Source organism: Schistocerca piceifrons, chromosome 3 (genome assembly GCF_021461385.2).
Source record: "Schistocerca piceifrons isolate TAMUIC-IGC-003096 chromosome 3, iqSchPice1.1, whole genome shotgun sequence".
Taxonomy (NCBI): domain Eukaryota; kingdom Metazoa; phylum Arthropoda; class Insecta; order Orthoptera; family Acrididae; genus Schistocerca; species Schistocerca piceifrons.
The window spans coordinates 75,095,857-75,167,945 of record NC_060140.1 but is presented as its reverse complement, the minus strand read 5'-3'; positions in this window follow the sequence as shown (position 1 = coordinate 75,167,945).

Genomic DNA, 72,089 nt, shown 5'->3' with positions numbered 1-72,089 from the left:
AAATAGACACCTCATTACCAAGCTGTTACGTGAAACTGTAAGATACGCAAACATCAATTTTTTGTGCCTTTTACTTTCCTCACAATCGATAGAGAAGTAATATACAGCGAAAAAAAACACGCAAAACCGGAAGAGATACTTTTCAATTTTTTAAAGTGAAAGGAGAATCTGTATCGAAAAACTAACTCTGGGAGCCGATGTAACTTTGTTCCATTAACATACAGTATTTTTTACAGCAAGAAAATCGGAATTCTTATTTTTCTTATGTATTTGAATCCGCCGCCGCCGACCAGAGCTTGGGAAACCGCGACGACCTGTCGTGTTGGGGCCGTGTCGCCGTCTGCCAGGGTGGGAAAAGAGGAGGGGGCAGCGTCGCAGTCGCAGCCAACTGTCGTGTCTTGCACGACGTTGCTTTACTTCTCCGTGAGCGGCAGCAGCAGCGTGTATCGATAAGTGCACTCTCGTACCATCTCTGGAGCGACCGATAGTATTTCCGGGTCGTCGAGTGTCTGCCAGTCAGTAGGAGACGGACCAGCAGTGCAGTCGAGGCGCATTAGCGGTGAAGTCGGGACGGAGCGCCGGTCAGGCGTGGACAGCCAGTGCTCGCCGACCGATGGAAACACACATGAATGTCCGACGGAGGGAAATTGGAGCGGGACGACAGTTGGTTCGTTGTTCGTTTGGTCGTCTCATCGGCCGACGTATATTTTGTCCTTTCACCGTTTCCGCGCCTGGCAGTTGGTCGGTTGGCGTGGCGCAGTGAGGAAATCTCCGGGGCGCGTAGTTTGGCCGAGGCCGCTGGAGGCCTCCACGGGCGGTCGGAGTGTGTGGTGGTGTTCCTATTGCTACGAGGTCCGTGGCTCACCGATCCTGGACACAAAAGTAGAGTTTTGACTTAATCTACCAGCAGGTCACGACTGTTCACATTGTGTCGTTTGGATTTCGTCGTCGGCTGTTGGGAAATTCCCGCAAGCAAAGACGTGTGTTTTCAAGTTGACTAGTTTTAGTCACTCTCCGGTGAAGTTTAACTGTACTTGGTTATTTTGAATTGAAGTGCACCAGCGGAATCTTCTGCCTTGTGGCCGTTAACGTTCCGGTTATCTGCCCTGGCCATTGACGTAAATCCAGGCAATGTGCTTTCTTCATCGTCGCCGTCCAGCATAGTGTGTAGTTTGACAGCTGAATGTATAATTGGCTGTGGGTGCCAATACCTTCTACGTTGTTCCATTGAACTCTCTGTTGTGTGTTGGTCAGGTGGAGCGGAAGTTACCTTGTTGGTGGGTCCGTCGACTGTCTGTCGGTTGGGTTGTCGTCAGATCTAGAGTGGTTGGGCCGACTGCCTGTCTCACCTAAGTGAGCGTTAATGCTTGAAATTCCAGGTCGACCCTCGGAGACTTCTGAGCGCCATTGAGTGTACTGCCTTTTCTTATTTGTTCTTGTTGTTTATATTTGTATGGCTTCTAGCCGATTTTTAAATTAAGGTTGTTTTGCCCTTAAGGTGTAAGATTGTTTGGGCCTTCAGCCTAATTTAAAGAACTGTTTTAAGGTAAGGCCATGGCCTTTTAAAAATTTATTTTGGTTTGAGTCTTAAGTGATTAGCCTTTAGCCGATTTTAAATTAAAGTTGTTTTGCCCTTAAGGTGTCAGAACGTTTCGGCCTTCAGCCTAATTAAAGAACTGCTTTAAGATGGCCTTTTGCCTTTTAAAAAATTAGTTTTGGTTTGATTCTTAAGAGGTGGGCCTTCAGCCAATTTTTTTATTAAAGTGGTCTTGCCCATAAGGCATGAGATTGTATGGCGCATTCAGCCAGTAATTAAGTTCCAAAAATTAATGCTGTGATTTTTTAAAAATTTTCTTGGCTCTTGTAATCTTTGGTCAAATAAATAAAGTTGTATGTTCGAGTGTAACTGACAGCCGTTTATTTTGGCCCCTTTCCACAATTTAAACAATTTATCCTGTCAAAATGGTTCAAAAATGGCTCTGAGCACTACGGGACTTAACATCTATGGTCATCAGTCCCCTAGAACTTAGAACTACTTAAACCTAACTAACCTAAGGACAGCACACAACCTGACCCCGCCGGGAATCGAACCCGGGAGCCCGGGCGTGGGAAGCGAGAACGCTAACCTGTCTTGTCCTGCGGTTTTAGCAGGGTGTCTCACTAACGTACGCCTTTGCTTCAATCACGCATGTTTTCCTCAGCATCTAAATCAGGTCAGCCTTTACGCTTCACCGGCACGGGAGTGTGATCCTGAGTCGGAAGCTGATGTCAACCACATCTTGTTCATATGTACCAAATTTGACGGCGAACGGCTGGAGTTTCTGAAGACATTGCCGAGTACCGAATACCACCTTCCTCAATCAGCTACTTCTCCTTTATTTACCAAAGACATTCGCCTTTATGAAGCGACTGTTAAGTTCCTTAACAGTACTGGGCACAGTCTGTAGAGCTTAATGGCGTACATATTCTGTTTTTCTGTCTTGCTTCTGAAGATATTTCAGGAACGATGTGAACTCTAACTCAACTAAATTTGAACTACCTTTAATGTAATTCTCGCAAAAACATGGTGGACACAGCTGTGACGGTTTGAACTTTCTCTACTTGTGCATATGCATCTCTATATTCTTTTATTCAATTCCATGTATATTGTAACCATGCATTATTGATGGCTAAATCGAGTTGCTACTCGGAAGGCCAAATTAAAAAAAAAAATATTGTTACCTCAATAGAAGGTAAAATTGCAGACACCATTAATCACGTGATAGGTTTCTTCAAAATTTGAACCCCTGTATTCTTGGCGAAATTTGGTGAGATGTAGTCGCCCCCCCCCCCCCTTCTGCCACTGGGTAAAAATACGTAAACATAAAATTTATAAGTTTGTTTTAAACTCCGGTTAAAACACTTTAATAAAACCATGTTTTACTTATAATCCGTATTAAACAGTGCTTTTAACATGTGATTAAAAATACTTTACTTTAAACGCGTCTATCCTGAGTAGAAATCGAACGGACAGAACAGAGACGGAAGGACAAAAAGACTCCATAATTATAACACTAACCGTTTTGACGGATTTCTAAAAATTGACTTTTTCTTGTTATAATATATACGTTAAACGTCACAAAACCTTTACTTGCTTTGCATATGAACCGTATTATTACGTAGCTTTTCATTCTCTTGATTAACTTGATCAATAAGAGGATTCTTCTCGGTGAACTTCAGCTTAGCTTCGTTCCACAAACGTTTAACTTCTTAACCAGCTTTGATTCCCGAAAGACAGTGTCTGCAGATTAATCAAGAAGGTTTTAGATGAGGGCAGTGTCAGATTAATCTATGCATAGTTTAAAATCCTTCAACAAAATTTGCGATAAAATCTTCTAAAAATTGTAGATTCTACTTGTGGCTGCTAATCCTCATTTAGTGTGGAATCAAGGTACAACCGGTTTCGCGATAGTTAATTACATCATGAGGTTAATTCGGCTGGATAATATTAAGCCATTAACCAGAGACATACTAATTTGGACCAGCAGCTGCGTCTGCAGAAAATGTCATCATTACGTCGCTGCAGTCGAGATAGCTGTTTCTCTAACTACTGGTCCAAATTAGTATGCCCACCAGTGATGATAGTTTTCCGCCATGACTTATAAGCCGATGCGTCTCCACAAGATGTCATCATTTCCTCATCGCAGCTGAGATATCTATCGTCTTAGTACTATCAGGAATTCAACACTTTTCCAGATTAGTGAGTCCGTCGATGATCACCCGTACAAGTAAAGGAAAAAAATCAGAAAATTGTTAACTGTAATATTTCTGTTTTTCATTTGTTATCCGACTTAAAACTTAAAATTAAAACGTTCTCGGAAGTCTTGATATTTCCGGTACTGATTGCTATGTTCTTATCCTTCCTTAGTTTAACTTCCTGCTCCTGCTAGCATGTACGTGCAACTTACGTCCTTGGTTATTTGCTCTCGAGCTCCCTCTAGTAGCATGGAAGTCATTCGCTGATGTCTTAACAGACGTCTTACCGTTCTGTCCTTTCTTCTTATAAATGTTTTCCGTAGATTCCTTTCCTCGGCGATTCTGCGGAGAACCTCCTCATTCCTCGCCTTCTCACTCGACCTGATTTTCAGCATTCTTTGTAGCACTACACCTCGAATGCTTCGATTCTCTTCTTTTCCGGTTCTCCCACAGTCCATGTTTCACTATTATAGAATGCTGTGCTCCAAACGTACATTCTCACTCTCTCGGAAGTTTCTTGCCCAAATTAAAACCTATTTTTGATTCTAGTAGACTTCTCTTGGGAAGGAATATCTTTTTTGCCAGTGCCAGTCTGATTTCTATGCTTATCTCACTGCCTAGCTAGCAGAATTTCTTTACTTCATCTACTTCGTGACTACCTATCAATATGTTTTCTGTTACTTCTCATTACTTTCCTCTTTCTTCGATTAACTCTCAGTCCATATTCTGTACTCATTAGACTGTTCATTCCATTCAACCGATCCTGTAATGCTTTTTCGCTTTCGCTAAAGAACGCAGTGTCATCAGCTAATCTTTTCACTGCTACTCTTTCACACATTCAAGTCGTAAAGCTTGGTCTGTTATCAGAAAACTGGATTCAACAAACTCAGCACCGGTGAGACCTAAAACTGCCATCAAGCTGAATGATTCTGCCAAACACCTAATCTCACATTCCCAGAGCCCAAAGTATAAGCAGATAAGAAGGGAAATCAAAACCCAGCGCAACGCCAAGAAAAGAGCAGCGCCAGATTCCTTTAAATTTTCCATTTCATTCAATGAAGAGGAAGTAAGAGATGCCATCACAAACATGAAAGTTGGGAAGGCAGCTGGATTCGATGGGATGTACCCTGAATTTCTCACACACTGTGGACCAGCAACTATCAAATGGCTTTCTAACTTCTTCTCAGACATTCTCTCCACTGGAAATCTCCCACCATTATTCAAAAAAGCCAAGCTAATAGCAACCTTTAAACCGAACAAAGACCCAACAAAAGTAGAAAGTTACCGCCCAATAGTCCTGTTAAACATTACTTACAAACTACTTGAACGACTCATCTACAACAGGATCTATGAAACAATTAATAAACAAATACCCATAGAACAAGCTGGATTCAGGCCTGGTAGAAGCTATAATGACCAAGTGTTTACATTAACAAACTATATTGAAAATGGATATGAGAACAAATGCGTAAGCATAGATGCTTTCTTGGATCTATCCGCCTCCTACGACACCGTATGGCGAGAAGGCCTTCTCTTAAAATTTGTGAGCATCATTCAGTGTCGGAAACTCACAAACCTACGAGGCAAAATGCTAAGCAACAGAATTTTCCAGATTTACTCTGATAACGACAGAAGCAAAATCTTCAAAGTAAGTGACAGACTACCTCAAGGATCTGTATTGGCCCCTCTCCTTTTCAACTTATACGTTTATAACCTGCCAGCCACAACCTCAAGGAAATTCATATATGCTGATGACATCTGTTTGGTAACCCAGAGCTCCAGTTTCACCACTGCTGAAAGCACATTAACTGCCGACATGGAAATTCTGGACACATACTTCAGGAAATGGTGCCTCCACCTAAACCCTCATAAAACTGTTACTTCAGCATTCCACCTACGGAACAGACTCTCTGACTGTAAACCAGAAGTTAAACTCAGAAGACAAACCTTGAAGTACTGCAGCTCACCGAAGTATCTCGGAATAACAGTCGATAGGTCCCTAACTTTCTGACAACATCTCTCCAACGTGGCCGCAAAAGTGAAGACCCATAATAATATCATTCGGAAGCTTGCTAGTACCTCCTGGGGTTGCAGCGCTCAAACCCTAAGATCATCTGCTTTGGCACTATCGTACTCTGCCTCTGAATGCTGTTATCCAACTCGGATGAACAGTGCTCACCGTAGCAAGATAGATTGATATCTCAACCAGACAATGCGACTTATCACAGGCTGCATACTTAGCGCTCAAACTGCATGGCTACCAGTATTAAGTAACATCCAACCTCCAGCTCTACGAAGATCAAATGCTCTTCTGAAGACCCGGAGAAACATTCAGAAGATACTCCAGCTACCCGTACACAGAGATATATTAATAGCAGAACATCAGCTTCTGAAGTCAAGAAAACCACCTTGGCAAACTGCACAACATCTGGAAGACTTCGACATTAACATCAGCGAAGTATGGAGAAATTAGTGGGAAGAATCGTCCGTGTTCAACGGTCATCTGGTTGAAAAGCCTTCCATACGAGTTCCAGGTTTCACACTCCCCACACGCCAGTAGAGAACCATCAACCGCATCCAAACTGGAGAAGGGAACTGCGGATATCTAAAGCACAAATGGGACTGGGAAACATCTCCAGATTAAGACTGTCGAACTGCCCTGCAAACAGTAAATCACATTGTTAGCGAATGCCCGAAACGAGCCTTCGGGTGATCAATAAATGACATCCACCAACTGGCTCAACTGGATCAACAGATTGGACTTAGAAATCTAAGAACTTGTGTGTAGATAATTTAGCAGAATACTTTGAACATTTGATTCTGTAAATGTATTTTGATTGTCATTTCTTACACTGTATACTCTTAAAATTATGTATTTGATCCAAGCTCTGTATCATTATACGATAAATAAATAAACCATGAACGTTGTTTTATTTCCGTCATTGCTTCTTCAATGTATAGATTAAATAGTACGGGCGGAAAGACTACATTCCTGTCTTACACCCTTTTTAATCCCAGCATTTCCACTTTATTGGACATTACCCATCTTTCCTTATGTCTTACCTCTATTTTTTCATAATTTCGAACATCATGCATCATTTGATTCTGTCCAACGCTTTTTCTTTCTCTATAGCTTACCTCCGTTTTTCGCAGAATCCCGAACACCTTGCACCATTTGACTTTGTCTAACGCTTTTTCCAGGTCGACAGATAATATGAGCGTTTCTTGATTTTTCTTTAGCCTTGCTTCCATTATCAACCGCAACATCAGAATTATCTCTCTTCTGCCTTTACTTTCCTAAAGCCAAATTGACTGAAATCCCTGAGCTAGCAGGACAGAGTGGATGAGGTTATATTTGTGGAAAGGGGCCAAAATAAGTTACTGACAGTTGCACTCAACATAAAAACTTTATTTCTTAAAACAGACAATCACGCAAGTAAGAATCAAAAACTCTCAAGGTTTTAACGAAAGATCTCCTTTGATTCAATTTAGATCGGCTGAAGGCCACATCGAAAATCCAAGGCAGTAGGTCTAAGGAAGGAATTGAGGTACAGGAGTTCTTCTGGAGGTTTCACTTCTTTAAAAAAAATTTATCTTCAATATAAATAGGTTCAAAGCCTTGGCTTAAATTTTTCCCATAGGACTCGGCTGAAGGCCTCACATTAATCAGGAACAGGGTTACGGCTTAAGGGCGAGACAAATATTTTCAATGTTTAATCTAAATAGGCTGAAAATTCGGCTGAAGGTCACATATCAACAAAACAATTTAACGGCTAAGACCTGGGAAGAAGAGATTTCAATTTGAAAAGCGTGATGGTCTTATCTTAAAATATTTCGTCTAAAACTCGGCTGACGGCCTCATATTAAAGAAAAACAATCGTCTGACTTAAGTGCACGACTAGGATTTTGAATTTTGTAATTTAATGCAGATTAAAACTCGGCTGAAGGCCACACACCATGCAGAAAACAATTTTACGGCTTAAGGCCTAACGGGAAGAGCTTCTAAATTTCAACTAAGATAGGCTAAAAGCTTTATTCTAAAATGCTTCACATAAAACTCGGCTGAAGGCCACGAAACAAATTTATGGCTTAAGGCCAAGGCACAAGGAATTTTCAATTTTAATTTTGAAAGGCTGAAACTCGGCTGAAGGCCACATACCAAATAAAAACCAATTTTTTTACGGCTTAAGGCCTAAGAAGAAATGCCTTGCAATTTTAATAAGCTAAAACTCGGCTGAAGGCCACACAGAGTACTTAAGACTAAAAAGAAAATCACTATGCAAAACACAAGGAGAGCTCTCGGAAGGTTCCAAGGGTCGGTCTGGAAAGGTAACACTAACGCATGTTTAGACAGGTACCCAGACCGACAACCTCTTAATCGGAAGGCAACACAACCTAAGGACGGTTCACGACCGACCGAAGAAGATTCAATAACCAACTGCTAGTAACATTTTTCGAGTCATAGCGTGGAGTGTCAGAAGTCTCAACGTGGTACGCAAGCTAAAAAATCTGGAAGGGACAATGTGGAGCCTCGACGTAGATATGATGGGAGTCAGTGAAGTGGAATGCAGAGAGTAAAAGAATCTTTGGTCAGATGGACTTAGGGTAATATCAGCCGCAGTAGCACCACAAGTTGTAACGAGAGTAGGATTCGTTATGAACAGGAAAGTTGGGGAGAGAGACAATTAATGTGAGGCATTCATTGAAAGGATTGTTCTCACCAGAACTAACAGTAAACCAATGTCAGCAAAAATACTTAAGATGTAGACGCTGAGCCGGCCGGGGTGGCCGAGCGGTTCTAGGCGCTACAGTCTGGAACCGCGCGACCGCTACGGTCGCAGGTTCAAATCCTGCCTCGGGCATGGATGTGTGTGATGTCCTTAGGTTAGTTAGGTTTAAGTAGTTCTAACTTCTAGGGGACTGATGACCTCAGCAGTAAAGTCCCATAGTGCTCAGACCCATTTGAAAGATTTTTGTAGACGCTGACGTTATAAGCAGAAGATGAAGAGATAAGGTATAGGAGGACAACCAACGGATAATGCACTATGCAAAGGAAGATGACAGTCTAATAACCATGAGAGATTAAAACCTAGTAGTTGGAGAAGAAATGAGAAACAGAGTTACGGAAAAATATGGACGTGGTACTAGAATGAGAGAATAGAACCACCAACTGAGTTGTGCAATAAGTTTTAGATGGTTACAGCGAATACAGTGTTCAAGAGTCGCAAGAAAATGAAGTAAATGAAGTACAGTTAGAAGAGACCAGGAGACACGAGAATATTCCAGCCGGTTTACATCATCGTCAGACCAGTTTAGTAATGATGAGGAGAAGACAGAAGTTTAAGAGAATCCTGTGGAAGAATCAATGTGGAGAGGTTGGATAGTGAAGTACTGAAGATGTTGAGATGCGTTTGAAATTCTCTAAGAATGTAGATACTGCGATAACGAATACCACGGTAGGCAGTTCAGTTGAAAAGAAATGGGCATCATTAACAAGGACAGTCACAGTAGGTGACAGGTAGAAAGCTGGTAACTGCGAAGAAACCCCGAGTAACAGAAGAAATACTTCAAATGAACGATTAAAGAAGCAAGTACAAAAATATTTAGGGAAATAAAGGAATACAGAAGCATTAGTCAGGAATGAAATAAATAGGAAGTGCAGGGAAGGCAAGGCAAAATGGCTTCAGGAAAAATGTGAAGAAGTCGAAGAAGAAAGTTTCATTGGAAGGAATAATTCAGCATACAGGTCAAAGTTAAGGGCAGAGTGGGAATTCCAACGTTAAACGCAGAATAGAGATCGGGTATGTGAAAAAAGTACATTGAAGGGATCTGTGAGTGCGAGGAACTTGAGAACGTGGTAGAAGAAAAAAATGGGATACGATATGGAAGATATAGAGGCTCCAATACTAAAAGACAGATTTTAACAGACCTTTGGAAGATATGTGATGAAATAAGTCCGAGGGGACAGACAACATTCCTTTGGAATTTCGGAAATGGTTCAAATGGCTCTAAGCACTATGGGACTTAACATCTGAGGTCATCAGACCCCTAGAACTTCGAACTACTTAAGCCTAACTGACCTAAGGACATCACACACATCCATGCCCGAGGCAGGATTCGAACCTGCGACCGTAGCGGTCGCGCGGTTCCAGACAGAAGCGCCTAGAACCGCTCGGCCACACCGGCCGGCAATTTCGGAATTCATTTGGGGAAGTGGTAACCAAACGACTATTCAAGCTGACATGCAGAATCTTTGAGACTGGAGACATACCATCAGACTTCGGAAAAAAATCAGCAAATAAGTGTGTGAACTATATCACAATCAGCTTAACAGCTCGGGTATCCAAGCTGCTAACAAATATAATATACATAAGAATGGAAAAGTAAAGTGAGGATGTGTTGGATAAAAATCAGTTTGGTTTTCGAAAAGGTAAAGAAATCACAGAGTCAGTTCTAACGTTGCGATTGATAATAGAAGCAAGACTTAAGGAAAATTAAGACACCGTCACAGAATATGACGTCCTAATAGAAACTTTTGAGCATATAAAACGATGCAAGACGTTTGAAATTCTTAGAAAAATAGTAGTCAGCTATAGAGAATGACAGATAGTTTGCAAGAAGTACAAGAGCTGTAAGAATGGAAGACCTAGGACGAAGTATTTGGTTTAAAAATGGAATGAGAAATGGGTGTTGCCTTCCGCCCCTACTGTTCAATCTACACATCGAAGAAGCAGTGACGAAAGGGAAAGAAGGATAAGAGAATATGAATAAAATTCAAGGTGAAAAGTTATAAATAAGATTCGCTGATGAAATTGCTATCCTCAGAAATTACAGGACCTGTTGAGTCTAATGAACAGTTTAACGACGAGAATATGGACTGATAGTAAAACGAAGAAGAAAGTCATCTAAATCGGTGACCAGGAAGCAGAAGGACAGAAGGAAATATTCTGTCTTGGAAGGAAAATAACACCTGATGGAGGGAGCACGAAGGGCATAAAAAGCAGACTAACGCCAGCAAGAAATTTGTGGTAAGGTACTATAGGACCAAACTGCTGAGGTCATAGGTCTCTAGGCCTACACACTACTTAATCTAATTTAAACTAACCTGCTCTAAGGACAACATACACACCCATGCCCGAGGTAGGACTTGAACCTCCGACGGGAGCAGCCGCGCGAACCGTGGCAAGGCGCCTAAGATCGCTCGGCTACCCTGCACGGCGCACCTGCAAAGACTGTAGTCTACTAGTTTCAAGTTAACTTGAGGAATAAATTTCTGAGAATGTACGTCTAGAGCACAGTATTTTATGTTTGTGAATCGTGGGAAAACTGGAAAAAACGTTTGACATGTGGTGATATAGAAGGATGTTAAAAATTAGATGGACTGTTAAGGTAAGACATGACGAGGGCTCTGCAGATTTTGCAAAGAAATGAGCATATAGAACATATTGATAAGACGAAGGTTAAGATAACAGAACATTTCTTAATACGTCAGTAAATAACTCCTGTGGTACCTTAGGGAGCTGTAGAGGTAACAACTGAAGGAAAATAGAGAGACTGGAATACGCTCAAAAGAGGAAATAGGAGGCTAGTTCTACTTCAAGATGACGAGGTTGGCACAAAAGAGCATGACCGGCCAAATCAAACCTGTCAGTAGATCTACGGCTCAAAAAAAGTTTTTTTAATGTTTGAAAGATTAAAATAATAAAATGAAATATAAAAAAATTTGTTGATAATTTTCTGTAGATCACAGACGGCGACAGTGTTGCTGGTGCTAAGATCATGGCGATGATGTCGACGATGTTGCACCTGGCAAGGTCAGCTTCTAGTAGATGCTGTGTGAACAGCAGAAAAGGATGCAGGGATGACGTATAACAAGACACTACACCTTCGTGGGTGAAATTGGTGAGGCGTGGGGGAGGGGGGAGGGGGCGGGAGATGAGGATGATATTGGCACGGGAAATGGGATGGATAAGTGGTAGCTGCAAGAGGAAGGATCGAAAATGGGGCAGGAGGCTGGAAGAGGTATTGGAGCCTCGATCTAAGGTAACGATTTGGATGCTAGGGCTATAGCTGGCAGCATATAAAGGTGTCAGGACAGGTTTGCACGTCAGAAAGAGGGAGCTTGTGGAATAATTGTTTGGACATTCTGTGAAGGGTGTGGAGACAGAGGTATGGTGGTACGTGTTGTTGTAGACGCCGCAGCAGCCAAGGATAGGAGAGCATTAGAGATTATAATCTTTCATAATGCAGGATGTATAGGATTTTCGAAGATATTAGAAAAATTTCAGGAGAGAGGGCAATTTGAACAACCGTTAGAGGATAACTGCAGGAGGTGGATGGCGGATACGGAAGGCGAGGCGGAATTTGTGGAATTTTCAGCATTTGTGGTCTGAGGAGATCAAGGATTTGTTAACCAAGGTGAGGATGTACCAGGTAAGGTACAAGATGGTAGAAGGATATAACTCCCATGATGACCTCTTCGTAGTTTTCCTATTTTAGGGTTCTGCAGGCTTTTTTGTGGATGATGAGTAAATGAAGATATCGCGTAAGTCTATGGTCGAGGTCGGTACAAAATATTTTAGGATGTTAGTGTGATAGTTATGGAGGTCCAGGTCAAAGTGAGAAATAAAGTGACAGGAAATACGTCATATGGTTACTGCCTGGTTTTTCGCAGAACTGATTCACAAGAAGTCACACCAGGAGTTATAGTTGTTGTTTATCTGGAAGGATCTCTGAGAAGCTTGGAGGTTTGTGTGGGTGAGCAATGGAGGCGTACAGAAGCAGGTGGCTGCGCAGAGGAGTTGAGAAGGGGGAGGCAGAACTGATGTTTAGGTCACTCTTTCATATAGGTATTGGGTGTGGTAGATGGTGACGTTAAGAAGGTAGTGCGTCAGAAAGGAAGCTACAAGGTAAAAGTTCGGCCAGCATGGTATCCAGATAGCCTATTTAACTACACTGACTCTGTCCATTTCATGCGCCTGCTTCTATCCACACGGGCGGAACAGGTGCTACACGTGCACGTCCACACTCGTACACAGGCTGTGCGGGCCCTACAGTCAGTACCAGTATGTCTGTCCAAAGGGGATGCAGGAAAAAACAAACACTGTGCGCGCATGCGAGCATAGCGTGTGGGCCCTGCCTGTGCTGGGAGCCGCACATACAGACTGCTGTCACGTGCCTCACACACACACACACACACACACACACACACACGTATGGCCCCGTGCCTCCAAAATCGATCCTTGGCTGCTATCGCCGCCCGCATCTCGTTCCCCGCCAGATGTCGCCGGTACCTGCACGGAAGCGGTCGCTGTCTGTCTTTGCTAGTAGCCGCACTAAGCACACACGCTTTGAATATTTGTAGCAAGGTAAAACTGTAGGGGGAGACCCGTGCCTTTTGCGTGTGGTGCGCTACCAACTGAACTGTTCGAGTGTGCTTTACCGGCTGACGCAAAGCTTAAACGTGACACTAGTTCCTCCACATGCCTTCCAAATTCCTCAGAGCCTCAGACACAGTTGATAGGTCACTGCCAAAAGCCACGGACCCGTATTAGATCCCTCCTGTGTCACAACTGTATCGCAGTACGAAAATCCTCGTGAACGTGGTAAGTACACGGCACGGCTGAATATGACGTAAGTCGGTCGTCACTGCGAGTGAGATTGCGATTCCCTTCCCACAGATGGCACATAACTGTTTCCATTTGTTCTGCATCAACAGGACGTGTCAGTGGTCTAGTTGTATCTTGCCGCGTCGAAGCAAAACACACAATTTCTATAGTTGTCCACCAACTTGGCGTCTTCAAGTATTGATGTCATCCCGGCGCAGAGGCAGTACGAAGATCTTGAAGTTCTCAACTGAATTGCCACTTTCTACAAGGGCCTTAATCATTCCAAACTAGTTTCGAGAAAACTAATAAAAACGTTATTACACTTCAACCGCATTTTCCCTGTCTTCTGAAAAAATATCAGTAATGCATAATACTGGTGTGAATATCAGATTTGGTTTAAAAACTGTGAAAAAAATAAAAACTGTGCACTTAAAGTTTTAAACTTCAGTGATTCGGGTCCTTTCAGCGCGTTTTAGGACTTCCTGTAGACGATACTGTTCCTTCGCTCAATAAATGTGTTTACAGTAGCTTTATAATAACCATTAAATACATATTTCTGCCACAATAAATTTCTGACCAATGCTGGAATTTGTTACGAGCTTCGGTAGTTCGTGCATAATATAGAACCTGTCACGCTTCCGAAATTCTCTTTTGTTTATACTGAAACCCGTGTTACAAGGGATAAAGGAATGTCCCCTGGAGGGGAAAACAGACTGATTACACTCAGTTAGTGCCAATAACATTCTCGATACAACGGGACTTTTGTTCTGTCCTCCACAGTTCTCTGACAGATTGAGGAACGCTATTCAGAAACGTGTAGCGGAAAACGCATACTTCGTGTGACGAGATTGTTTTCCATTGTCTTAATGATGTATATACACATGTGCATATATTTAATGTCGCGAATACAAAATATATCAGCTGTTAGCTGTTGCAGATAAAACGTATCCTGGACAGGAATCTGTATAATTCGGATGTTTTGCATGTAGTCGAAACTAATAGCAAGTACCTAGGGCTCGTCCGTCCTTTAAGTTTCTTCTGTAAGCTCAGTATAAAACTTTTGTCCCTTTTCTTGTGAAACATTAGCTCTGTAGTGGCACATTGAACTGCAGCATCGGTAAATTGGTTCAAATGGCTCTGAGCACTATGGGACTTAACATCTTGGTCATCAGTCCCCTAGAACTTAGAACTACTTAAACCTAACTAACCTAAGGACATCACACACAGCCATGCCCGAGGCAGGATTCGAACCTGCGACCGTAGCAATCCCGCGGTTCCGGACTGCAGCGCCTAGAACCGCAAGACCACCGCGGCCGGCAGCATCGGTAAGATGAACTCATTTTCACCTCCGGCTTTTCAAATGTGCAGCAGCAGTTTGTATGAGGAAATGAAATTTTTCTTTAAATATGTTGCATAAGCTGATCTTTTTCTGCGGATGTTTCTCCTTAAATAACTTATACATCACTAGAATTTTACTACTGGCATCTAAGAATTTTATACCCTTGCCAGCATAATGACTTTCTTTTAGTGGAAAACTTTTGTTGTGTTGGCGGATAGCTTCTCTTGTTTCTGCTGGAAGGGCTCCCTTCACATGCTAGACGATCTCTGGTCACTGGCTAAAGTCATTGTATCACATTAAATGATTTCTGCAGCAACTTTCCTGCAATAACCAAGCATCTGACATGCCTTCTAGTATTAAAAGGTGCGGCTAGCCTTTAGTGAAACATCATTTTACAAAGTACTTAACTCCATTTTGGATATTTTCTGACTGAGATCCTTTAAGAATGTGGCGATACAATTATCTGCTGGAAGTACTCCAGCCTCTGTCTTCCCTTACAGTCTTTATCCTCCATATTTCCCTCCAGTACCAAGGAAGTCATTGCATGAAGCCATAAGACATGTCCTCTCTATTAATGAAATAATAAGTCCCGAAGTTTATACGAATCCAATTTATAGGGATGCAGTCTACTTTTTATTACGCACATTGCTTCGGACGAAATAGAAAACAGTTCACTGATATGTTGTAGTAAATTGTACGCCTACAAGAATCCCAAGGTAACTTACAAATCAGTCTTCTTAACCAAAAATATAATTCTTGTTTACGTTTAAACATAGCTGCAAATATCGTTACTGTTTCACAAATCAAACTGAACTTTGTTATAATTGGTTATACTCTCCGTTGGTCACAAAGTCGTGACCCTAGACAGGAACTGCAATCCTACCAGCCTAACAGTTCGGCCCCTCCTTACATACTGAACTGTTTAGCGAAAACCGCTTTGCACGAAACCGATTTATTACGAAAACTGTGAGGTGATCCACATGAGTTCCAAAAGAAATCCATTGCAATTCGATTACTCGATAAATAGTACAATTCTCAAGACTGTCAGTTCAACTACGTACCTTGGTGTTAAAATTACGAACAACTTCAGTTGGAAAGACCACATAGATAATATTATGGGGAAGGTGAACCAAAGGTTGCGTTTCATTGGAAGGACACTTAGAAGATGCAACAAGTCCACTAAAGAGACAGCTTACACTACACTCGTTCGTCCTTTGTTAGAATATTGCTGCGCGGTGTGGGATCCTTACCAGGTGGGATTGACGGAGGACATCGAAAGGGTGCAAAAAAGGGCAGCTCGTTTTGTATTATCACGTAATAGGGGAGAGAGTGTGGCAGATATGATACGCGAGTTGGGACGGAAGTAATTAAAGCAAAGACGTTTTTCGTCGCGGCGAGATCTATTTACGAAATTTCAGTCACCAACTTTCTCTTCCGAATGCGAAAATATTTTGTTGAGCCCAACCTATATAGGTAGGAATGATCATCAAAATAAAAGAAGAGAAATCAGAGCTCGAACAGAAAGGTTTAGGTGTTCGTTTTTACCACGCGCTGTTCGGGAGTGGAATGGTAGAGAGATAGTATGATTGTGGTTCGATGAACCCTCTGCCAAGCACTTAAATGTGAATTGCAGAGTAATCATGTAGATGTAGATTATACTCTGAGTGATTAGGCTCTTTCTAGTTACTCAGATGTTTTCTCAAAGTTGATAATAAAATCATGCTTCGACTATAAGAAGACAGCTCAGTATTAACAGGTTCTACCCTATTATTATGATCAATATCTAAGTGATAATTTAGGAACATTAACGAACAAAAATATGAGTTTCTGCGCGCTGGCCCGGGTACTTCCTCCATCTTTTGCCGCGGCAGGCAATCAGGTCACAACTCGTTTCATTTTGAGCAGTTTCTCATGGTAGGTGTAACTATAGTAACGCCTGACGTTCGCTTCTCACTCCACTTCACGATTGCTACTGCATCTTAGTTGAGATGTGGAAAGTGGGAATAAAGTTTACGGCTTCAGGACCCATTAACGTTATAGCAGGTAAAGCTACCCAGCTCGTATTTACGCTCCTGTCAAGAGTTAAGTGTACCCTTTCCATTCTCCGATATATGAATTGACTTACCCAGACAGTTGCAAGGGTACCTACAAATTTCGCAAGGATTCGGAACGACTGTGCGACTTGGTATTTATCACATGTACAAATCACAGACACACATGAAAGAAGCTGTAAGTAACAGAAAAAGATACTAGGACCAGCTCTGAAACTGATGCCCAAATTGCTCAACTTGTAACCTGTCAGGTACAATCAGCGAGACGCCAGAGAATAAGCACCTATTGTCTCACTCACACTTATACGGTGCGTTCCCACCTGTCCGCCTTGAGCCTACTGCACATGCGCCTGTTATAGCCTCACAGGCGAGAAGAGGAATGCGTGTAGTTACATGTCCCTTTCCCGATATGTGCGCATACATGATTCCATTCATACCTAGACAGAAAGGCGACCGCTGTTCCAGTGATCAAGTTGTCAGCTTTGCTAGCAGTTAAGTGTTCCCGCAGCAGGTAGGCAGCGCTGCTATACATGATTTAATAGTTTGCAAAGCACTATGTTTTGTTAAGTTTTAAAAGTACAAAGATTACTGCTGTGCCAGAAAAACCGTTAACACACCAAGTTTGCATTTTGCGCTCTACGAATGTTCTATGAGCTCCCGTCTGTCACACGACACACGTCCTATCGGTAATCAAGATTGTTCATTACCTTATGCAGTAGAACTTGTCATTCATAGCAGCACTGATCTTTCTCTGTTCCAATGTTCGAGGCGGCGGGGGTACGTAAACACGGTCCTTGATGTACTCACACAGGGAAACGCCACAAGGGTTTAGGTTAGGCAAGGTGTGTGGCGAAGGGAAATGAGCCGCATCATTTTCACCATTATGCCCAATCCAGCGATGTGGAAGTTCGTTATTCAGGTAGCGACGAACATCAATCAATGACGCGTGCGCCGGAATCAGCAACGACCAGACGTGCAACAATCAAGGTAAGAAAAACACACCATACTGCTTCGCCTGGGACGTTGCACAGAAAACTTATACCTCCGGCGAATCTCGTTCATGCGTCACAATCCCGTGAGTATTTTCAGTGCCCCACACTCTTACATTGATGCGATTAAACTATCCATATAAATGGAAGGTTGCTTCATCGGTGAATATCAGCAGCTGGGAGGTTAAAATGTTCATCAGATGCAATGCAAAACGGAAGGCAGCTGCCATAAAGTTCCCTTATATAGCTGCAGACGAAAAGGGTTCAAATATAATCTTTCACGTAGTTTTCTGCGGTATTCCTTGTCCGTGGCTTGTGCGTACCGCTCTTACTTTCTTCTTCTTTTTTTTTCCTTTTTGCGTACTTGATCGACAGGTACTTTTTTGTCGACAGTGACAAACAGTGTCCTTAAAACGCCAATACTAATACGCAATGGGCTGTTTACAAAGTTGTTGTTTTCCATAATTTCTGTTGCACTGTTATAACATACATCTCGTACGTTGCGACACACGAAACTCCTCTCTCACTTTGTCCCGACTTTATCAAGGCGCTGCACCGGTAATTCCTATTGGAGGCACAATGCAAACTCGGTCAGTTTATGGCCCTATTCATGCATCAGTCATGCTCTGCTGGAGAAAAATAGTGTACACACGGAAAGATATCGTCGATTTTTATCCGACGACGGCATATGCCACCTGGGGGATAGTAGATGCACTGATAATGGTTTGAACTTCGTCCGCCAATAGACAGTGTAGTGCTATAGCTACCACAGTGCCAACAGCAATGTGTGTCTGTCCTTTAATAGGAAATGCTCACAGTCAACAGCTCGGTGTGGTACAAACGTGTGAAGTAAGCAGGCAACAACTCCATGGAGACGCACTCGTGCTTCCTACAGCCAACTAAATGAGTTTAAAAGGGGAAAATTGTGGCTTTCCGAGTAGCAGGATGGTGCTGTGGAAGAATTGCCATGTAAGTAGGACGTGCCGCATAAGTTGTCCAACAATGCTAGTATCATTGCCCACATAAACATTCTCGGACCTGTAGACGAAGTTCTGAGTAGCAGGATGGTGCTGTAGAAGAATTGCCACACAAGTAAACCGTACTCCATCAGTTGTCCAACAATGCTAATATCATTGCCCACATAAACATTCTCGGACGCATAGACGAGGTTCTGAGTAGCAGGATGGCGCTGTCGAAGAACTGCCACACAAGTAGGCCATGCCACGTCAGTTGTGCAACAATAACAGTATCATTGCCCACATAAACATTCTCGGACGCGTAGACGAGGTTGTGAGTAGCAGGATGGCGCTGTCGAAGAATTGCCACACAAGTAGGCCATGCAACGTCAGTTGTGCAACAATGTTAGTATCATTGCCCACATAAACATTCTCGGACGTGTAGACGAGGTTCTGAGTAGCAGGATGGTGCTGTCGAAGAATTGCCATACAAGTAGACCGTGCTCCATCAGTTGTCCAACAATGCTAGTATCGTTGCCCACGTAAACATTCTCGGACCCGTAGGCGATATTCTAAGTAGCAGGGTTGTGCTGTCAAAGAATTGTCACACAAGTAGGCCGTGTCCCATCAGTTGTCCAACAATGCTAATATCATTGCCCACATAAACATTCTCGGACGCGTAGACGAGGTTCTGAGTAGCAGGATGGCGCTGTCGAAGAATTGCCACACAAGTAGGCCATGCCACGTCAGTTGTGCAACAATGTTAGTATCATTGCCCACATAAACATTCTCGGACGCGTAGACGAGGTTCTGAGTAGCAGGATGGCGCTGTCGAAGAATTGCCACACAAGTAGGCCGTGCCGCATCAGTTGTCCAACAATGCTAGTATCATTGCCCACATAAACATTCTCGGACCCGTACACGAGGTTCTAAGTAGCAGGATGGTGCTGTCGAAGAATTGCCACACAAGTAGACCGTGCTCCATCAGTTGTCCAACAATGCTAGTATCGTTGCCCACGTAAACATTCTCGGACCCGTAGGCGATATTCTAAGTAGCAGGGTTGTGCTGTCAAAGAATTGTCACACAAGTAGGCCGTGTCCCATCAGTTGTCCAACAATGCTAATATCATTGCCCACATAAACATTCTCGGACGCGTAGACGAGGTTCTGAGTAGCAGGATGGCGCTGTCGAAGAATTGCCACACAAGTAGGCCATGCCACGTCAGTTGTGCAACAATGTTAGTATCATTGCCCACATAAACATTCTCGGACGCGTAGACGAGGTTCTGAGTAGCAGGATGGCGCTGTCGAAGAATTGCCACACAAGTAGGCCGTGCCGCATCAGTTGTCCATTCTCGGACCCGTACACGAGGTTCTAAGTAGCAGGATGGTGCTGTCGAAGAATTACCACACAAGTAGGCCATGCCACGTCAGTTGTCCAACAATGCTAGTATCATTGCCCACGTAAACATTCTCGGACCCGTAGACGAGGTTCTAAGCAGCAGGATGGTGCTGTCAAAGAATTGTCACACAAGTAGGCCGTGTCGCATCAGTTGTCCAACAATGCTAGTGTCACTGCCCACGTAAACATTCTCGGACCCGTACACGAGGTTCTAAGTAGCAGGATGGTGCTGTCGAAGAATTGCCACACAAGTAGGCCATGCCACGTTAGTTGTGCAACAATGTTAGTATCATTGCCCACGTAAACATTCTCGGACCTGTAGACGAGGTTCTGGACATCCACGCAACAGAGACCCCTGGAATAACTAATCACGTTGGCGTAATGTTGTGGAAGAGAGAAGGACGGCGACGAGTACTGCGTTTAATCACTGTACACTTCATCCCATTGGACCCCAGACAGCGAAGGAAAACAGAAGATGCAAGACTCTGTGCCAGTGGTGACAAGGTTATGTTTGACACTTGGAATTGTTGCTACCGAGCGTATCTGCTCCATTTCGATATTCCAGTTCAACGTATCTACTTCACTGAAGTCAGTCATCATCCCATAAGTTTTCCAGGCTCTGGTAAAATCCCAACATTAAGCTGGAAACTTCCTGACAGATTAAAACTGTGTCCTGTACCGGGACACAAACATGGAATCTTGAAGGAAAAAGGCCATATGTCGGACCTGGTCCGCCACCCAGTTCTAATGTGACAGGGAGATTGCCGGCCGGGGTGGCCGAGCGGTTCTAAGCGCTGCAGTCTGGAACCGCGCGATCGCAGGTTCAAATCCTGCCTTGGGCATGGATGTGTGTGATGTCCTGAGGTTAGTTAGGTTTAAGTAGTTGTAAGTTCTAGGGGACTGACGACATTAGAAGTTAAGTCCCATAGTGCTCAGAGCCATTTGACAGGGAGATTCAAATTAGCCGCACATTGTTCCCAAGCGTTTATGGTGTCCACCCTTTCCATTATTTGGGTAATTTATTTCGTTTATCTTTGTGCCGGATGCTCTTCGTATCTGCAGGGTCGTGCAGGAGGAAACTCGTGTGTGCCATCTCTTTTCAAATAGTGTAAAATCTGTTCTGTGTATTGTATTTTAATCGTTTGTGTATCTTACTTTATGAGGCAGAGATTGAGGATCATACCACAGTTTGCCTAAACGACCGTGGAAAACCTCATAAAAGCCATACTCAGTCCGGCTGGGGTACTGGACGAACGGTCGTTAATTCGCCGCGCGAATACGATTGAAGTCTGGCTTACATCCCTATCTCGGAATCTACTGTGCAACAATATCGTGGTGTAACTAATATCAACAGCATTACAACAGAAAGTTGGAGGTGGAAATTGGAAATTTGTGGTAAGGTCTTACGGGACCCAACTCCTCAGGTCATCGGTCCCTAAGCTTACACACTACTTAAGTCTAACTTCAACTACTTACGCTAAGGACGACACGCACACCCATGGCCGAAGGAGGACTCAAACCTGCGACGAGGGGAGTCGCGATGACCGTGACAAGACGCCCCAGACCGAGCGGCTAGTTGTAGGTGGGGAGGGGGGCTGGAGGGGGGGAGGGCAGGGTAGGGCGCAAACTACACTGAAGGAAAAAAATCGCACCACCAATAAATAATTAATGCAGAGAAATGATATTCCGGGAATATGTTTGTCGAGGTAGCATACGTAAGCATTTAACAGTGCAGGATCACAGGTTAATGTAAGCAGGAGATAAGCCATTGTAAATGTTAAATGCTTGTATGCTAATAACCGGGATAACCACCAGAATACTGAATGTAAGCATCGAAACGTGCATGCTCTGTGTTGCACAGGTGCCGATGTCAGTTGATGCGATGGAATTCCATACTGTTGTACTTGGTCGGTCAACACAGGGATTATTGACGCTGTTTGTGGGTAGCGCTATCCTCTGATGATGTCCCATAATTTAACAGTGCAGGATCACAGGTTAATGTAAGCAGGAGATAAGCCATTGTAAATGTTAAATGCTTGTATGCTAATAACCGGGATAACCACCAGAATACTGAATGTAAGCATCGAAACGTGCATGCTCTGTGTTGCACAGGTGCCGATGTCAGTTGATGCGATGGAATTCCATACTGTTGTACTTGGTCGGTCAACACAGGGATTATTGACGCTGTTTGTGGGTAGCGCTATCCTCTGATGATGTCCCATAATTCCGCAATTGGAGATCTGCTGAACGAGAAGGCCAAGGCTCATGTCGATACTCTATAGATCATGTTGGAGTTACAATAGCAGTATGTGGGCGAGCGTTATCCTGTTGGAAGACACCCCCGGAATGCTGTTAATGAATGGCAGCGCAACACGTCGTATCACCGTACTCACGTGCAGACTTGCAGTTAGGGTGCGTGGGATAAATCACAAGAGTGTGCCCGCTGTCATACGAAATCTCACCCCAGACCTTAACTGCAGCTGTAGGTCCAGTGTGCCTAGCACAGATGGATGTTGGTTGCAGGCCCTCAAGTCGCCTCCTTCTAATCAACATCAATGGCACCGGGGCAGATCCAACTTTCACCAGAAACTACAACAAACCTCCACCCTACCCTCCAATGAGCTATCTATTGACATCGCTGAAGTCACAAAAGGCGGTAATTTGTGGTCAGTGGAATTAGCACTACAGGGCGTCTGTCTCGGAGGTGTCCTTCAAGTAACCGATTTATAGCGGTTTGTTGTGTCACTCTGGTGCCAAATGTGCCTCAGATTGCTGCTGTAGATGCAGCAGGATGCGTAGAAGTTATACGTCACACATACGATGGGCTTCCTTTCGGTAGTGTCACTTGGCAGTTCGCAACTTGTGACTGTACATTCTCCTGCTCACTGCTGCCAGCAGTCATTTACAGTGGCTGCATTGCTGCCAAGTCCTTCTGCAGTATCGCAGAAGGAACATCCAGCTTTTCCTAGCACTATTGCACGACCTCGTTCAAACTCAGTGAGGCGTTGATAATGACGTCTTTGACACCTTAAAGGCATTCTTGACTAGCTTCGACTCATCACGTCCAATCTCAAAGGTAACTAACGCTTACGACCGTTACAGCGTGTATTTAAAGCAAACATGATTTACATACTCAAAAAGGCGCTACTAGCGCTTATGCAACTGGCGCGAAATTTGAATTTTCGTATTTCAGATGTACAAACACACCCACCAATTTTCGTTTTTGTCGCACATTTTCTGCTTGATGTTGCGATTTTCTTTTTTTTTTTCGATCAGTGTATATTTGAATCATGCCACGAGTTCCCGCACATGCACAGACAGTGCAGTTTGCACACGAGTCTCACTGAAGACTAGAGGTGTGAAACTCGTATACAATCTTCCAGCAATACGACCTCGGTTCGGTGCCAGCCCACCTGGAGCGCTGCCAGTATATCAATCGTTCGTCATCTCGTTTTGTTATTAAATTAATTAGAGTCCTCCATATGTTTAAGTTTCATAATACAAAGAGCCTCCTCTCAAAGCATTGTGTTTCTGATTACGATTTCTTTGGTGTACTGCACTCTTTGATGTACATTGTAGCCGCGAGGGATTAGCCGAGCGGTCTCAGGCGCTGCAGTCATGGGCTGAGCGGCTGGTCCCGGCGGAGGTTCGAGTTCTCCCTCGGGCATGGGTGTGTGTGTTTGTCCTTAGGATAATTTAGATTAAGTAGTGTGTAAGCTTAGGGACTGATGACCTTAGCAGTTAAGTCCCATAAGATTTCACACACATTTGAACATTTTTTGTACATTGTAAATATGTCGCTCATATTATGCTTGGCTTCTGCTTGCATCTATAATGTTGGGTCGAGTAGATGATTCCATATTTTTCTTTGTTTCATACAAAACAGAGTCGGGTTTCGTCGCATGGTGATCTGTGGACTTAAATATTCGTTACTGCTTACTGTAAGTTTACGAATCCGTGTGTGAACTGCTCTATTTAAATTCATTGTAATTATATTGACCGTAACAACATTCCAGAAAGACACGTGAAAATTTTAATGGGAGATTTTAATGCGCAATTAGGTAAAGAAAGAAAGTACAAACAAATCACAGGTCCGTACTCAGCACAAGTTCGTACAAACAAAAATGGAGAACACCTCATAAAATACTGTCAAAATTTCAACCTCAAAGTTATGTCGACGCAATTTCAAAAGCCAAGACGAAAACTTACAACACGGAAATCACACAACACCGTGTGGGGAGAATTCCAGATTGATCATGTGGCCATTTCCACCAAATGTGCGCGGGAAATTCTAGATGTCAGAACACGTAAGGGATTTTTCGAGTCTGATCATTATTTACTACAAGTTAAGAGTAGGACAATCCCAAGACAAAAAAAACAGCACGAAATAAAATAGTCAAACCTGATCGGGAATACTTGAAGATAAACAGGGACAAAGTTGTTGAAGAGACTAATAGGCATTCAACGGACACTTGGACAGACTTTGCGAAAACAATTCAGAAGGCAATGCGATGGGGGCAACCTCCTAGGAGACGAAAACATAGATGGTGGAACGCGAATTGTGATCTAGCCGTTGAAAGAAGAACACAGGCATGGAAGAAATTCAGCAGTAACAGAACATCAGAAACATGGAAGGAATTTCATGAGATCCAGAAACAATCAACAAAGGAAATCAGAATAGAAAAACGGGCATATGACAACAACAGCTTGAAAGAAATTGACGAATATTTCAAGAAAAATAACACTAGAAATTTTTACAGAACATTCAAAGAAAATATGGAGGGTTATCAACCTCGTAGCCTCTGCTTCCGAAGAACAGATGGATCCCTCGTAACAAACACGAAAGAAAATTGCAAAATCCTCAAATACTTTGATGAACTCCTGAATTGCAAGAAATCCACAGAAAAATTAATCTTCCAAAAGGCCACATCCAACCCAGATTCTAATCCACCCACACAATAGAAGAGATAGAGAGAATCACCGAACAAATGAAAAATAACAGAGCAGCAGGAGAAGATGGTATTATTGCCGAGATCTGGAAGCTCCAAGATGAAAATATCACCAAGCATATTTGTAAGATTATCTCAGAAATTTGGGTCACAGAGAAGTTGCCAGAGGAATGGAAATGTGCTTTGATCCATCCCGTACATAAAAAGGGTGAGAAGTCAGATCCAAATAATTACGGAGGTATTTCTCTAATGGCAGTCACATAAAAAATTCTCACAAAGGTATTATTAAACAGACTAGAACCACAAGCAGAGCCGCAAATAGGGGAATACCAGGCGGGCTTCGGAAGAGGGAGATCAAGCACAGAACAGTTCTGGAACTTGAGAACACTTTTGTAAGTCAGACAGACAAGAAACACTGTAGTTATCTTTGTTGACTTTAAAAAAATCATTTAGCTCCATAGACCGACAAACGCTCTTTGACATACTGGAAGAATATGGCATCTACAGAAAAACCAGGGCAATTATACAACAGACGCTCACGGACACCACCTCGAAGAACGACAAGGAGGTGGGCTTTCACCAGTCCTGTTTAACATACTCTTAGACACAATTGTCAAACAGTGGGAAGAACAAGTTAAAGGAATACAGCTAGGAAGATGACGTGAAACAAGAACAATCATAAAATGTCTGGCATTTGCAGATGACTTAGCCATATTTAGTAATAACACACAGGAGGCAAAGGAAGCACTGGACCACCTACACGAAATAGCTACCAAAACAGGTCTACAGATGTCGTATGAGAAGACTCAATACATGGAATGACAAACCAACAATGTACACATCATGCAAACGATGTATGGATCCGTAAAAAGAGTCGAAAAACTCATACAAATAGGAGGATCAAGCAAGGCATCCAACCTAGAACGAACAGAAAGACTCCAGAAAGCATACAAACTCACATGGTCACATTATAATAAGAAAAGCATATCAAGACAGGCCAAAATTAGACACTACAAAATAGTTGTATTACTGGAAGCACTATATGCGTCTGGAACGACTACAATTGGAGCATCAGGCATTATAGAGACAGAAAATATAGAACGCAAAATTCTCAGGAAAATATTCTGACCAATACACAAAGATGGCATATGGATAAAAAGACCTACCAATGACTTATAGCAACACACTGACAGACTCACAAACATGACCAGAAAACGCAGACTAAATTTCTGTGGACATATACAGAGAATGGACAACAGCAGGCTTACAAAGAGAATCTTTCATCTAGTAAAACATTCAGGCCTTAAAAGAAATTGATATCATGAAATAGAGGAAGACAAATGGCAGCTGGGGACCAACAAACAAATGGTAAAAGACAGAAAGGAATTCAGGAACAAAATTAGGAACGCAAAATTAATGGTAAATGAGAAGAGGAAGACGGGATCATTATGGACGGAACAAAGGAAACAAGAGCATAGTCAACGGAAGAAGAGATTTTGCGAAGAGAAAATGAAGAAAGGGAAGAAGTGAAAATTGTGTCATCGCGAGATATTTAAGTTCAAACACTGTCCATAAGGGCAAAAATGATATGAATGAATGAATATTGACCGTATTCTACCCTATGTTTGTTAGCTTCCGTGTATCGCACTTCCTCGCATTTATGGAGAATTTCATGTTAGCAGCTTTTAACGGAACTGGTATTTAAATTTCTTGCATTTTGCTACGAAGTGATGATGTAATTACGCTTTCAGTGGTGTTGCTTCTTGGCACTGCCACGTATTTCACAGTAGTTTGCAGAACATGGATGTAGATGTGCATGAAGATAAGTGTGCTTTTGTAGTCTAATGGCAAGAACATTCTTTCTTGGAAATGCTAAAAACAGTAGTTACACAACTGTGTTAACATATTATCCGTTAAAGAAATTACGAAAAACGGAAGCGAACAAAATAACTTGCAATACGAGAAGTATAATTACAATGTATTTAAATCGAGTAATTCACACACGGGTTCGTAAGCAGCAAGAAACAAGCATCACTCCATAGAATACCAAGCGACGAAACCAGCTTCTATTTTATATGAAACAAAAACAAATATGGAATCATTAACCCAACCGAATATTACGGACGAGGGCAAAAATTAAGCGGAATACGAGAAACATAGTAACAATTTCATTAAATGAGTGCAGTACGCTCAAGAAGATCGTAATAAGGAACACAGCGCGATGAAATTGACCGCTGTGTCGTATCACATCTGATGATTTTTAAGCTTTGTCATGCGCTAAAACGCAATTATTTCCACATTATAATGGTCACACGGTCTAATTTGCTTTACTGGGTTTAATAAATAAATAATTTTACAGTCAAAAGGCGACTGTTATGTCATTTGCAATATTTTTACACGCTTGTGACTCTCAGCTACGAGAAGTTATCGTTAGTATTTGACCGAGATTTCTCGAATGTATTATTTTGCAAGGTAACAAAAACGTTTCCATATACACACCAGACCACCAGACTACCAAGCACACAATAAACTATAAATGAAAAATATTAACGTCTAAAACTCGTATTTCGCAAAGCTACATTACGGGTTTTCGCGCAATGTTTTCCCGTATACGAAATTCAGAGCCAGGCCACTAGAAGCGCTGCTGTCATTCTCTTTTTCCGCATCATAGCACGGGACTCACTCTGCTTATCATTTGGTGATCTGTGCTGAAGGCTATTGAAATGTGTCCCCACAACAGAGCTGGCAGCGTCCTCTGTGTGACCAGGCAGGAGAACTAGCCAGCTGACCAGCTGACCAGGGCAGTGGAACAAGGTCAGGCGCACCAGTAGCCGCCTCGTACTAATGGCTGCCTCGGCCACACCCGGGAGGCCACACGTGTTTCTGTGGAGGTACGGCTAGTAACATCAGCAGTAGAGTTTTTTCTTACACACAAATCATTTTCGCATTGATATACACACCTCATGTTACATGACTTAGAACGCTGCTGCTGTTTTCGGATGTATCACTGAAGAATAAAACTGAAACCAGCCGTTCTATCATGTGAGTGTTTCGGGCCTAGGACTATCGTCGGACGGTAGCACCATCATGCTACTTCTTCTACTGCTCCAACCTCTTCATCTCAGAGTACAACTTGCACCAAAAGTCCTCAATTACGCGTGTACTCCAATATCTGTCTTTCTCTACAGTTTTTGCCATCAACAGCTCCATCTAGCATCATTTAAATTATTCGCTGATATCTTAGTATACGCCCTATCATCCTGTCCCTTCTTCTTGTAAGTATTTTCTATATGTTCTTTCCTTCTCCGATTTTGCCGAGAACCCATACCTCAGCTTGTCGGACCGCGCAATTTTCAACACTCTTTCGTGGCACCACTTTCTCCTTGCTTCCTTCGTCATCGGTTATTTTGCTTCCAGGGTAGCACAATTGCTTAATTCTTGGTCACCAGTTTTGATATTAATTCTGCTGCCAATCTCGTTTCTCTTAGCACTCATTATTTTCGTCTTGGTCGGTTGTTCTCAATACAGATTCCAGTAGTCATTACACTGATCGTTTCATTCAACAAAACCTGTAATTCTATTTTTCTTTCACTGAGAATAGCAATGTCATTTGCGAATATTATCACTGATATTCTCTCGCCCTGAATTTTAGTCCCACTTCTTTTATTTCCGCCATCACAGTTCGTAGTAATAGAAAGTTATGGAATAAAACAGAAGTAATATTCAGCGTTCCCAAAGGAAGCGTTATAGGCCCTCTATTGTTGCTGGTCTATATTAACGACATAGGAGACAATCTGAATAACCGTCTTAGATTGTTTGCAGATGATGCTGTCATTTACCGTCTTGTCGTCATCAGATGAGCAAACTGATTTAGATAAGATATCTGTATGGTGTGAAAAGTGGCAATTGACCCTGAATAGGGAAAAGTGTGAAGTGATTCACATTAGTACTAAAAGAAACCAGCTAAATTTCGATTACGCGATAAGTCACACAAATCTGAAGGCTGTAAATTCAACTAAATACTTGGGATTACAATCACAAATAACCTAAATTAGAACGATCACATAGATAATATTGTGGGTAGAGCAAACCAAAGACTGCGATTCATTGGCAGAACACTTAGAACGTGGAACAGATCTACTGAAGTGTCTGCTTACACCACGCTTGTCCGCCCTATTCTGGAGGATTGCTGTGCGGTGTGGCATCCGAATCAGGTGGGACTGACGGATGACATCGAAAAAGTACAAAGAAGGGCAGCTCGTTTTGTATTATCGCAAAATAGGGGAGATAGTGTCACAGACATGATACGTGAATTGGAGTGGCAATCATTAAAACAAAGACGTTTTTCGTTGCGACGGGATCTTCTCATGAAATTTCAATCACCAGTTTTCTCCTCCGATGGCGAAAACGTTCTGTTGGCACCCACCTACATAGGGAGAAATGATCATCACGATAAAATAATAGAAATAAGGGCTCGCACAGAAAAATTTAAGTGCTCGTTTTTCCCGCGTGCCGTTCGAGAGTGGAACGGTAGAGAGACAGCTTGAAGGTGGTTCATTGAACCCTCTGCCAGGCACTTCATTGTGAATAGCAGAGTAATCACTTAGATGTAGATGTAGATGTAGATGTACTGCGTTGTCCAGCCTGGACAATAGGGGCGAATGACTGCATCTCTGCCATACACCGTTTTTAATCCGAGCATCCATTCTTGGCCTTCCAATCTCATTGCTCGCTCTTGGTTCTAGTGAAGGGGGGGAGGGGGTTATAGGACTAAACGGTGAACGGATCCCCACAGCTTTCTCCAGTTTTTCTCAGAATTTCGAACGCACCATTTTACATTGTTCTACACTTTTTCCAGGTCGACAAATCGTATGAATGTCTTTTGATTTTTCTTTTGTCATGCTTTCATTATCAACCAAAACATCAGCACCGCCTCTCTGGTGACTTTATCTTTCTCAAAGACAAACAGATCGTCATTGAGCCGTGCGTGGCTCGAGTTGGCAGCATCATGTATTTTACACCCTGTTTTTAACGTACTTCCACCTCACTACGTTAACTTAAATTAGTGCTGTCACTGAGTTGCTGCTTTGCCTGACCGCGACCGGCGCTAGCAGCGCATATCGATATATCCCCTCTCGTAGTATCTTTGCTCGACTGCTATTACTTCCCGGTCGTTGTCTGTCGTAAGGGAGTTCGGGTTGCGAGTTCGGGCTGTCAGTCAGTTGGAATGCGGCTGGGGCGTAGTACGAACCTGCAAGTCGGGGAGTTGCCACGCGGCACTAGTGCAGTCGGGTTGGAGCAGTGAGGTCTGCGTCGACATGGCTCGGCCGACCATTGCCGCCACGCATCACTTGAGCCGGGCCACGGTCTTGGTGGATCGTCGGTCGGTCGTCCTACCGGACGACGCGTTTTGCCTCGCCGATCGTTCATGAGTCGGCTGCGTGTTTTTTCCTGTTTTCCTGTGAGCAACACCGAGTGTTTCTATTGACGAAATTTAGCTGCCATGAGGTGCAGTTAACTATTTTGGTTGACTTCAATTCGAGTGCACGAGCGGAATTTTCTGTCTTGTGGCCGTTAGCGTTCTGGTTACCTGCCCTGGCCACTAACGTAGTTTTTAGGCCTCGCCTGTTGCTGCTGCGTAACATGGTGTGTAGTTTTGGCAGCTCAGTTGATATACGCGTTAGTTTGGGGCCTTGAATTCTCGTGTACACCGTCGTGGCAAGCAAGCGGTTAGTCGGTCGGTCCGTAAGTGTCCCTTGGTTGGGTTCGCACGAATTAAGTGTAGTTGGACTCACCACCTGTTTCGCGTAAGTGAACGAGCGCAGACCGATTCACTGGAGACTGCTGAGTGCCATTCTCTTAATTATCCTTTTGGCAGTGTTAATGTTGTTGTAATTTACCTGTATTTCATATTTTTAAATTGGTAAGGTTAGTTGTGGGCCTTCAGCCCTAGAAACATGTTCTCAGAGTTTCCTTAAAGTCCAAACATTACAGCTTCCTGCTCTTGGAAGGTTATTGTAATTTCATCTGAAAGATTTTACAAGTTATTGTGGGCCTTCCGTCGCTGGTGTTGCAAAAGGGGAATTTTTAAACTTAATGTGTTGTTTTACCGATTGTTGCAATATATATTTCCTTAATTTGCACCGAGCGAGGTGGCGCAGTGGTTAGACACTGGACTCGCATTCGGGAGGACGACGGTTCAATCCCGCGTCCGGCCATCCTGATTTAGGTTTTCCGTGATTTCCCTAAATCGTTCCTTTCAAAGGGCACGGCCGACTTCCTTCTCCGTCTCTCCCTAATCCGATGAGACCGATGACCTCGCTGTCTGGTCTCCTTCCCCAAAACCAACCTTAAGTTACAGAATTTAACATTGCGGCCCTCAGCCATCTTATTGCGTTTGTTTATCTCTTTATGTGCACCGTATGGGCCATCAGCCCTGTTAGCATCTTAAAACATTGTGGCCTTCTACCTTCAGTAATAATCATAATATATTTAGAATTTTGAAGGTTTAATCCGGCGGCCTTCAGCCGCTCCGTATGCTGATCTCTTATATGCATATCTTATTTGTAAATTTAACTGTGTGTCATGTCTTTTCAAAATTTTATTTATTTTAAAGCATCTGTTTGGAGGCTTTCAGCCGCGAAGTAAATTTAATTCTTTCAAAAGTGTATTTGTGAACTAAATGATAATAAATTACAATTGTGAAATGAATCTGACCGCAACCCCCTTGGCCCTTTCCATAATCCTAGTGATTTAGCGGGCGTTTCACTCATCTAACAGATCCCCAACTTTTTTACATTCTTCTGGATGTTATTGTTCACAGCTACTTTGATGCGTGAGCTGTTGTGCGATAGCTCTTGCATTTATCTTCTCTTACTATCTTCGGAATTGTGTGCATGATACTTTTCCGAAAGTCAGCATACAAACTTGAATACAGTAGTTGTATGGTTGCCATGTCACCCAATGATTTTAGGAATTATGATGGGGCGTTATCCATCTCCCTGCTTTATCTGATATCAGGTCTTTCGAATATCTCTTAAATTTTAACTCTAATACCGGGTCCTCTATTTTTTCATTATCGACTTCATTTTCTTCTCCCTTGCTCCTAGTGCAAATCCCATATTCTCTCGTTACCCTTTCTTCTATTCCTTCCCCTACAATCGCATTCCAGTCCTCCACGACTATTAGATTCTCATCTCCCTTTACGTACTGAATTACCCGTTCATTATCCTCATAACCCTTTTCCCTATCTTCGGCTTGCGACCTCGGGATGAACTCCTGAACTATTATTGTCAGTGTTGGGGTGCTGTCGATTCTGGTGAGAACAGCCCTACCACTGAACTGTTCATAGTAACCCGCTCTATGTCCTACCTTCCTATTCATAACGAATTCTACTCCCGTCATACCACTTTCTGCTGCTGTTGATATTACCCTGTAGTCGTTTGACCAGAAATCCTTGCCATCTTTCCATTTCACTTCACTGACCACCGCTATATCTAGATGGAGCCTTAGCACTTTCCTTTTTAGGTTTTATAGCTTCCCTACTACGTTCAACCGTGTGACATTCCACGTTCCTGTTCGTACAACGTCACCCTTTCGTTGGTTTTTCCATCTTCTTTTCATGGTCACCTTCCCCTTGGCAGTCCCTTCCCTGAGATGGCTATAGGGGACTTGTCTGAAATCTTTTACGAATGGGGAGATCATCATTTATAGGCCGCATGTCCTATGGACACACTTTACCTGTCTTTAACGCAGTGGATTCCACTACCTTCTGGATCCTCATGTGTTGATCACTGCTGATTCATCCACCTTTTACGGGCAGTTTCACACCCCAAGGGCAAGAGAGTGTCCCATAACTCTGTGCAGTCTTTGACAAGGCCGTTGGTCAGTAGGGTCACTAGGGTAACTCCTCATTAATTTAAGTCTCCGGCTGCCATTGCTGGTCATATTTGTTCCAAATATGAGCAGTGGTCAAGTTCGAACTCGGCAGCCAGGACGTTTTAATTACGAGTCAAATGCGATAACCCTAGACCACAGGTGACATTACTGGATCCAAAACGAAATGTCTCAGCCCGTCCTGTTTATAAATACAACGGAGTATCGCACCCTAATTAGTTTTCTTAATTCGAATGTAATCAATGCTGCAACAACCCATCCTTGAACGCTTACGACAACAGTGCGCTAACGTCTGACTCAGCGGTTACGTGGCGCAGAGGCTTCCAGTGAGGCCAAAAAGTGTAAATGACGAAGAACTAAGTGGCAGGCCATCTCTCTGTAAAGAACTGGGACTCACAAAAGATGTTCCTGTTCCCATTCAAAAGGCCCGTTGGACAGAGATAGTATCAGAAATATCTATAGAGACTGGTCCACAGCTATAATGAATTGTTTAAATGATGTACTGCCGCCTGCAGCTGTCATTGTTTTTCTCTATGCGTTGTGCGACTGTACAGTTTCGATCTTAGACGATTATCATTTTAAAGGAAGCACCATACATACGACTAATACACCTAGGCCCTTTTTTTAACATATTTTATTGATCTTAAGTTCACATGAAGGGAAACACTCTTGTCCATCATCTGTTTATGTCAATACGTCGTCTTCTTATGTCTGTGTATGCTTTAGCATAAGATCCTAGCATTTCCGTAGTCTCATGCCAATATTAAACATTTTGCGACGAACGCATTTGTTGAGTACCATGTTATGGGGAATGTACAGGATGTTACAAAACAATACCGAGAAACTGCAAGGGATTGTAGAGAGTGTCGTGAGGAACAAACTGAAGATAGGAACTCGTGACTGGGAATGTCATCCAATGATGTTACAGAGCGTCGAAATTATAGCTGCAGGCTCCTGCAGTTAGGCCACCTTTTCGACAGCAAACGTGACTTTGTACTCTGAAGGGCCGTAAGCGGAACGTCGCACAATGTTGTCTGCTCTTCAGTAATCGCGACTGATTACCACGACCGCCAGTGGAGAAGATGTAGCTAGCTGCTGTGTGGACAGGCCTGGTCACCAATCAGTCCGATGCTCTGCAGCCTCAGTGGATGATGGTTGTGGACACAGGTTTCAATCTGCAGTTTATCTCCTGGACACTGAAATATGCTGGAGATTTTAGAGGGTTGCAGGAGGAAAAATAAACTGCGGATGGAAACCCGTGTCCGAAAACGTCATTCACCAAGGCAACAGAGCATTGCATTCGTATGAGACAAGACCTTTCAATGCAACACCCATCTCCATCTTCTCCACTGGCGATTATTGAATAAGAAACAACATTGCCAGGCGTTTCGCCTACGATACGTAAGCGTACGATGTCATGTTTGCTGTCTAAGGGGTGGTCTCGGTATCGTTTTATATCTTCGACGTTGTGTAGCGTCGATGGACGATTCCGGCCATGGATTTCTATCCTGACTTTGTTCCTCATGACACTCTCTACAACCCCTCCAGATTATAATATCAAAAAACTGTGACGTGCGCTCGTACTGAAAGTGCTAGTGATATCGACCATATGACATCTCGACACCAGCTCTCATAAGGACAATGACGCTGGTGACTATTTAAATACACACAGGTGTAGAGACTTGTACGGCACAATGTACGGTCGATGAACTTTTTATGAAGTAAATTGTATTAATCTACACACCTTAGGCTACTATCTAACTTGTAGTTATGTTTAACTTTTAAGTAATTGAATGAATGGTGCTTCCATTTAAGAGGAGATTCTAACTGATAATGGCCTGGCACCGAAACTGTACAATCGTACAACGAACAAATGAAAAGGTGACAGCTGCAACGTGGCGTTAAAGTAGCTGAAATACAGAATGTTTATAAACTAGTTAAACAAAAGTAACCTTTAATTGTGGAAAAGGTAAATAATTTACATAAATGTTTGTTGCAGCACTGAATGTAGTACGTCTTCAAGTTTTATTCCCGCCTGACACTGTTGTGCAGACCGTGTTCTTTATGGTTTCAGGAATCCAAATCCAGTAATACAGTTCAAAGAGAACTCGGGACCAAATATCGCAAGCCGCCACCTCAGAGACAAATTGTTATTAACTGTCATAATCGTTTCACCGAAACTGGCTGTGTATCGCATAGGACGCACCAATTGGACAAGTTCGGCAGTGCTTACGTTCGTAGTTCTGATAAATCAACGAGACAACAGCATATGATAACAGAACTTATTTTCCAGCAAGATGGGGCGCCACCACGCTATCATAATGAAGCTGTCATCTATCTCCGTAGCGATGTGTCGACTTGGATTGACGTGGTGGAACAACGTACTGGTCCTCATGATCAGCGATATTAACTCCAATGGATTTCTGCGTATGGGCTTACATTAAAGGCAGAGTGTTTGTTTCTCCACTTGCGGGAAACGTCGACGAGCTGCGACAATCGATAACACAAGCAGTTGTCACCATACATCAAGATTTGCTTCATAGGATTTGGCAGAAAACTGAATACAGATGAGAGATTTGTCGTGTTACAAAAGATAGCCACACTGAACATTCGTAAATAAAACTTGAAGATATACTGCATTCAGTGCTGTATAAAATGTTTCTGTAAGATATTTATCTTTTTTACAATTAAAGGTTACTTTCGTATCACTAATTTATAAATACACAACATTGCAGCTGCATCCTTAGCCGACGAATCACCGTGGAAGAATATTGTGTGTATCAATACGGCCTCGAACAATGAAGAAAAGCAAGCAGTGGAAATTTGTGGATCTCCATCACCGAAAAAAACCAAGATCCTACCATCATCTGACGGTATGATGCTCAATACTTTCTGGAACCCTTGCGGTATGGTGCTCGTAAATGGAGAGACTGCGGCAGGTTATCAAGACTAAGTGTCGCGGGAAGCTGTCCACGGTCGTGTTTGCGTTCGCCTAGAAGGCCCCAGCTCATTCCGCACAGGATAAGATAACACATTTTTTTTTTTCGCTATAAAATTTTCTCTCCCTCCCGCCACGTGAGATGGTACTGAGGGATACCCTCCTCTTTCCTCGGATGAAGGAACCATTGCGTGGCAGACATTTCTAGATTGACAACGAGGTGATTTTCGAAGTGGAGCGTTTGCGGAACCGGCGAAATGCTGACGTCTATAAACAGCGTCTACAGCGAGTCATCTATAATTGGGAAAAATTTGTCGCATTGAATGTTCAACATGCAGAGAACTACTAATACCAACTTCCATGGTCGTAGGTTGATGTTTTCGAAGTGACAAGACTGCATGATCTCCACACATACTTCTTGACGGAAAGGTTCGCTTTGTAGAGTACAAAAAATGGTTCAACTGGCTCTAAGCACTATAGGACTTAACATCTGAGGTCATCAGTCCCCCAGATGGTTCAAATGGCCATAAGCACTGTGGGACTTAACATCTGAGGTCGTCAGTCCCCTAGATGGTTCAAATGGCCCTAAGCACTATGGGACCTAACATCTGAGGTCGTCAGTCCCCTAGACTTAGAACTACTTAAACCTAACTAAAGTAAGGACACCACACACATCCATGCCCGAGGCAGGATTCGAACCTGCGTCCGTAGCAGCAGCGCGGTTCTAGACTGAAGCGCTTAGAACCGCTCGGCCACAGCGGCCGGCTTTGTGGAGTAAAATGCAGTAGTCTGCTTCATGTATATGTGACATGCTTTTATTTGAGCAGACTACATACTGCATGGCTGAAACATCCGTTTATTTAAACTAGGAGTTGACTAGGACAAAATGTGCCAGGTATGAATTAATGGAAGAGGAACGTTGCACGAACACGTGGTCGCGTGGTCTCTGTTGCGGAATTATCATGGTTTATTTATTTATTCTTGTCCAACATATAATACGATAGAAACAATACAATTAATAATTAAAATTATAACTAACATTGTCCAAACAAACTTACTTAACATAAACGTTTCAACACATTAACAATATATTAAATAATACTTTAGTGGAAGGGACCGATGGCCTTTGTAGTCTGGTCCCTTCAACCCCAACAAACCAACCAACTATAGTAAAAACGAAATTGTATTCACCACGCTATCCAGATTCAAAAATATATTTCAGAAATGCCTGTATAGCTGTTTTATTTCCTGTAGCCAAGTCGCCTGAGATGCATGACTAATGAAACTTTCTGAAGGTTATCAAGTCTGGTGGACTTTCTTAGTTCGTCACATTCACTGTGTTCATCAGCCGTAACGTAGCCCCATTTCTTCAGTATTTTTTTACAGCGGGATCCGCCCGTCCTTTGATGACTTAGGACTATTCAAATCGTATAAGGGAGTTCGAAACACGCTGAAAGTTCCCTCTAGGGGTTCTTCCATTGGGCTGCTGGAGACGAGTTCCGTCACGTTTCTATCCGGAGGTTTATCAGATGATAACGGTGTTGCTTCAGCTCACCGTCAATGACACGACCTGTCTCTTTCAGCGCTAAATCTACTTATTTAGCATGAGTAGAATTTCTCCGGACAGGAGCCACCCGTTCCGCTGCAGAAAAAAAGACGAAGCAGATGAACAAAGAACTGTGGGTTGCGCTAACCGTAAGCTGTTTGTCTGCTTTCGTAATGTGTTGTTCTGGGCGCCTGATGGTGGTGATGGTGAATCTCCACTTTTAGAATCCTCTCAAGATTTCAGGAACGAAAAAGTGAATACACTGCAGCACACACAGACCACAACTGAGCTGGAAACAAAAGTACATGACTGTACACTACTTGTTGCACAAAGAAGCACATTTGTATGATGGCTCTGAGCACTATGGGACTTAACTTCTGAGGTCATCAGTGCCCTAGAACTTAGAACTACTTAAACCTGACTAACCTAAAGACATCACACACATCCATGCCCGAGTCGGGATTCGAACCTGCGACCTTAGCGGTCGCGCGGTTCCAGACTGTAGCGCCTAGAACCGCTCGGCCACTTCGGCCGGCCACATTTGTATGATAATTGGGACAAAAGTTGTGGTGTCACCGCCAGACACCACACTTGCTAGGTGGTAGCCTTTAAATCGGACGCGGTCCGTTAGTATACGTCGGACCCGAGTGTCGCCACTATCAGTGATTGCAGACCGAGCGCCCCCACACGGCAGGTCTAGTCTAGAGAGACTCCCTAGCACTCGCCCCAGTTGTACAGTCGACTTTGCTATTTGCTAGCGATGGTTCACTGTCTACATACGCTCTCATTTGCAGAGACGATAGTTTAGCATAGCCTTCAGCTGCATCATTTGCTACGACCTAGCAAGGCGCCATATTCAGTAATTAGAATGAATTCTGAACAGACAATGTTGTGAATCATTTACCGTCAAGAGCGACGTTCATCATTAATGGATTAACGTTAAGTATCAAACTAATTTCGTCGGCTTTCTGAATTCTCATTCCAGACCTCATGTCAGTATAGTTCTTCCCTCCACACGCCAGCCTGCGTGAGCTAAAACGCGTGCATTTCGGCCTCCATTCGTAACACGGTGTTGGCTCTTCTGCTAAAACAAAAAAAGTATTTTCTCATTTCAAACGGAATGAAATGATCGTGTGGCATTAAATGTGTGTGTGAAACCTTATGGGACTTAACTGCTAAGGTCATCAGTCCCTAAGGTTACAAACTACTTGACCTAAATTATCCTAAGGACAAACATACCCATGCCCGAGGGAGGACTCGAACCTCCGCCGGGACCAGCCGCACAGTCAATGACTGCAGCGCCCTAGACCGCTCGGCTAATCCCTAGCCGGGCGACGTCAAGTGCGGTTGTTCAACCGTCTCGTGCCAGTCTTCTTATGTGACGCCACTTTGGTGACTTGCGCACTGATGACGATAAAATGATGAGGACAACACCTCGTCTATAATCGGAGAAAATCTCTGGTCTGAACAGAAATCGAGCCAGGGATCATCTAATGTAGAGACAGCAACACTATAACCACTTTTTGTCGTTTTCCTTTCGGTATGTTTCTTTGTGATTTTTTCGTCAGGGGTTCTGTGCGTATCTTACATTGCATCTTACAAACTTCACTGACGGGAACTTCGATCAGATTTTGATTTACAGTATTGGCAGCCCCCGGAGCGAACACGATGACCTGCTATGCCGGCCACTCCTAAACTAACTCACTCACTCACTCACTCACTATATCGACGGGCCTACCTTGGCCCGAGGTGTAGGAGTTTAAGCTGGTCGAGCTGTTCCTCCTGAAATCCTCTCTACTGGGAATGTTTTTCTTCGCGTTCTGGATTGGCCTCTGGTTTCTGTGGATGAAGGAATTTATCTGCCGGGTGATTCCGGCGGCTTCTTGTTCTTCTTTTTCTTGCTGCTTCCTGGCTGCCCGAATTCTATCTTCTTCAGGCGGGAGAAGTCCACTGGCGGCGTCTGTTGCTGGATGTACATGACTGCTTGGTCAGTCATGTGCCGCCAGTCCTCGTCAGTGAAGATCGGGTGCTTGTTTATAAGCTCCAGATCTGCACGCATGACGAGTTCCCTCCCGCGCAGCTTCTGGTTCAAGGGTTCGCACTCCCAGTGGAATGGATAAGGTTTATGAGGTAGGGGAGAAATACTCCTGAACCACCTAATGTCAAACACCTTTCGGTCTGTAGAAGACGTTCTTCGCCAGGAAAACAATCGTTACGGAAGGTTGAACACAGAACAATGTACGCGTCATTTAGTGCTTCATGTTAAGCAGATGTGAACGACTGTCGCTTTGTGGTCGGAAACGGTCTCCGGGCCGCCCGAAACAGGACACACACACAATACGTTAAACGACTGCCAACTGCATGCGATGGGGTGGGGTGAGGCGGCGCCGGCCGCAGGGCGATGCTGGCTGGGACCGCGGACACGCCCTCTGCGGCAGCAGCGCCCAGCTGACTGCTGACTGCTGACGCCTCGACAAAGCGGCCGTCACCACCTCGCTAGGCCCAGACAAAGCCGCGAACCCCTTGCCGGCGCCGCGATTATAATATGAATTCCTCCGGCGGAGAGCGTTTCATAACCGAAAGCCAACGTCGCCACCTCTCTCGCCATGACCCGCCCCAATGGTGGTCCACTGCTTGGGAATATCGAGGGAAGCGATCAACAGCAGGGGAATGACCCTTACATGGGCCACATTTTGTCTCTTTTCCCACAGCGTCTTCCGAAGGCCGATCACTTACCTGGATATCCTAGTACCGATTACCATTTCATCTACATCTAAATCCAGACTCCGCAAGCCACCTGACGGTGTGTGGCGGAGGGTACTTTGAGTGCCTCTATCGGTTCTCCCTTCTATTCCAGTCTCGTATTGTTCGTGGAAACAAAGATTGTCGGTATGCCTCTGTGTGGGCTCTAATCTTTATCCTCATGGTCTCTTCGCGAGATATACATAGGAGGGAGCAATATACTGCTTGACACTTCCTTGAAGGTATGTTCTCGAAACTTCAACAAAAGCCCGTACCGAGCTACTGAGCGTCTCTCTTGCAGAGTCTTCCACTGGATTTTACCTATCATCTCCGTAACGCTTTCGCGATTACTAAATCATCCTGTAACGAAGCGCGCTGCTCTCCGTTGGATCTTCTCTATCTCTTCTATCAACCCTATCTGGTACAGATCCCGCACTGGTGAGCAGTATTCAATCAGTGGGCGAACAAGTGTACTGTAACCTACTTCCTTTGTTTTAGGATTGCATTTCCTTAGGATTCTTCCAGTGAAACTCAGTCTGGCATCTGCTTTACTGACGATTAACTTTATATGGTCATTCCATTTTAAATCACTCCTAACGCCTACTCCCAGATAATTAATTTATGGAATTAACTGCTTCCAGTTGCTGACCTCTTATATTCTAGCTAAATGATAAAGGATCTTTCTTTCTGTGTATTCGCCGCACATTACACTTGTCTACATTGAGATTAAATTGGCATTCCCTGCACCATGCGTCAATTCGTTGCAGATCCTCCTGCACTTCATTACGATTTTCCATTGTTTCAACCTCTCGATATACCAGAGCATCATCCGCAAAAAGCCTCAGCGAACTTCCGATGTTATCCACAAGGTCATTTATATATATCGTGAATAGCAACGGTTCTACGACACTCCCCTGCGGCACACCTGAAATCACTCTTACTTCGGAAGACTTCTCTCCATTGAAAATGACATGCTGCGTTCTGTTATCTAGGAACTCTTCAATCCAATCACACAATTGGTCTGATAGTCCATATGCTCTTACTTTGTTCATTAACCGACTGTGGGGAACTGTATTGAACGCCTTGCGGGAGTCAAGAAACACGGCATCTACCTGGGAACCCGTGTCTATGGCCGTCTGAGTCTCGTGGACGAATAGCGTGAGCTGGTTTCCACACGATTGTCCTTTTTGAAACCCATGCTGATTTCTACAGAGTAAATTTCTAGTCTCCAGAAAAGTCATTATACTCGAACATAATACGTATTCCAAAATTCTACATCTCATCGACGTTAGAGATATAGGTCTATAACTCTGCACATCTGTTCGACGTCCCTTCTTGAAAACGGGGATGATCTTTTCCAATTATTTGGTATGCTACGATCTTCATCCTGAAGTAAACGTCGGAGGAGATAAAATGCGTTCCGTAGAGAGACAAGAGCAATTGCGGTACATCAACTTCCTGTCTTCGTGTGGGCGTGAATGCGGAGCTACTTCAATCGGAAAGTATTGCTTGTACATTTGTAGCAGACAGTGCACCAGTAATAGCATTGAAACCTCCAGTATCTTCCTTATTCATCTTCACCAAACATCAAATTTCACTTCAGTATCGTTCGTTGCCACATTATTTTAATGCTATTTCAGTTTGAATAATTCGACGCTAATAAAACTTTTCACGATCACGTATCATCTTTTAATATTTTTATTACGAACTGATATGGTGTGTGACGCCCTTCATATCAATCTTGGAGGTTCAGAAGAGACCACTCTGTCGCTATGCAAGGGATGAACAAAGATATGGAAACACCGTGCCTAATATGGTGCAGGAAAGTCTCTGCCGTTCAAAATAGCTTCCACTCGCATCACAGTGCACAAAGATATGGAAACACCATGCCTAATATGGTGCAGGAAAGTCTCTGCCGTTCAAAATAGCTTCCACTCGCATCACAGTGCACAAATACTGATCCTGTGTGGTATTCAACGGAATTTTTCACCATTCCTCCTCCAAAATGGTGACAAGTTCAGGAAACGATGATAGACGTGGGTAGTGATCACGCTCACGTCTCTCCAAAGTAGACCACAAAGACTCCATGACATTGAAATCTGGCTGTAGTGGTCAGAGGAGATGCGATGATTCACCCTCCACTCCTGGAAGACACGATGTGTGTGAACAGTAGAGATGGGCAAACTCGTTCATCCTTGGGAACTAGTTCGCTGGTGATCGCTCTTTTCTGGGAACAGTACATTTTTACTCGTTCACCGTTCATTTGTGCTTAGTGTATGGTTCTTATCAAAAATTGAAAATTAGTAGCATAGGTGACTGAAGATGGAAGGCGCCAAGAGGGGGACACTGGAGGCAGAGTATTTTTTCATAACAGGATTCTCACACAGTTGTGATTTTTGTAAGTCTGCAAAATCTCTCGTTTAGCCAACTATAGCGTTATGTGGCTGACTGCAGTTAAATACACTACTGGCCATTAAAATTGCAACACCACGAAGATGACGTGCTACACACGCGAAATTTAACCGACAGGAAGAGGATGCTATGATATGCGAATGATTAGCTTTTCAGAGCATTCACACAAGGTTGGCGCTGGTGGCGACACCTACAACGTGCTGACATGAGGAAAGTTTTCAACCGATTTGTCATACACCAGTTGACCGGCGTTGCCTGGTGAAACTTTGTTGTGATGCCTCGTGTAAGGAGGAGAAATGCGTACCATCACGTTTCCGACTTTAATAAAGGTCGGATCGTAGCCTACCGCGATTGCGGTTTATCGTATCGCGACATTGCTGCTCGCGTTCGTCGAGATCCAATGGCTGTTAGCAGAATATCGAATCGGTGGGTTCAGGAGGGTGATACGGAACGCCGTGCTGGATCCCAACGGCCTCGTATCACTAGCAGTCGAGATGACAGGCATCTTATCCGCATGCCAGTAACGGATCGTGCAGCCACATCTCGATCCCTGAGTCAACAGATGGGGACGTTTGCAAGGCAACCATCTGCACAAACAGTTCGACGACGTGTGCAGCAGCATGGACTATCAGCTCGGAGATCATGGCTGCGGTTACCCTTGATGCTGCATCACAGATAGGAGCACATGCGATGGTGTACTCAACGACGAACCTGGGTGCACGAATGTCAAAACGTCATTTTTTCGGATGAATCTAGGTTCTGTTTACAGCATCATGGTGGTCGCATCCGTCTTTGGCGACATCGCGGTGAACGCACATTGGAAGCGTGTATTCGTCATCGCCATACTGGCGTATCACCCGGCGTGATGGTATGGGGTGCCATTGGTTACATGTCTCGGTCACCTCTTGTTCGCATTGACGGCACTTTGAACAGTTGACGTTACATTTCAGATGTGTTACGACCCGTGGCTCTAACCTTCATTCGATCCCTGCGAAACCTTACATTTCAGCAGGATAATGCACGACCGTATGTTGCAGGTCCTGTACGGGCCTTTCTGGATACAGAAAATGTTCGACTGCTGCCCTGGCCAGCACATTCTCCGGATCTCTCACCAACTGAAAATGTCTTGTCAATGGTGGCCGAGCAACTTGCTCGTCTCAATACGCCAGTCACTACTCTTGATGAACTGTGGTATCGTGTTGAAACTGCATGGGCAGCTGTACCTGTACACGCCATCCATGCTCTGTTTGACTCAATGCCCAGGCGTATCGAGGCCGTTATTACGGCCAGAGATGATTGTTCTGGGTACTGATTTCTGGGGATCTATGCACCCAAATTGCGTGAAAATGTAATCACATGTCAGTTCTAGTATAATATATTTGTCCAATGAATACCCGATTATCATCTGCATTTCTTGTTGGTGTAGCAATTTTAATGGCCAGTAGTGTAATATAAGGTGGTGCACGAATAACCGGCCCCGAGTACAGACTGCTCGCCAATTACGGACGATCTGTTGACCTCTACGCGCAGAATAGATAAACATGTAATAATTATCAGTGAAGAATTAACAAAATAAGCTAATGCAAATAACAACTTCGAAACAATAGTTGATGATTGGTGGGCGACAGTGAGCAGTCTAGTACTCGGTGCCGATTTTTCGTGCGCCACCCTGTACCACTGACATAATATTGTAGAAGTTGTCATACTCTTTTTACAAAACGTGACACCAGACAGCCGATTATGGAGCGTGGGATTCATTCAGTCGTAAGTCGGTCTGCCTTCCATAACAATGAACATGCTCTTTTACGTTGTATCTTGCCTTTTTACAAGTATTTCTCCTGCTGTTTATCGGAATAGTGAAGTAAGCTGATACGCCGTTTTGGTACCTGAAAAGATGTATGTATCCAGTATGAGATTTTCACTCTGCAGCGGAGTTTGCGCTGATATGAAACTTCCTGGCAGATTAAAACTGTTTGCCGGACCGAGACCCGAGTCTCAGTCCGCCGGCCGGGTTGGCCGAGCGGTTCCGGGCGCTATAGTCAGGAACTGCGCGATCGTTACGGCCGCAGGTTCGAATCCTGCCTCGGGCATGGATGTGTGTGATGTCCTTAGGTTAGTTGGGTTTAAGTAGTTCTAAGTTCTAGGGGACTGATGACCTCAGACGTTAAGTCCCATAGTGCTCAGAGCCATTTTTGAGTCTCGGTCCGAGACAGGAAGTTTCAAGATGTATGTATTGCATACCATGTAATTTTTATGTAATTTTCGTAATTATAAAATACATTTTAATTACCTGTCGTGGACAGGTAGTATACGAAAAGAATCAGAAGTTCATAGTTCAGAAAATGTTTGAGACAGATCTAGAATTGGTGTGCGCAGCGAACGAAACGAACAACAATTCGATACTGAACTATGAGCAGTCGGCAGTGGAACTGCGACGAGTGGCCACGCGAAGAAGGACGAGTCAGGCCGAGCGAGACCGAGACCGAGACAGATGGGAACGGGACCGAGGCTGGAACGAGGCCGGCCGACGTGTCGTTGGAGGAACGAGACCAACCGTTTCCCGTTCCCGCGACCGAAGTGAACTATGGAAGTTCATTAGAATTCGTTCTTCGCTCGTTCCGTTCATCTTGATGAACCGTTCCTTTCGACGCGTTAGTTCGGAAGCGACCCATCTCTAGTGAACGGGGACCCTAGCGCCTTGAAACACAGATTCACCACTGGGGAACATACGTTGTATCAAGGGACGAACACGATCAGTTGAAATCATCAGATAACCCTTGGCTGTAATACGACTTTGCAGAGTAACTATGGAGCCCATGGAACACCAGCAATGGTTGCCCAAATAGTCGCTGAACCTCAGCTATCTTTCACTATTGGAACGCAAATGCGGCCAGAAGTTGGAAACAGCGTGAAACAAGACCCATCCAACCGAGTGACATTCTTCCATTGTCCAGGTTTTATGACTTTGACCCCAGTGTGTGCTATTAAGGCCATTTGCATCAGTGATGAGTGGTTTTGAAATTCCAGGTCGCGATGCAGGTCCTGCTCTTGCGGCTTCTTCGTGTTGTTTTAGTGCTGCCAGGATTGAAGAGCATGAAATTAAATTCTGCAGGACTTTTGCAGCGGTCATTTTTTTTTTTTTTTTTTTGTCACAATCCTCTTCAATCACCATCAGTCACAGTCACTCAGTACCCACGTTCGCCCGCGTTGTGACTTAACGGACGACACTTCTCCACGTTCCGTTATTGCGGTATAAGTCTTCACTATGGTACCTCTTGAAACACCAGATACTTTGGCTCCCTTGGTCGTCGAAGCACCCACTGTACGATCAGTAACAATGTACCCACAGTCGAATTCACTTAGTTCCAACGTAATGCACTCACACATACACAGAACTCTGTTCCAACCATGACAACCATGACTGCAACGTATTGAGCAAATTGTACAGTTGCCGTTCGTCCTCAAAAACAAAAGCCAACCTGCAGGCTTGGCGAACATCTGCATTTATGTTCGCGTATGCATTTTTCATGGTGCTCCCAATAGATTTGTCCAGCCTCTGCATGTGCAATCACATACCTGAGGCATATGGAATCTTTGTCTCGATATTTGTCAAAGATAAAATTACTCTTATTAGTTTGATGATGATAATTAAATCTTTGTGATAGTTATTAATGGTAAGTAAGCACCGCAGAATCATTTGTAAATACTCCTCGCAGAGTGCTATTGGTAAAAGCATTCCGGTTCTTATCATATTTTTCAAAGCACGCGTCAAATGGTAGTAACCTACATCTCCAGCACCCCGTTTACATGAAGGTCCCAAAACCGGATTTCGTAAATCGATGTTCCAATACCGCTTCCGGGAGGTCATGTCAACGCTTCAAAATAGATTTTGGAATTCCACTTATAGCTGCCGGTTTTCCAATTCCGCAACCGATTTTCGCTCCCATGTAAACGCAACCAGTTTTGAAACGGACTTGGTCTGTCAGGTTTCGTCTTGTTTTTAAAAATGCTCGGCTAATATGAATGGAGTGGCGTTTTGTACAGTAAAGGATAAGTAGAAATATGAGACTGAAGCTGTTTACACCTCCTTTAACTGAAGAGAAATAGTGATTGTGCTGACTAGATCAGAAACTGTACTGCTGTTTACCAGGCGCCATATGTAACTGGACTATCAAATCCACTTCAGACCTTAACATGTAAACACGACAGAGAAAAACTGTTTCCTAAATTCGGTTTTCGTCCATCGGAAGATATGTCGCATGAAAACATGATGCAGATACCGTCCGAGGGTCATAGGCGAGTTCTGCACGACAGTGGCTGCCCAATTTTACTGGAAATTCTGCAAGGCCCTCGTGAGGCACCGCTGACGGTGTGAAAAATTTTCACTACCTTCCGTTATTATTAGTATTATTATTACGGAAGCGGTGCTTAAGATGATAACTACGGAACGGATAGCTACCGGACGGAGCGACTGTTTCCACCTGCAAGAGGCTCATTACTAAAATATGTATTATATTCTTTGGCAGCTGCCTCTAATGTATGAGCATTTCTCTGCAGATTATGGGTTGCGGCGCACTTATAGTCTCTAAGTGTCGGTAAATTCTTCTTCTCTTTGAATAGCGGATGCTCTCTCCGTATGGGGGACCAGAGCTCGCACCTACACTGAAATATAAACCTTTATACTGACATAAGAATACCGGCGAAAGTGGAGTAAGATAGTGTTGCACAGGAAGCTGGTTCCATCCTGCCTGAAATCACGTGACTAGAGATAAAAATACTCGTTTTGTATTGGTTGAAATAAGTGAGATAATGACCGAGCGAGGTGGCGCAGTGGTTAGACACTGGACTCGCATTCGGGAGGACGACGGTTCAATCCCGCGTCCGGCCATCCTGATTTAGGTTTTCCGTGATTTCCCTAAATCGCTCCAGGCAAATGCCGGGATGGTTCCTTTCAAAGGGCACGGCCGACTTCCTTCCCCGTCCTTCCCTAATCCGATGAGACCGATGACCTCGCTGTCTGGTCTCCTTCCCCGAAACAACCAACCAACCAACCAACCAACCAAGTGAGATAATGTGCTTTTCAGCTATAATTTCGAGTCGTTTCCGTGCGTAAAGTCATTCCAGTCTTAGACTTTCTAGCATCAACATCAAAAGCACGGTTAGAATAAACTGAGGTAGAGATATATCGAAATAATGAGCAATCAGATGCATAAAAGAAGTTTCTTAACTGGTTTCGAGCACTTAATGCGCTTCTTCAGAAGATTATACCTATCGCACTATTTGCGAGTGTCAGCAATAAGATCCATACAGCAATATTCCCTGGTTGTTTGCTTCATAGTGCTCGTACAAAAATGGTATAAAGAAGCCAAATAAAACGAGCAAACATCATGGCAGAACTGGAGCTAATCAGCTAATCACCTTATTAGCTCCAGTTCTGGCATGATGTTTGAACTTGTTGTTTGGCTCCTTTACACCATTTTTGTACGAGCACTACGAAACACATGACCACGGCATCCTTCAGTATGCATCTTACTGCTGACACTCGCATATAACGCTACAGGTATAATCTTCTGAAAAAAGGGCCACTAAGTGTCCGAAACCGGTTAAGAAATTAAATTTCTTTTAAGCAGTTTGTTTCTGATTATTTCGATATATACAATTACAACCGCAATAACGGGAATGATGGTTCACCACGGGCTAATAAGAGATCCCGATTTGACTCCAATTATCCTACAGCCATATATTTAAGCTGATCCTTTTTTTTTCACGTTTGTGTGTCTGTTCGTTAAAGTTGCATTCTCATTATTCATTTCTTCTTCGTGTGTTGCAGGTGTGATAGGCATGCGCGGACTCGGAGGTGTGCCTGCAACAGGTACTCCACGACCTGACAAGACGATGATGACGTGTTTGTCGCCCCAGCCCGAATCCTCGACATCGTATTCGCAACCCCTGCATACTCCACCACAGCCTGGGCCATAATGATCACCATGGCATGGGCTGATGTGACACCAGCCCGTTTGCTAGCAGAGCCGTGCTTTGGACTGTATCGCGGTAATCATGGACCTTCATTTCTAGATAATATTATGATGGATCGACTCGATACGATATTACAAGACATCGCTGCAAGTAACGATGTGACGAGAGACTCGTGGACTTATTTGGTCGCCACTAATTTAGCAGGTGAGTAAAACTAATATAGGCGCCTCCATATATCACTTTTTTAATTATGCGTGATACTTATCAGTTTATTTCTTTCTTTGCAGATGAGATGGAACCTATATATGGATGGGGACTTGTACCTGGAACTATTGTACTACCTGACTGACTATAATACATTCACCACCCCGACCCGGTTCATCAACGATGTACTCACCGCGCCCACAAACATCACCATCGCCGTCATCAACAACGTGATATAAGCTCATTTCCCAATACAGCAGCGCTCTGGACAGTTTTACAGCCGTCATGGACCTTCGTGGCATCGGACATTGCTTCGACATCACTCTGGGCTTAGTAGCAGCAGCATACCTAAACGCCCTGTTACGGATCAGCAAGTAAGTCTTGCAGCTACAATGGACTACTCTGTGGTTGCTGACGCTTTTGGAGACGGGATTTCTCAAGTCCATATTGATAACATGAATGCAGGCTATCGAAATCCTTCAACTTTTCTCAGCCCTGTCGAGGTGTTTATGAATGGGTGCTCTCGGAAATTGAGAAAGACCTGCAGCACCCTACCATTAAGTGTGAGCTCACGTACCTCCCCCATCGCCCACCACTGAATGGTGGCAATAATGCAGGTGAGGGGAGGAGCATCGTCCAAATTTGGAGGAAGGACAGTGACGACCCCAGCGTTTGCTGAGGTGATGTCTCCTAAAACTACAGCTGAGCTGATTGGAGACATAGGTTTGAGGATTGGTTCCAGTAGTAAACGTAGATACTAAAACTTCAGTTCGATGGAAGCCTTTCCAATCGATTTGACATTGTGGCAAATCTAAAGATGTTTAAACCCCAGAGACCAAGAGGTTCCAAATGTTCATTGGATAAGGGCCAACGTATTCTTACTTTTAGCCAGTACTTTCAGTGAGAAGATGTTGAACGTCCAGCCTCGTCACGGATCATGGAGGTTGGAGGCTTTACCGCTGTGTAAAAATCCTAGGTAGCGATCTGCAGCAAATCTGACAACAGAGTAGAAGGCTGGTACGGGCATAAGTGCCTGACAGCACACTGTTGAGCACTCACTGTTGAGCATGAGGTTCCGGAGCATACGACCAATATACCTTGCCATGTGTTGACCAATAGACATAGTCAGTTACGACTGCAGTGGACATGTGGTCATCGAGTTTGAACCATGGATGACACTTGTCATGTTGTCGGATGACGTTTCTTGTTATACCAGGTCGACCCTCGGGCTGTGCCACCATCGAGACGAACTACTGCTCGAAGCATACACCACACCTCGGATACACAGTGCTGGGGTAGCATCATGCTGTGGGAGACAGGTAACTGACCTTCCATAGCACCTGTGCTAGGAATCGAAGCCACCATGACACCTGTGGACTACATGAACGTCATTGAGGACCACCTGTTTCTGTTTATACTTGATGTCTTCCCCTACAGCGATGCCATTTACCAGCAGGACAACTTTCTGTGTCAGAATCATGTTTTAGTTGTCTGAAGAGCACGGTAGTAAGCTGTCGTTGATGTGTTCTTCACCCCAGGTACTGCGTGACCCGAATACTACCAAGCAGAATCCATGTCGAGGTAGTTACAGTTGAATATGTTCCAAAGGTGGACCATCACGCTAATTAGCAGGAGGTCATAATGTTTTGGCTCGTCCGTGTGTCTCTTCGTTGGGAATGACAAGCTGTGTTTTCTTTGAAGATAAATCTTCAACTGGCACAAAGATTGCCTGACAATGTACGTGTTCGTTACTTTTTTTTTTCCTGTTAGGCTACAATAAATAACTGTAACGAACACCTCGTGAAAGTCAGGGACAGAGTTCAACATGGACCCTGGTGTCTACTGTTTCCTTGGTCTCTTGCTACCGAAACTGAAGCAGGCAAATGAGGTGCGGAGCAGAAGGTAGCACATCTGGTACTGGTTGGTGTAGGAAGTCAGCGGGGAGGCTGTGCGACGGTTTACCGGGGGCGGTACACGCGCAGGGTGGCTGCGGCTTACGAAAGCGGTGAATGGAGAGAGAGGGGGGAAGCAGCCGCGCAGATGCGGGACCGCCGGCAGTCCCTGGCCGCACGTGTACACCCCGGACACCTGCGCACAGTCCTGTGGGAACGCTCAGTGGCGGGAAGACGCCGGACAAACCGCCTGTATCCCAACCCCGGCAGCTGCCACTTGCTACGATTCTCGGTTGCAGCTCATCGCTAGCAGAAGTCATCCGCATACATTAAGAGCAGCTGGTGAAATGACTCTTTTAACACACCGTAGATTACGCGGTACTGATTGACCCGCGAAGTAGCACAATTTAGGATGAGACGTGGAAATCTTACTCGCTCCCAACCAACCTACTAAACAGGTGCACAGAACTGAAGGACGAAAATCACTTTGCATGATGTGTCACTGCCAAGTAACACAGCTCGGTGAAACTTGGACCATACATAGAAACATTCTAGTTCAGTATAGAAGATAACTGAAACAAATACGCAATCAGGCAAATACAGATCACACTTTTATTCAAAGACAATAATTCCACTGAAGTCACTGCGATTCGTAATGGTTGCTTGGACATTGCAAATAGGGTGTGTTATTGCCACCGATGCATGGTCTGCAACATGCTCCCATGCCGACCACAACGTTGGTAAGCAACTCTTGTGGTAGGGCGTTCCATTACCCCACCACAGAGGTTCACAATTGCTCTAAAGTAGCTGGCGCTTCTGCACCTGCTACAACACGTCACCTCACCGCGCCTCACTCGTACACGAAGGAATTTAAGTAGGGAAAACGGACACACCAGCCTATTTCCCAAGCATCCTTTTCTTCCAAGAAGGTACCCAGCTGCGCTGTACGATGCGGTCGCGCGTTGTCGTCCATAAGAATGAAGTCAGGGCCGAATGCACCCTTGAAAGCACACACTCAAGCAAGGAGCAGAGTGCCACAATAGCGTTGACAGGTGACTGTACCGTGTTTAAAGGTTTGGAGATCAGTCGCCCATGCAACATTGCATCTCCCCATACTATAACACGACGACCACTTAAATAATCATGTTTGACATTGCTGTACGTACAATCACATACAGAGAGGAAAGAACAGGTAATTACACAGGAATATTGTCGTACGTGATCATCTTGGTGGTCCTGGTCCTATGTTTTCTGTCGGGGGTGGAGGAAGGAGGGGGTCTACTGTTGCATGACCTCCAAATTTTTGAATGTAATAAACACTCACCAGTCACCGTTATTGTGATGCTGTGCTCCTTCTCTGTGTGCCTCTTTTGGGGATGTATTCGGTTCTGACTTCATTTTAATGAATGGCAGTACGCGACTGCAGCAAATATCTCAGTTCGGGGAACGCTTGGAGCGAACGGATATTCTGCAAATAGACTGGCCTTCTGGTTCCCCCGACTTAAGTCCCATCGAACACGTGTGGTACACATCATTCAGCAGCTGTCAAACGCACTGGTGGAGGAACAGAAGCCGTTGCTAGAAGGATTCCTTACTAACCTTGAAGTCAGCACGGGAGCACGTTGCAGAATTTGCACTGCTGTGCGTGGTATCACGCACCCTATTAAGAACCATGTAATGCCCAGGAGACCGCCATAAAGCGAGGTGCCTTCAGTGTATTGTCTTTGAATAATCGTGTCATTTCTGTTCGTCTGATTGCTTATTTCCTTCAAATACCTTCTTCTTCCACGTTGTAACAGTTCTTTTCATGAATGGCCCACGTTTCCTCGAGCTATCTTACTTGGCAGTTACCTGTCATGGGAAAATTACTTCCGTCGTCAAGTTTTGCACAGCAGTGTACAAACTTATATCCACTTGAAAAACGTACCTACGTATCCTCCTCTTTGAATGAAGTATGGACAGGATTTCTGGCAATCCTCATAAATTGTACAATATACATACACAACGATAATAGGTAATTTTATACATAAAAACTTTGAAACAGCAAAGTTTTTAAGTATTTCTGCCATCTTTATTGTTATTATGTGCATGAAAACTGGTCCTGCAGTACGTTTAAAATCGCAGGGGCATATAGAATAAATAATGAGGAGATATTAAATCTAACTGGGGGAAAAAGAAAAGCAGTAGCACATGACTGAAAGAAGCGAAAGAAGCGATCATCCGATAGAATTTATCCTGAGGTATATATGAATTGTTATTTCGGTGACTGAGAGAAATGTTGAGTATAAAAACTGTAGAGGGAGACCAAGGCTTTCAGTACTCTATGCGGCTTCGAACGGATGTAGACTGCAGTAATTATGCAGACGTGAAGGGGCTTGCGTAAGGTAGACTTGCGCTGGGAACTACATCAGTCTAGTCCTCGAACTGAAGACGAGAGCGTCCATAAGAACACGTAGTCTTCGCCAACAGTCTTCTTTTATTGTATCCTAGTTCACAGTTTCGCGCTCCCATCTTTTGTGACTTATATTGTGGTGGTCACAATAAGAAAGAGTGTGTGTGTGTGAGAGAGAGAGATACTTAGGTGGCAACGGTGACATAGCTATTCGGCTACATATCTTTGCTCCACCTACTTCTAAGAAAAAGATATGAGCTGTAGAACGGAATAGATTCTTGATTTTCAAGTTTTACGTCAGTAATACTAGTACATATGATGCACTTTGCCGTCCAGCAAATGGTTCCGCATCCTTGTCTCTCCTGATGATGACTTTCCCGATCTCACGCTCCTTACCAGCTACGGTCGTGCGATATTTTAAAGAAATCCCAACAACCAGTTCCGATTTCACAGATCCTATAGAAGACTTTCCCCCATCTGACATCTTTTCCCAGGCCCGATTCTCCAATACCTTTCACCTTCCTTTCTGTCTCATATCATAACGTTTAAGTCACTGAAGACATTTTCATCCAGTCACATATATTACCCATCGAAGAGGCGCAACATTTAAGACACTTACTCGTATGCTGGAGGAGCTGAGTTCATATGTCTGGCTGGTCATTCAGAGCTCCTTCTCTGTTACTTCAAACGAGTATCAGGATGGCTCCTCAAAAACATCCCTCCCCTTCCTTTGAAACCAACGGAGAAGTGTAGTCAGATACGACAGTAGTTTTAGGCGTACCTCAAGGACGTCTCATAGGTTACTGGTTACGATGTGTTTCAATTACTCTAATATCGTCGGGAATTCTAAGAGGCTGCTCATAGAAGACATTTTTCTTTGCAGGATAGACAAGAGGGCAGAAAATTTTAGCAAAGGAAGAAACTACGTGTAGGATTCAACTCTTTGAATAATGACTGGTAAACCGGTAGTTGAAGATCAATAAAATCGAAGGAAGGAAGAAAGATTATTGTTTAACGACCCGTCGAAATCGAGGTCATTAGAGAAGGATCACACAGTCGAAATGTTTCAAGGATGAGGAAGGAAATGCGTGTTGCTCTTTCAAAAGAACCATCCCGGCATTTTGCTGCCACGATTTAGGGAGATCACGGAAAACGTAAATCCGGATTGTCGGACGTGGTGTCTGGCACGTTCTTCTATGAACACCAGCGTTATTATAACGGTTTCTATAGAATTTCGTGCGACGAAGTCATGCCCTCATAAAAGCAGAGCGACGTCGCTTAGAACAGCTACTGTCGAAAGAACTTCTTATGCAAGTTGTGCACGTAAATAATTTTTGTGATTGTTAGCAAACCAAAGGAAAATTTCCATGAAATGACATTTCCGCCATGCGACTGTCTGCGGTATGATATTTTTATTCTAATACTCATTACAATCTACAGCCGTCTTGGTGACTTTATGGTCAAGTGCCAGAAATTTGGAAATTTGTGGTAAGCTCTTATGGGACCAAACTGCTGTGGTCATCGGTCCCTAAGCTTACACACTGTTTAATCTAACTTGAACTAACTTACGCTAAGGACGACAGACACACCCATGCCAGAGGAAGGACTCGAACCTCCGACGGGGGGAACCGCCCGGACCGTGACAAGACGCCCTAGACCGCGCGGCTACACGCCCTGCGCCAGATTATCTACGCAAGAGTGTCCAGCTCGATTCTCCCTAGGTACTATAGTTTTTATCACTTCTTTCACCTCAGGCACTGTTCATTAATGTGAAAAACGCAGAGAAGCGTCGTAGTTCGGAGTCTACATTAAACTGTAGTGTCTGCCACGTTCTTCTATGAAAACCAGCGTTATTATAACGGTTTCTATAGAATTTCGTGTGACGAAGTCATGCCCTCATAAAAACAGAGCGACGTCGCTTAGAACAGCTCCTGTCGAAAGAATTTCTTATGCAAGTTGCGTGCGCCCATAAACCCCTCTACTACTACTACTATGCAAGTTGTGCACGTAAATAATTTTTGTGATCGTTAGCAAACCAAAGTAAAATTTCCATGAAATGACAACATTTCCGCCATGCGACTGTCTGCGGTATGATATTTTTATTGCAACATTACAATCTGCAGCCGTCTTGGTGACTTTATGGTCAAGTGCCAGAAATTTGGAAATTTGTGGTAAGGTCTTATGAGACCAAAATGCTGTGGTCATCGGTCCCTATAACTGGCTGGGTAGGTCAGATCAAAGGCCTGAGACAATATGTCATATTAATAAATCATGGTGATCAACAGTTTTTAATTATGATGAAGACATCGAAAAAACACCAAACTAGAATACTACTCCACTGGAATCCATGCACTACCCTTAGAATGAGAAGAAAAACATCGTTCTGACATTGCTGTTATCACATGATATGAACTCTCAGAAAAATATTTGAAGTTTTACTTTTTTATTTATATTCTGCAGAGGAATGTGAATGAATCTATTTTCCGGTTTTATTTCTTTTCATTTCCTCGCTTTCTTCTGCCCAAGTCCTCTCAGATTTAGTGGTCTGTTTCTACATAAGTTGATGTATACGAGGGAAAGTTAATAAGCTTCTGTACCCATTTTTTGCAGTTTATTGCAACAGTAATAAATTTATAGTGAAACATAAATTTCCAACATATTCACGTCATTTTTCACTGAGCTTACATGTGGATGGGCGTTCTACTCTCTCCTCGTCATTGGCGCTTGTCCGACTGCTTTTGAACTGCTCAGTCCACTAGTAAGTTTTACTCTGCGTTAAGAGTTGTATTCGTATTGCACTGTCTTTTAAAGATAGTGCTGCTCCAGGTTCAACATCAGAAAATAAAAGCGGAGATTACGAAAATCTGCACATATTTGGAGCAGACGGAGAGGGCTGATCAACATCTACTTCGAAACAATACAAAGCGAACCGATCCAATAACGCTGAAACCTGCTTGGAGTTTGGGACAGTAGTGTTGCGTATGGAGCCGCCATATTTGGTCTGAAACAGACGACTAGCTGTAGCGTCATTAAAAAACAAAATATCGGTACTAGCAACAATTATCTCTTTGGAAATATTTCCGAGCAGGAAATAGTATTTCTATGTTTACAGTTACTTATGCACACCACATTTTGGCTGGTATTGTTAATTTAATTAAGGGACATTCGTACGCCTTCGCATCCTTCGCATATGCTACCTGGTTCACCTAAAAAATTACCAAAGAATGTGGTGAAGCAAAATCACTATCATGGCATAGCTGTTAAACCGTTAGCAGACCGCAGCAACCGTGAAAAACTATACATTTTTGCCGTAAGTTACTAGAACTGTTTTTAGGTAAAGAAATTTGTGTTTGTATGAGTGTATTTGAAAAGGGTACCGTTTAGAGACGGTTAATTTCCGAAATATTCTTTAAAAAATCGAATGTACACTAGCGTTTGAATATTTACAGACTCTGAGGTGAAGAGTGTTGATTTTATAGTCAAAGAAAGGCAATGTTACGTTAAAATTAACACCATAATCAGTACACCCAGTACCAGCCAGATAATTTTCTGAAAGCAGGTTAGTTTTCTTCAGGATTCCTGTACACCATATTAGTCCCCACTCTTTTGGCTACAAAAACCTATTTTTTGACATAATCTTCGTTCAATGCGACGGCCTTGCGTCACCTTACTACTCTTCTTCATACCATTACAGCTCTGGTTTTGCTTTGGACAGTTTCAAGTCAAACTAACCGTTCAAATGACAGAGTGGCAGAGAAATAATATTATCTGATGGTGTACGCTGACGGAACTACAAATTTTAAATGCGCTCTATAGTACTGTGACGACGATCTCTATACAAAGTCTGGGCGGCTACGGTCGCATAAAGCTCCGACGTGTCTACTGTCGCAAAGAATCGTGAGACCCTGATCTGACCTCTCTTATAGACCTCGGCATAAAGGAAAGACAAAACCACTCACTCTCAACTTTTGGGTATTCACAAGGGAAGTGCAGGTACACTATTGACTTATCATATCTCCTTTAGAATTCAGAATTTCGTGCTGTCATTTGTAAACTCCTCAGGATTGTCTATTCTCTAACGCTAGCTTTGGGTTCCAAGTAATCAATTGTCCTCAAAAATCACTGAGATGTAAATCCTTTAAATTCTTTTGTTTGGTCCTTAATTGTCAATTTCGAGAATTCGATCTTAAAACTATTGCTGATAATGCAGATAATTTTCTCAAAATCGTGGTTTAATTAATGGGATTTTCTTTTCATTCCGAGATCCATCTTTCGAGGTGGAGCCGAAAATGGAATTCTTTTAAATTGATATGTTACTTATCATCACAATTATATAGAACGAAATTTACGCAATTAATGGAAAAAAATGTATGTACATCGTAGGAAGTAATGGGATCATCAGATGCACAAACAGCAATCTTTATTTCTTGAGTAAACTGAATAACTCGAAGTAATTCTATTTATATCTGTCAATATATTGTGTTACAGCACAAGAAAAGCGAATTGAAATAAACATTGGTGTAATGCAACAGTTATGAGCCTATGCCATTTATTGCTCTATGACCTAATTCTTCATTTACGAGCTTCGCGTCAAAAAGGATATATTGACTATCATTTGTTACCAGAATATGATGTTGTAGCGAAACTGGCCCTACCAGTTATTTTTCAAGAGGAAGAAGTAATCCAACAGCGTGGCGAGTATCGTTCGCAAGGTGAAGTCGGATGTGAATTACGAAAAAGAACAACAGATTGAGAAAGTTGAAATACTGTGTCAGATAGTAATATACTGTAAACAAGGAGTGTACGTGAGAAAACACCGTCTTGATCGTACGCAGTAAAGCTGAAGCCGATAACAAGTGACGGAGGAGGTGGCAAAAAAGGAAAGTGTGCCGTACTGTATCTCACGTTTAACGAGCTCCATGACGCCACGCCTGTACTGATTACAAACGGAGCGACCGCATTGATCAACTTAATCTTCACTCAGATCTACATCTCTATTACTCTGAGCGTGGCTGAGGTATCTGGGGCACTCATATCCGCCTTACTGGGAGAAACAAACATTTACTTTCAAGTGAGCTTAAAATACAGTCACGTAATCTGTTACTCATCACTATTTCTCGTTTTTCCCTTTCCTGACTTCATCTACAGGTTAACTCAATGACATTCAGTGAGAGTCGGAAAAGTAACGTTTAAGTCCGGTATATGACAAATTTTGGCACTAAATATAAAAGTAATTATGAATAATTATAAATAATGATGAGGGTCTGGCAAGTTTTGTTCTTTTGTTCGACGTAGCGGATCCCTGTCTTTGTTGCCTTCATCTTACCCTTTAGACAGAGCTGCAATAGTGTGGTCTCACATTTTAAAATCGATCGATTTCTACACTCAGCACTTACTGTCAGGGTCGTGAAAGCTATCGCTAACTGCCTGCAACTATTCGTAACATCGAATTAACAATAAGATACAGCTATAAGTTGCTTAGTCTGAATCTCGGTCTGTAACGAAAATCCAAAATAATAGAACATAAAACAGTAACTTCTTTTTTAAGAATGGCATCGTTACCACCAGGCTGCTAGCTGTACGATGACATTCAGACCTATTAACTACTTTCCAGCTTGTGCTACAGCGTCACAAATTTATTTGTGGCGCTGGTTTTTTTAGCAACTGTCGACGTAATGTATGAGGGGTAGTGAAACGGAAACCGAACACGCGCCACAACGTGACCATCGAACGGTTCCACTCAAACGAAATCACCACACACGTTAACACATTTATCCCACAGGAAGACGAGACAATCAATTCATGTTTCGTGGAACGCGAGCGGCCGCTGACTGATACTAAACCGCCACTCAACGTTTGCACTTCCTCGTCCGACGAAAACCGACGTGGACGCTTGTTTTCGTTCAGGTCACCAAAGATGTGAAAATCACACGGTGAAATATCCGGGCTGTACATACGATGTTGCTGTGGCTCCCAACCAAATCACTAAAGTGTATCGCCCTTGTTCGATTGGCAGATGTGCAGGCGTTATCGTGTAACAGAATGATTCCGCCCAACAGTATTCCGATAGCCCAAGGACAGGCGGCGATGCTGACAAAGGAAACGTGCGACCTGCCAAAGAAATCCAAAGCTTTACACTCAAGTTCCGATAAGGCCATGATGACCTTCTTCTTCGAATGGATGAGCTCTCTGCTCGTCGAGTTCCTCGAGCGCTGTGAAGACACTTTGGAGAAACTGCAGCGCGCCCTGAAGTCAAAACATATCCTGCAACGCTGTCGGACAGAGTCATGCCGATCCACAACGCCCGTCCCCACACCGCCAATCGGAGGAAGGCTACGGTTCAGCACTTTGGTTGGGAAACACTGGATCATTATCCCCCCTACAGTCAGGATCTTTCCCCATGTGATTTTTCACATCGTCAGCGACGTGAGTAAAAACATGCTTGGACGGCGGTTTCAGTCGGACGAGGAAGTCCAAGAGATGGTGCGGCTGAAGATCTAAAAAAATGGCTCTGAGCACTATGGGACTTAACATAGGAGGTCATCAGTCCCTTAGACTTAGAACTACTTAAACCTAACTAACCTAAGGACATCACACACATCCATGTCTGAGGCAGGATTCGAACCTGCGGCAACTGTAGCAAATGGTTCAAATGGCTCTAGGCACTATGGGACTTAACATCGGAGGTCGTCAGTCCCCTAGACTTAGAACTACTTAAACCTAAGGACATCACACACATCCATGCCCGAGGTAGGATTCGAACCTGCGACCGTAGCATCCGCGTGGCTCCGGACTGATGCGCCTAGAACCGCCCGGCCACCGCGGCCGGCCAACCGTAGCAGCAGCGCGGTTCCGGACTGAAGTACTTAGAACCGCTCGGCCACAGCGGCCGGCGAGGGTGCTGTGGAAGATCAGTCGGCGGCCGACCGCACTCTACCAAACAGGAATTGATCGCTTCGCATCCCAGTGGAATAAATGCCTTAACGCGTATGGTGACTTATTTTGAATGGAACCACTCCATGCTCACGTTATGACGAGTACTCAGTTTTCATTTGTTCGACAAATTTAATTCAAGTATTTATTTTATGTGATAACAGAAATTGTATTTTCATTTCTTACTATAACGCATGGTCACGGGGAGAATGTGTGACGCCTCTGAAGATGAGCCTCGCTCCCGAATATCCAGCCATAAGTCGTAATATTGCGAAGGTCATCGTCCATCAGATCAACGGCCATGTATTTTTCCTCTTTTCTCCGTGAGACTTTTATCGTAACTAGTAATTTTATGTTAATGGAATTGAATTCACTTATTAATGTGATGTTGAAAGTTCGTCAGCTTAACTTCGAAGAGAATAAAAGTTTAAGTATTGCTAGATTTTGTAATGATTATCCGTATCGATTTACATGTTAATGAAACCTTATGTACTGATTTAATGAGCTAAGGAAGATTATTTTTACTGAGTGATACATTTTCCTTTACGAGCTACAAAGTCAAGGAACATCATTACATAACAATTTTAAACAAAAAGCTTGTATTTTAGGAACAGTTTTAGTATATTTTACGTGAGAGAGGAATTTAATTTATAGTTTGTGAATCATATAGGGAAGCTCGATGCCACTCAGCAGCTATTTAATGAATGCCGCAGACGACAGGTACAAGGCACTCAAGCACTCCGTCGTCAGGCCACAAGTGGCCCATCGGGGTCATCCGACCGCCGTGTCATCCTCAGATCAGGACATGGATATGAGGGGTGTGTGGTCAGCACACTGTTCTCCCGGTCGTTATGATTGTTTTCTTTGACCGGAGCCACTACTATTCGGTCGAGTAGCTCCTCAATTGGCATCACGAGGCTGAGTACTTCCTGAAAAACGACAACAGCGCATGGCGGACCGGATGGTCACCCATCCAAGAGCCTGCCACGCACGACAGCGCTTAACTTCGGTTATCTGACGGGAAACGGTGAATCAACTGCGGCAAGGCCGTTGCAAAGGAACAAGGGGCGTTCAATAAATAGTGCAACAGATTCTTATCTCGGCCAATTTCGATTTAAAAACCGCGGAATGTGTTGTGGGGCACGCTTCACCTTTGGAATCAAGCAATCAGGATTGTAGGCTTCTTTTGGCGTCCTACAGACGTAATCCCGGCCCGATGTTGGAAATAACGAAAACGTTGACTCGTCAGACAATATGGCGTATTTCCACTGATCAGCCGTCCAGGATTTATGCTCCAGCCGCTATAGTGTCATGAGGTTCCAATAGGTGGCGACGACAAAAGTAGCCTTCAAAATGGCGTCTCTAAGGTAGGTGCGTTTCAAGCAGAGAACTGTTATTTTTTGGCCGAAAACCAGACTATCACTAATATTCACAGGCGTTTGCAGAATACCTACGGAGCCCTGGCAGGGAACAAAAGCAAGTTGAGTCGTGGAGCGAGGCGTCTGTTATCATCGCAACAAGGTCGCGCAAACATGTCCTACCTTGAGTTGCCAGGCCGGCCACACACAGCTATGACTCGCCTGAGGTGATCTCTTTCTCCATGACAACGCAAGACTTGCATAAGTATGCGCATCCGAGACGAGGTCACAAAACTTCTTTGGACTGTTTTTCATCATCCACCCTAGACCCCAGATCTCGTACCTTCCGACTTCTGTTGGCCCAATGAAGGATCGAAAAGTTTGCGCGGAAAAACCTATGTTCCAACAAAGGTACACTTCCGAGTAAAAATCCTTGGAAATAACCCAGACCCCATGGTTTCTGAGGCGCCGCTTCTTTATTCCTCTCACCTGCGTCAAAGATTTGCAGAGTTCCCGGTTATCCCTCCGGTCCTGCTACAATAGCGGCCGGCCGTCACCCTATTGTGCTCCAGAGCTCAGGTGCCACGACGTCCGTCTAGCTATTTCCTGTTTTTAAGCAGGACCAACACCTGTGCAGGCCTTCCACCCGAGCTTGAGTTCTGCCTGCCGTTTCATCTCCGCTGGCGTTCCAACCTCTACTAGTATAGGCAATCATTCATTACCCCGTTCTGATAATAAAGACAATCCTTCATCTTTCATGCAATAAGCGTTAACCTTTATTTACAAGACATACGTGACAATGTCAGTCTCCTTTAAATATACACTCCTGGAAATTGAAATAAGAACACCGTGAATTCATTGTCCCAGGAAGGGGAAACTTTATTGACACATTCCTGGGGTCGGATACATCACATGATCACATTGACAGAACCACAGGCACATAGACACAGGCAACAGAGCATGCACAATGTCGGCACTAGTACAGTGTATATCCACCTTTCGCAGCAATGCAGGCTGCTATTCTCCCATGGAGACGATTGTAGAGATGCTGGATGTAGTCCTGTGGAACGGCTTGCCATGCCATTTCCACCTGGCGCCTCAGTTGGACCAGCGTTCGTGCTGGACGTGCAGACCGCGTGAGACGACGCTTCATCCAGTCCCAAACATGCTCAATGGGGGACAGATCCGGAGATCTTGCTGGCCAGGGTAGTTGACTTACACCTTCTAGAGCACGTTGGGTGGCACGGGATACATGCGGACGTGCATTGTCCTGTTGGAACAGCAAGTTCCCTTGCCGGTCTAGGAATGGTAGAACGATGGGTTCGATGACGGTTTGGATGTACCGTGCACTATTCAGTGTCCCCTCGACGATCACCAGTGGTGTACGGCCAGTGTAGGAGATCGCTCCCCACACCATGATGCCGGGTGTTGGCCCTGTGTGCCTCGGTCGTATGCAGTCCTGATTGTGGCGCTCACCTGCACGGCGCCAAACACGCATACGACCATCATTGGCACCAAGGCAGAAGCGACTCTCATCGCTGAAGACGACACGTCTCCATTCGTCCCTCCATTCACGCCTGTCGCGACACCACTGGAGGCGGGCTGCACGATGTTGGGGCGTGAGCGGAAGACGGCCTAACGGTGTGCGGGACCGTAGCCCAGCTTCATGGAGACGGTTGCGAATGGTCCTCGCCGATACCCCAGGAGCAACAGTGTCCCTAATTTGCTGGGAAGTGGCGGTGCGGTCCCCTACGGCACTGCGTAGGATCCTACGGTCTTGGCATGCATCCGTGCGTCGTTGCGGTCCGGTCCCAGGTCGACGGGCACGTGCACCTTCCGCCGACCACTAGCGACAATATCGATGTACTGTGGAGACCTCACGCCCCACGTGTCGAGCAATTCGGCGGTACGTCCACCCGGCCTCCCGCATGCCCACTATACGCCCTCGCTCAAAGTCCGTCAACTGCACATACGGTTCACGTCCACGCTGTCGCGGCATGCTACCAGTGTTAAAGACTGCGATGGAGCTCCGTATGCCACGGCAAACTGGCTGACACTGACGGCGGCGGTGCACAAATGCTGCGCAGCTAGCGCCATTCAACGGCCAACACCGCGGTTCCTGGTGTGTCCGCTGTGCCGTGCGTGTGATCATTGCTTGTACAGCCCTCTCGCAATGTCCGGAGCAAGTATGGTGGGTCTGACACACCGGTGTCAATGTGTTCTTTTTTCCATTTCCGGGAGTGTATATACGATGTACAACCTACCCAATGATACCTAATTGCGGCTGTAGTTCACGGCGATGTATGTGGATGAGTGTTTGTAAGGTGTGAAATTATAGCCACCTTACAAGGTACATTCCGCAGGAAGCAGTATGGGGATGATGGAGAGGTTATTGATGCACCAAGACGTTGGCTTCGACGTAGACCAGTAAAGTGGTATCTAGTGGACATACAAGCCCTGCCAGTAAGGAGACGCAAGGTCGTCGCACTAAACGAAGATTATGTCAAAAAAATAGGTTGTTGTAGCCAAAAGAGTGGGGGCTAATATGGTGTACAGGAATGCTGAAGAAAACCAACCTGCTTTCAGAAAATAAATGTGTTGCATTACTGATTGAACACGCCTCATAGAATCGTAGACTGTAGAAAACTGAACCTTCAAACGAACGGAAATTTGCATTGCCAGTTGAAGAAGCAACTCCATAGTGCTCATTCACGAGTGCGTAATGGATTTGGATGCATTATCCTTACAAGCAGATAAAACGCAATGACGTGCCACACACAGTTACGCACATTAATAGACACGACGTCTGATTATAAAGTCCTAAAACTACGCGTACGCTACTGTTTGGAGCTCAGCCTCACGTGTGTAGAAGTGCATGGATGGGGCTGAACTTCGGCTTCATGACAGTCTGTAGAAACTAGCTTCACAAAAGCACGAGCCGGGATGTAAAATAACAGAACGCATTGCAGCTGTTTAAAGAGGGCAAACTCCACGTTTACATAAAGACATTCGAAGCCGTAATAGGTCTACACTGTTAATGTCGGCAATCAGTTGTTTTGTATGAGCTCTAAACACAACTTCACGGAGCGTAGATTGACTTTTATGTCACATCCACGCCTACTCTAAAGGTCTATCAGAGAACTACCGACCAAGGAAGGAAGTTATAGTGCCATCTAACGTCCCGTCGTTTACGAGCGAATTAGCGGCCGAGAACAAGTTCGTCTTGGGGAAGGATGGAGCGTGAGGTGTGGTTTTCCAAGGAAGCACTGCAACATTTTCCTTGACCGATTTAGAGGAACAATGGAAGACCTAAATCTGGGTGGCCGGACGGGGATGTGAACATCGTACCAAATGCGAGTCCCGTGCCTAACCATGTCGAGGATACCATCTTGTCATAAGGTACGCTGTTACGAAATCTTAATTTATTTAAACTGACCTCTTCCATGAAATCAGGATTTTACAGACAACGTATTTTCTACATCCCAGTTACATAAAGTAGGATGATAACTTCAATATGAGAAATAAAATGATAGCAGACTTAAACATGATTCGAGCCAAGAATAACGGCGGTTGGAATAATAGTGCTCTCGAAAACTATAGCAGCACTACTACCGATATTAGTAATAGTGCTAATAATGACAATAATAGTAATAATAGCAGTGGAAGGCACAAAAGGTATTTATTAATGTGCAGTAGTGATATTTTAATACATAGCAAATTATGATGGAGAGATATTCAGATAAATGCACCACGCAGTGGCTGTAGGAAAGGGGGGTACTTAGTCGTAATGAGCTAGTGTGTGAGTGCAGGAAAACGCAGACATCATTGTTGTTTTGTTAGATATGTCATTAGCTGACTTTTGAAGTACGAGATGTTATCGGGTTATCTTATAATGTCAGGAAGGTCACAACAGAGTCAGGTTACTGCTGCTGAAAAGCGGCTTAGAGAAGGTGTCTGAGTGATTAAAAGTGGCACAGAAACAACTTTGTTCTGGTGGGAACGAGAATTTCTGCTGTCTTGTTCAGAGAATAGCGTTATTGCCACGGTGAGGTACACTGATGAGGCGAAACACTATGACTTGCTGAGTAGCGTGTTGGTGCAACAAGTCGTTGGCAGGTTTCCGGAGGTACGCGGCATCGGATGTCTAGCACAGGTCACGCAGTTCCAGTAAATTGCTGGCCGGTAATTTTGTGCTCGCAGAACTGGCGACCTACATCGTCCAGAATGTCTTCCATCAGGCGAATCCAGTGCATAACACATCAACTCGAGCTCACTGTCACGTTTCTTAAATAGCTGAGGACGCTTCTGGCCATGTGGCAAAGTTGTGCAGTCTGAAGATGTCATCGCCATCAGGAAATCGTATAGGTGGTTAGCTGCGGAGACGGATGTATAACACTGTGAGCTGAATGGTTTGCTTCTAAACTTTTCGGCCAGCACCAGCACTTCCACAGATCACCGCCTACATGCTTTACAGAGAGGGCAAACCTCCGACCTGGTCGCTCTGTGATGAGGTTTTGACCGTACTGGTTGTGTGGGAATGTGCATGTGGTGTGAATGACGAAATAAAATACAATGTCTCGCATCAACTCGCCGAAGATCAGAGTTCTTAGCTGTTGACAAGTTAGGTGTCAGCTCGGAGCCCCCACGTGCTACTGCACGAAAAGATTTACCCACACATAACGCAGCACGAACACTTCAATAGGCCCCGTAAATGGGCGCGCGGGGTAACCGCGCGGTCTTGGGCATCTCGTCACGGTTCGTGCGGCTCCCCACGTCGGAGGTTCGAATCCTCCCTCGGGCAGGGGTGTGTGTGTTGTCCGTAGCGTAAGTTAGTGTAAGTTAGATTAAGTAGTGTGTACGCCTAGGGATCGATGACCTCAGCAGTTTGGTTCCATGAGACCTTACCACAAATTTCCAATTTTCCCCCATAAATGTGATTGGGCTTGCAAGTTCGGCTACGTTTCGCCTGTGGAGCGCCGATTCACATTCGTCGCAATGGACCCAACGTTTCACATATTCTAGTTTATTTCCAACAAGAAACGAGAAAAATCGGAAGTCACGGTTCTCAATAAATTAATTTGATAGCCCGACAGAGTTTCTTAAGATCTTGAAGGCGGCTGAATAAACCACGATTAACTGCGTGAGCTATCTTTAGAAAACTGTTCCACAGCATCACAGACTATAGAATCCACAATGGTTACACACTGAAACCTAAATGCGGCTTGTATCACACGTAACCCGACCAATAACGAGTTCATCAGATGCCGAAAAAATTCTGTGTCCAAGAATAGGAACTCTAAAATAATTCACACGCGCAAAATCAGATAAAATTTTCCCGAAACACAGACTAACATAGCCTGACAGCCTGCAACGGCGTCCGAACGTAGACCCCTTCCAAAGTGCCGCTATTCATTGAGGAAACCTCGGAACAAGCTCAGCATGAAAACTGCTGAAATTATTAGTTTTAAGCTTTTACATACATAAGATACATCCAATCACACGGAAATTTTCTGAGAAATATTATGTTGTTATTTGTTTTCTTTTATCTACCATTGTTTATTTACAAACAATAATTTCTATGGCTTTTCTCCGTTTCCGGTCTTATAAGTATAAATATTAACAAACAATTTAAATTGTACGTTAAAGAATTTCCTATATACCTAAAGTTTACAGAACTGCCGCTACTTTTAATGTTTATCTTCATATTTAGTAACAAAATCTGTTATTAATTGCCCAAAATCCGCTTTGCAGCCTCTCATTTAAATATGTGAAAAATTGCTATAAATATACGATCACAATCCCATACAGTTCTACGAGACGTATCCGTAGATACCTCGTTTGTTTCAATCGCATGATGCGTTGCCTAGATGTCTACTTCCGCAGTTCAAGAATTACTTATGACCTACAAGCTAATGCGGATATCGAAGGCGCGTCTTCACACGCGTAATCGTCCCTCGTTTAGTATCCAAACAAGCCGACTGGCCCTTCAGTGACACATATGGTTCAGTATTTATTAATTTTGGGCTAAGCTTTAATTTTGCACGCGAAAAGCGGCCATGAGGAACGAGCAACCATTGTACTGCCCGGCCAGCGGGTTTTCCCGGTCACGCGGTCACCTTAGCGGCCGGTGGAAGTTCAGAGACAACCCCATCTATGGAACATAGTGTGAAAGTGGCCCTCCACGTGCTCCTGTCAAATCGATTTCCGCTGTCAACACGAATAAGTCCCGATCTTAGCCACCCCCAGTGCGTCCGCGGTCGCGTGTTTATGATTGAACACAGTGTCTCTTCCCTTTACAACAGGTTGTCGTGTTATAAAGAGTCGCCGTGCATCGCCTTGTCGCCTACTCGTGTCTTCGGCGTCCTTCAACCACATTCCACATATGCTTACGACGGCGGCACGTGAGAATCCAACTAGCTTCGGTGTTTGTCAGATTGAGATGCGCGCTCCCAGGTGCCAGTCCATAACACATTGCCGTTTCTGAAAGCCGCTTACGTCAGTGGTTTTCTGCATGTGCCACCTGCATCGTCGATAGAACAATACCCTGTTCTTCTCGGGTACGTCTATACATGATATTTCTGTAAGAGCGTGCAAAAGTTTAACGGGACTTAGATGATGCTCCACTGAACAATTTGAGGCGGGAACCTGGGGTCGGAGCTTAAGGAGATAGTAGGAATATAATCACATAACTGTGTACGTTTTTATTTACATTAGATACAATTAATACCATCACTGACACAATGAACTCACCATTCGTACTGCAACTTACATAAAGTACTGAAACCGACGGCCATCAACATCAATGCAAGCATGACATTGGTCAACAAGATTCTGACGCACCCTGACAAATATCGCAGAGGCTGTAAATACCGCTTCAGTTGTAAATTACTGACAAATATCTGTGGTGTGTTTCGAATCACATCACATGAAGCTACAGTTCCGTCTCCGTATCCACTGGGGTTTTATACAAAAACGGCTTTAGATATCCCCATAGGAGGAGGAGGAGATTAGTGTTTAACGTCCCGTCGACAACGAGGTCATTAGAGACCACAAGCTCGGATTAGGGAAGGATGGGGAAGGAAATCGGCCGTGCCCTTTCAAAGGAACCATCCCGGCATTTGCCTGAAGTGATCTAGGGAAATCACGGAAAACCTAAATCAGGATGGCCGGACGCGGAATTGAACCGTCGTCCTCCCGAATGCGAGTCCAGTGTGCTAACCACTTATCCCTATAGGAAATAATCGAGGGGATTCAGGTCAGTTGACATCGCAGGCCATGGAATAGAACCTCCCCTTCCAATCCAGCGACCACGAAATACTGTACCGCTACTGCTCCATCGTAGTGTACTGTACTACACGTCTCTGAATACACTTAGTAATGAATGGGTCTGTCGTTGATTCATAGCACGTTCTGTCATGGGATAGCGTAAATACGACATAACAGAGCCACCTTACGAACAAGTAACGTAAACAAAACCTGCATCATGACTTCCTAGTAATCAGGCTTGTCCTCCTTGTTTCCTTGCAGGAAATAAAGAATGTACAGGTAAATAAATACCACAGCGCCTTTAAACTCGTACGCATGTTGGTTGTAAACAAGCTGGAAAACAGTAACGCTAGACGAAGCGGTAGACAAGTTTACTTCCACATCTCCTTAAGCTGGTTTGTCCAAACCCAGGGTCCGCAGCTGGTGGTCTACTGGCTAACGTTGCTGCCTCTGGATGGTGGTATACTGAGTTCGATTCCCAGATGGGTTAGGGATTTTATCTGCCAGGGTCTGGATTTTAGTGTTGTTCTCATCATTTCATCTTCATCATCATCATTCGTGACAGGGGCGCGATCGGATTGCGTAAACAATTGGACTGTGAAAAAACTGGGAATTTATACGGGCGCAGATGACCGCGCAGTTTGGCGCGACACAAACCAAACATCATCGTCATCCGATCCCAGGTTCCTTACCTCAAATTTCTCAGTGGAGCATTCTCTATGTCCTGTTACATTTTTTGCTCTGTCTTACGGAAACTCTCTGCATACCTTCATACCCCACCAGCCCGCATTCATACGTTATAAGGCAGCAGACGTGTCGGCGCGTTAGCTAATTTCTGTATCTGTGTTCGTGTAGTCAGGATAGCTATGCCAAGATGATGAAATGTGATCAAAAAGTAAGTCTTATCAAGTACACGTTGCGCAAGCCTTCATCACGAGATCCAGTCGCCAACAGGTTTGCTGACAAAGGCCTTGCTTGCGGTCATCGCTGTGACAAATAATGCAAGCGTTTTAACGACTTACCTTTATTTTTTCAAGTCAACAGGGAAAAGGGTTTTTTTCTTTTTTTTTAAGTGCAAAACGCACAGGAAACGGCCGCGTCTTGTTAGTTCGAAGTATAACACAGAAAAAATTACAAGAGATAATGGTCGCTTGTGCGCGACAACAGCTGAACCTTGGAGAGCGGTTACATAAAATGTCACAGACTCGTAAACGCATTGGGGAAAAATACTGACGAGAGACGCAAAGGATAGCGATGGTCGCGTACAGCAATAACACTTTCAGCTGTAATAACAAGAGAGGTATAATTTTAGAGGAGGAGCGAGAGTAAGAGAGGGATAAACGGGGAGAATCTTTGAGAGGGGCACCTGCACGTCATGAAGAGCATATCGTAAGCCTAAGGCATGATTTAACGACAGGTTTCTCCCTACCTCTACTCGGCCTCCGAATAAGAATGCACAGTTAGAGCCACTGGGATGTTGACGGCCCTTCGACAACATGCCTTGTCATAAACTGGTGAGGACGAAGAGGGAAACTAAATAAAACTCGGAAGACGACACTCCCAGAGGTCTGTTGCAGTCAGATTAGGAAGTTGGTAGTTGTTTCAGCAGAGGCAGCTGAAGAGTATAGACAGGCAGAGCTAAGTAATCTGCAGAAGTTGCAGGACAGCTGAAAGAATCCAAGTCGTTTAGCTAGGGACTACTGCGTGTTGTGTCTACATCTACATCTACATTTATACTCCGCAAGCCACCCAACGGTGTTTGGCGGAGGGCACTTTACTTGCCACTGTCGTTACCTCCATTTCCTGTTCCTGTCGCGTATGGTTCGCGGGAAGAACGACTGCCGGGAAGTCTCCGTCCGCGCTCGAATCTCTCTAATTTTGCATCCATGATCTCCTCGAGAGGTATAAGTAGGGGGAAGCAACATATTCGATACCTCATCCAGAAACGAACCCTCTCGAAACCTGGACAGCAAGCTACACCGCGATGCAGAGCGCCTCTCTTGCAGAGTCTGCCACTTGAGTTTGCTAAACATCTCTGTAACGCTATCACCCTTACCAAATAACCCTGTGACGAAACGCGCCGCTCTTCTTTGGATCTTCTTTATTTCCTCTGTCAACCCGACCTGGTACAGATCCCACACTGATGAGCAATACTCAAGTATAGGTCGAATGAGTGTTTTGTAAGCCACCTCCTTTGTTGATCGACTACATTTTCTAAGGACTCTCCCAATGAATCACAATCTGGGACCCACCTTACCAACAATTAATCATTCCACTTCAAATCGTTCCGTACGCATACTCTCAGATATTTTACAGAAGTAACTGCTACCAGTGTTTGTTCCGCTGTCATATAATCATACAATAAAGGATCCTTCTTTCTATGTATTCGGAATACATTACATTTGTCGATGTTAAGGGTCAGTTGCCACTCCCTGCACTCCCTGAGTGCAGACTCAGTTAGTATTGACTGTTTCATTTTAACTAGACAAAATGTGCTAGTTAGTCACCGTCTCTGTGTAAAGATTAAGTCTCTTCATGGTTACAGTCCCTTTAGGGCAAGAATATCGGGAGGTGGTACTTTTTTTCCATACAGAGTCAAAAATTGTGAAACATTCACGGCATTTGTCATTTCAGTGCTCTTTCCAATCCTTACCTTCTGAAATAAGGGTATCTTAACAATATATTCAGGTCAAGACCCCATCTCACTTAGGCCATCCGACTATTTCCTTTCTTCCCAAACCCTGTCGACCCATCCCCAGCAACACTCGAGTATAGCGTGGGGAGATGACGATCCTGTCTTACAAATGACAGATGTGTGGTCAGCCCATTTGAGCCCCACGGGTGTTGGGTCGCCCCCCGCCCGCCCACTTGCTCTGCCCCCTTGGCCTGGCAGGTGCCAGACGCCAGAGGCCGCCGTCGTGTTACGTCTGCCGTCCCACGGGACGGAGGCGGCGGGCCCCGGGTTGGCGTGTGGGCGGTAATTAGCCGAGCGACGCGATACGCCGTGAGTCAGCGGCCGGCGCGGTCCCAGCGCTCCTGCCGTGAGAATGGCGCCCAACCTCTCCCACGCGCTCGCGGGTTCCGAAAGCGCGCTGCCGGGCCTCTGAGCTTCCAGGTGACAAGCAGCGGTGGTTAGCTCAAGCGACTTGTCGTCAGGGATCTCAAACAAGCCACTGAATGGCACACTTCGGGAGTGCATCACTAACTTTCTAAAATTGCGTTAACCTTGAGGACAATATTGTAGGAAGAGAAGATGATGTAGGTGAAGATGGAAATATCTCAGACCTTGTAGCTGCATATAGGCCGGACCTTATCGACAACGTCAGTAAAGAAACGATGATTAATCATATAATGTCATTATAGTAACTATGGTTACGAAATTTAACAAATCAGTCAAGAATGCTAGGAGAGTATTTCTGCTAGAAACAGCATATGAGCAGTTGTTAGCGTCTCATTTAGACAGTGAACGGACATCACTTAGTTCCAGTAAGATGGACGTAGAGAA